Source organism: Rhinoraja longicauda, chromosome 23, assembly GCF_053455715.1.
Source record: "Rhinoraja longicauda isolate Sanriku21f chromosome 23, sRhiLon1.1, whole genome shotgun sequence".
In the NCBI taxonomy this organism is placed as follows: domain Eukaryota; kingdom Metazoa; phylum Chordata; class Chondrichthyes; order Rajiformes; family Arhynchobatidae; genus Rhinoraja; species Rhinoraja longicauda.
This window is the reverse complement of record NC_135975.1, coordinates 5,244,352-5,311,032: the sequence shown is the minus strand read 5'-3', so window position 1 is coordinate 5,311,032 and position 66,681 is coordinate 5,244,352. Positions and strand designations below refer to the sequence as shown.

General features: G+C 48.0%; 1 protein-coding gene across 2 annotated transcripts; it reads left to right on the top strand.

Annotated features, from left to right (window-relative positions):
* Positions 1 to 8,698: 8,698 nt before the first annotated feature.
* Positions 8,699 to 32,621, top strand: LOC144605064 (ankyrin repeat and SOCS box protein 13-like). 2 transcript variants are annotated; one of them, XM_078420111.1, is made up of 7 exons: positions 8,699 to 8,863; positions 12,952 to 13,344; positions 13,943 to 14,130; positions 21,682 to 21,832; positions 27,424 to 27,558; positions 29,018 to 29,209; positions 31,810 to 32,621. In XM_078420111.1, exons 3-7 carry the CDS (start codon positions 13,999 to 14,001, stop codon positions 31,935 to 31,937), a joined length of 738 nt encoding a protein of 245 aa, XP_078276237.1. In that variant the 5' UTR covers positions 8,699 to 8,863; positions 12,952 to 13,344; positions 13,943 to 13,998; the 3' UTR covers positions 31,938 to 32,621. The 2 variants fall into 2 exon arrangements, with proteins under 2 accessions (XP_078276237.1, XP_078276236.1); XM_078420110.1 differs by lacking the exon at positions 12,952 to 13,344.
* Positions 32,622 to 66,681: the final 34,060 nt, after the last annotated feature.

Below are 66,681 nucleotides of genomic sequence, written 5' to 3'. Positions count from 1 at the left end.
TGCTACACGGCACCATTACACACACTAACATTGTCACTACTGTGTGGCACCATTACTCACACACTAACACTGCTACATTACACACACTAACACTGCTACATTACACACACACACTGCTACATGGCACCATTACACACACACTAACAATATCACTACTGCATGGCACTATTACACACACACTAACACTTCTACATGGCACCATTACACACACACTAACATTTCTACATTGGACCATTACACACACACTAACACTGCTACACGGCACCATTACACACACTAACACTGTTACATTACACACACACACTAACACTGCTACACAGCACCATTACACACACACTAACACTGCTACATGGCACCATTACACACACTAACACTGTTACATGGCCCCATTACACACACACTAACACTGTTAAATGACACCATTACACACACACACTAACACTGCTACATGGCACCATTACACACACACACCAACACTGCTACATGGCACTATTACACACACACTAACACTGCTACATGGCATCATTACATACACTAACACTGTTACATTACACACACACTAACACTGCTACATGGCACCATTACACACACACTAACACTGCTACATTACACACACACTAACACTGCTACACAGCACCATTACACACACACTAACACTGCTAAATTACACCATTACACACACACTAACACTGCTAAATGTCACCATTACACACACACACACCAACACTGTTACATGGCACCATTACTTACACACACTAACACTGCTACACGGCACCATTACACACACTAACACTGCTACATTACACACACTAACACTGTTACATGGCGCCATTACACACACTAACACTGCTACATGGCACCATTACACACACACTAACTGCTACACAACACCATTACACACACACACTAACACTGCTAAATGTCACCATTACACACACACTAACACTGCTAAATGACACCATTACACACACACTAACACTGCTAAATGTCACCATTAGACACACACCAACACTGCTACATGGCACTATTACACACACACACACTAACACTGCTACATGGCACCATTACACACACACTAACACTGCTACACGGCACCATTACACACACTAACACTGCTACATTACACACACTAACACTGCTACAAGGCACCATTACACGCACACTAACACTGCTATATTACACACACTAACACTGCTACACGGCACCATTACACACACTAACATTGTTACTACTGTGTGCCACCATTACTCGCACACTAACACTGCTACATTACACACACACATTACTACATGGCACCATTACACACACACTAACACTGCTACACGGCACTGTTACACACACACACTGTCACTGCTACAAGGCATCATTACACACACACTAACACTGCTACATGGCACCATTACACACACTAACACTGTTACATGGCCCCATTACACACACACTGACACTGCTAAATGACACCATTACACACACTAACACTGCTACATGGCACCATTACACACACTAACACTGTTACATTACACGCACACTAACACTGCTACATGGCACCATCACACACACACTAACACTGCTAAAATACACCATTACACACACACTAACACTGCTAAATGTCACCATTAGACACACACACACACCAACACTGCTACATGGCACCATTACATACACACTAACACTGCTACACGGCACCATTACATGCACTAATACTGCTACATTACACACACACTAACACTGCTACACAGCACCATTACACACACACTAACGCTGTCACTGCTACATGGCACCATTAGACACACTAACACTGCTACATTACACACACTAACACTGCTACATTACACACACACTAACACTGCTACACGGCACCATTACACACACTAACATTGTCACTACTGCGTGGCACCATTACTCGCACACCAACACTGCTACATTACACACACACACTGCTACATGCCACCATTACACACACACTAACAATATCACTACTGCATGGCACTATTACACACACACTAACACTTCTACACAGCACCATTACACACACACTAACACTGCTAAATGACACCATTACACACACTAACACTGCTAAATGACACCATTACACACACTAACACTGCTACATGGCACCATTACACACACTAACACTGTTACATGGCCCCATTACACACACACTAACACTGCTAAATGACACCATTACACACACCAATACTGCTACATGGCACTATTACACACACACTAACTGCTACACAGCACCATTACACACACACTAACACTGCTAAATGACACCATTACACACACACGAACACTGCCAAATGTCACCATTACACACACACACACACTAACACTGCTACATGGCACCATTACACACACACCAACACTGCTACATGGCATTATTACACACACACTAACACTGCTACATTACACACAAACACTGCTACACGGCACCATTACACACACTAACACTGCTGCATTACACACACACTAACACTGCTACACGGCACCATTACACACACTAACACTGTTACATTACACACACACACTAACACTGCTACACAGCACCATTACACACACACTAACACTGCTAAATGACACCATTACACACACACACTAACACTGCTACATTGCACCATTACACACACACACCAACACTGCTACATGGCACTATTACACACACATTAACACTGCTACATGGCACCATTACACACACACTAACACTGCTACACAGCACCATTACACACACACTAACTGCTAAATGACACCATTACACACACACTAACACTGCTAAATGTCACCATTACACACACACACACCAACACTGCTACATGGCACTATTACACACACACACTAACACCGCTACATGGCACCATCACACACACTAACACTGCTACATTACACACACACCAAAACCGCTACATGGCACCAGTACACACACACTAACACTGCTACACGGCACCATTACACACACGAACACTGTTGCATTACACACACACACTAACACTGCTACACAGCACCATTACACACACTAACGCTGTTACTGCTACATGGCACCATTACACACACTAATACTGCTACATTACACACACCAATACTGCTACATTACCCACACACTAACACTGCTACACGGCACCATTACACACACTAACATTGTCACTACTGTGTGGCACCATTACTCACACACTAACACTGCTACATTACACACACTAACACTGCTACATTACACACACACACTGCTACATGGCACCATTACACACACACTAACAATATCACTACTGCATGGCACTATTACACACACTAACACTTCTACATGGCACCATTACACACACACTAACATTTCTACATTGGACCATTACACACACACTAACACTGCTACACGGCACCATTACACACACTAACACTGTTACATTACACACACACACTAACACTGCTACACAGCACCATTACACACACACTAACACTGCTACATGGCACCATTACACACACTAACACTGTTACATGGCCCCATTACACACACACTAACACTGTTAAATGACACCATTACACACACACACTAACACTGCTACATGGCACCATTACACACACACACCAACACTGCTACAAGGCACTATTACACACACACTAACACTGCTACATGGCATCATTACATACACTAACACTGTTACATTACACACACACTAACACTGCTACATGGCACCATTACACACACACTAACACTGCTACATTACACACACACTAACACTGCTACACAGCACCATTACACACACACTAACACTGCTAAATTACACCATTACACACACACTAACACTGCTAAATGTCACCATTACACACACACACACCAACACTGTTACATGGCACCATTACTTACACACACTAACACTGCTACACGGCACCATTACACACACTAACACTGCTACATTACACACACTAACACTGTTACATGGCGCCATTACACACACTAACACTGCTACATGGCACCATTACACACACACTAACTGCTACACAACACCATTACACACACACACTAACACTGCTAAATGTCACCATTACACACACACTAACACTGCTAAATGACACCATTACACACACACTAACACTGCTAAATGTCACCATTAGACACACACCAACACTGCTACATGGCACTATTACACACACACACACTAACACTGCTACATGGCACCATTACACACACACTAACACTGCTACACGGCACCATTACACACACTAACACTGCTACATTACACACACTAACACTGCTACAAGGCACCATTACACGCACACTAACACTGCTATATTACACACACTAACACTGCTACACGGCACCATTACACACACTAACATTGTTACTACTGTGTGCCACCATTACTCGCACACTAACACTGCTACATTACACACACACATTACTACATGGCACCATTACACACACACTAACACTGCTACACGGCACTGTTACACACACACACTGTCACTGCTACAAGGCATCATTACACACACACTAACACTGCTACATGGCACCATTACACACACTAACACTGTTACATGGCCCCATTACACACACACTGACACTGCTAAATGACACCATTACACACACTAACACTGCTACATGGCACCATTACACACACTAACACTGTTACATTACACGCACACTAACACTGCTACATGGCACCATCACACACACACTAACACTGCTAAAATACACCATTACACACACTAACACTGCTAAATGTCACCATTAGACACACACACACACCAACACTGCTACATGGCACCATTACATACACACTAACACTGCTACACGGCACCATTACACGCACTAATACTGCTACATTACACACACACTAACACTGCTACACAGCACCATTACACACACACTAACGCTGTCACTGCTACATGGCACCATTAGACACACTAACACTGCTACATTACACACACTAACACTGCTACATTACACACACACTAACACTGCTACACGGCACCATTACACACACTAACATTGTCACTACTGCGTGGCACCATTACTCGCACACCAACACTGCTACATTACACACACACACTGCTACATGCCACCATTACACACACACTAACAATATCACTACTGCATGGCACTATTACACACACACTAACACTTCTACATGGCACCATTACACACACACTAACACTGCTACATGGCACCATTACACACACTAACACTGTTACATGGCCCCATTACACACACTAACACTGTTACATTACACACACACTAACACTGCTACATGGCACCATTACACACACACTAACACTGCTACACAGCACCATTACACACACACTAACACTGCTAAATGACACCATTACACACACACTAACACCGCTAAATGTCACCATTACACACACCAACACTGCTACATGGCACTATTACACACACACACTAACACTGCTACATGGCACCATCACACACACTAACACTGCTACATTACACACACACACCAAAACTGCTACATGGCACCATTACACACACACTAACACTGCTACACGGCACCATTACACACACTAACGCTGCTACATTACACGCACTAATACTGCTACATTACACACACACTAACACTGCTACACAGCACCATTACACACACACTAACGCTGTCACTGCTACATGGCACCATTACACACACTAACACTGCTACATTACACACACTAACACTGTTACATGGCGCCATTACACACACTAACACTGCTACATGGCACCGTTACACACACACTAACTGCTACACAACACCATTATACACACACACTAACACTGCTAAATGTCACCATTACACACACACTAACACTGCTAAATGACACCATTACACACACACTAACACTGCTAAATGTCACCATTACACACACACACTAACACTGCTACATGGCACTATTACACACACACTAACACTGCTACATGGCACCATTACACACACACTAACACTGCTACACGGCACCATTACACACACTAACACTGCTACATTACACACACTAACACTGCTACATTACACACACTAACACTGCTACAAGGCACCATTACACACACACTAACACTGCTACATTACGCACACTAACACTGCTACACGGCACCATTACACACACTAAAAACATTGTCACTACTGCGAGGCACCATTACTCGCACACTAACACTGCTACATTACACACAGACTGCTACATGGCACCATTACACACACACTAACAATATCACTACTGCATGGCACTATTACACACACACTAACACTTCTACATGGCACCATTACACACACACTAACACTGCTACATGGCACCATTACACACACACTAACACTGCTACAGGGCACCGTTACACACACACACTGTGACTGCTACAAGGCATCATTACACACACACTAACACTGCTACATGGCACCATTACACACACTAACACTGCTACATGGCCCCATTACACACACTAACACTGCTACATGGCCCCATTACACACACACTAACACCACTACATGGCACCATTACACACACACACCAACACTGCTACATGGCACTATCTCACACACACTAACACTGCTACACGGCACCATTACACACACTAACACTGTTACATTACACACACTAACATTGCTACATGGCACCATTACACACACACTAACACTGCTACATTACACACACACTAACACTACTACACAGCACCATTACACACACACTAACACTGCTAAATGACACCATTACACACACACTAACACTGCTAAATGTCACCATTACACACACACACCAACACTGCTACATGGCACCATCACACACACACTAACACTACTACACGGCACCATTACAAACACTAACACTGCTACATGGCACCATTACACACACACTAACACTGCTACACGGCACCATTACACACACTAACACTGCTACATTACACACACTAACACTGCTACATTACACACACACTAACACTGCTACACAGCACCATTACACACACACTAACGCTGTCACTGCTACATGGCACCATTACACACACTAACACTGCTACATGGCACCATTACACACACACACTAACACTGCTACACAACACCATTACACACACACACCAACACTGCTACATGGCACCATTACACACACACTAACACTGCTACATGGCACTATTACACACACTAACACTGCTACATTACACACACTAACACTGCTACAAGGCACCATTACACACACTCTAACATTGTCACTACTGCGTGGCACCATTACTCGCACACTAACACTGCTACATTACACACACACACTGCTACATGGCACCATTACACACACACTAACAATATCACTACTGCATGGCACCATTACACACACACTAACACTTCTACGTGGCACCATTACACACACACACTAACACTGCTACACAACACCATTACACACACACACACGCCAACACTGCTACATGGCACCATTACACACACACTAACACTGCTACATTACACACACTGTCACTGCTACACGGCATCATTACACACACACTAACACTGCTACATGGCACCATTACACACACACTAACACTGTCGCTGTTACATGCCACATTACACACACTAACACTGCTACATGACACCATTACACACACACATTAACACTGTTACATGGCACCATTACACACACACTAACACTGCTACATGGCACCATTACACACACACTAACACTGTCGCTGTTACATGCCACATTACACACACTAACACTGCTACATGACACCATTACACACACACATTAACACTGTTACATGGCACCATTACACACACACTAACACTGTTACATGGCACCATTAAACACACACACTAACACTGCTACATGGCACCATTACACACACACTAACACTGCTACATGCCACATTACACACTAACCCTGCTACATGGCACACACACTAACACTGCTACACGGCACCATTACATACTAACACTGCTACACGGCACCATTACACACACACTAACACTATCACTGCTACATGGCCCCATTACACACACTAACACTGCTACATGGCACCATTACACACACACTAACACTGTCGTTGTTACATGGCACCATTACACACACTAACACTGTTACATGCCACATTACACACACTAACACTGCTACATGGCACCATTACACACACATTAACACTGTTACATGGCACCATTACACACACACACTAACACTGCTACATGGCACCATTACACACACACTAACACTGTTACATGCCACATTACACACACTAACACTGCTCCATGGCACAAACACTAACACTGCTACACAGCACCATTACACACACACTAACACTGCTACATGGCATACACACTAACACTGCTACATGGCACCATTACACACACACACTAGCACTGTTACATGCCACATTACACACACACTAACACTGCTCCATGGCACACACACTAACACTGCTACATGGCACCATTACACACACACTAACACTGTTACATGCCACATTACACACACACTAACACTGCTCCATGGCACACACACTAACACTGCTACATGGCACCATTACACACACACACTAACACTGCTACACGGCACCATTACACACACTAACACTGCTACATGGCACCATTACACACACACTAACACTGTCGCTGTTACATGCCACATTACACACACTAACACTGTTACATGGCAACATCACACACACTAACACCAGCACGCCTCCACGTGACAATGTTGCTCTCACTTCCGCGTGTGGGTTGCAGCGACGGCGCATGCGTGCGTGCGCGGGCGGGCGGCCGGCCGCCCAGTGTAGCGAGTTGCGGCGGGTCACGTGTCGGGCATCAGCTGATGGCAGAGACCATGGACATGAGCAGCGGCTCACCTGGAGCTGCAGCATCTACCTGCGGCGGCACCGGTGTGGAGGTGATGCAGGTGCAGCGGGGCATGGGAAACACCTGTGAGTAGTACCGGGAGCTTGTGGTGCGGGAGGGAGGGAGGGAGCAGCGCTGCGGCAAGATGTCTGTATTTTAAGCCTCCCACTGTTTGTTTACCTGCAACCGCTTGCGTTTACATTGTGCAGGAAGGAACTGCAGATGCTGGGGTTTTGCACCGAAGATAGACACGAAATGCTGGAGTAACTCTGCCGGACAGGCAGCATCTCTGGCAGCATTTGCGTAGCGCGACCTGCACGCTGTGCCGGAGGAGGATGACGAGACTCACATCCCCACTCCCCACCATTGACTCCATCTACACTCTCAGTCTGGAGAAGGGTCTCGACCCGAAACGTCACCCATTCCTTCTCTCCTGAGATGCTGCCTGACCTGCTGAGTTACTCCAGCATTTTGTGAGATAAATACCTTCGATTTGTACCCGCATCTGCAGTTATTTTCTTAGACCATCTACACGCCATGCTGCCTTTGGGAAAGCAGCCAACATTAACAAAGACCTTGGATAGACACAATGCTGGAGTAACTCAAGAGGGCCATAAGGTCATGTGATAGTGAAATTAGGCCGTTCAGCCCATCAAGTCTACTCCGCCATTCAATCATGGCTGATCCATCTCTCGCGCCTAACCCCAGTATCCTGCCTTCTCCCCATAACCCCCTGACACCCCCACTAATCAAGGGTCAGGCATTATCTCTGGAGGAAAAAGGAATAGGTGCCATTTTGGGTCAAAAGCACTTCCTTTCCTATCCTGATTATTGCTTTTTCTTCTCCTCACTCCTATCCAGCAGAAGATACAGAAGCTTGAAAGTGTACACCATCAGACTGGGGAACAGCTTCTTCCCCTCTGTTATCGGGCTTCTGAACGGTCTTTCCATAAGATGGGCTATAGTCTAGGCTGTATAGTTTACCTGTGCGAGATAGGCACTTATGAGGTGTTTGCGCAGTAATTAACCAGAAGCAGTCTGAATCTTGCAACCAACCTAATTGTGGACATTAAACTTTTTTCTCGGGTACTGTTGTGCTACAAAGTTGAAAATTATTTTCTACACTCTTTCTTTTGTATGTCAACTACAACAATTAAAAGTGGCAATTGGTGCCTCAGAGTGCCGTAGTTGACACTTTGCTGCAAGTTGACACTTTGCTGCAAGTGCAGGGTGGATGATGAGGACGTTAAGCAGCTCCCCCCCCCCCCCCCCCCCCCCATTCTACACTCTGTATCTTTCTCTTTGCTCTACCTATTGTACTTAATAGACAATAGGTGCAGGAGTAGGCCATTCAGCCTTCGAGCCAGCACCGCCATTCAATTCGATCATGGCTGATCAATCTCAATCAGTACCCCGTTCCTGCCTTCTCCCCATACCCCCTCACTCCGCTATCCTTAAGAGCTCTATCCAGCTCTCTCTTGAAAGCATCAAACGAACTGGCCTCCACTGCCTTCTGAGGCAGAGAATTCCACACCTTCACCACTCTCTGACTGAAAAAGTTCTTCCTCATCTCCGTTCTAAATGGCCTACCCCTTATTCTTAAACTGTGGCCCCTTGTTCTGGACTCCCCCAACATTGGGAACATGTTTCCTGCCACTAATGTGTCCAATCTCCTAATTATCTTATATGTTTCAATCAGATCCCCCCTCATCCTTCTAAATTCCAGTGTATACAAGCCTAATTGCTCCAGCCTTTCAACATACGACAGTCCCGCCATTCCGGGAAGTTTGATATAAGAAAATAACTGCAGATGCTGGTGCAAATCGATTTATTCACAAAATGCTGGAGTAACTCAGCAGGTCAGGCAGCATCTCGGGAGAGAAGGAATGGGTGACGTTTCGGGTCGAGACCCTTCTTCAAACTTAAGTTTGACTTCATTGTATTCAAATGTGTTATCTGATTTGATTGGATAGCTCACAAACAAAGCTTGTCACTGTGCCTCGGTACACACTCCGGTTTCCCCCGGCATCTCCGGTTTTCTCCGGGATCTCCGGTTTTCTCTGGTTTTCTCCGGCTTTCTCCCGCACTCCAAAGCCACACTGACATTGAAGTCATTTTTTTTAAATCAAAATAAACTCATTCAAATTATGCATGCTAACTTTCCATACCAAAGGTGATCTTATAGAGATGTATAAGATCATGAGAGGAATAGACCGGGTAGACACACAGAGTCTTACCCAGTGAAGGGTAATCAAGGTTTAGGGTGAGGGGGGGGGGAGATTTAACAGGAACCATAAAGGGTGGTAGGTACATGTAACAAGCTGCCAGAGGAGGTAGTTGAGGCAGGTACTATCACAACATTAAAAAAATATATTTTGATAGGTACATGGATAGTAGACGTTTAGAGGGATATGGGCCAAATACAGGCAGATGGGACTAGTGTAGATGGGGCATGTGAGTTGGTGTGGGCTAGTTGGGCTGAAGGGCCTGGTTCCACACTGTATCACTCTTTAAGTGATACATTAAGTAAGACATTGGAAGTCTGCAATCTTGGTTCCATCACAATCCTGGGCTCATTTTCACTTTCTCCTAGTAAGTTTCATTTTCTATTTCTTGAATTGTTTTTGGTTTCTCTTGTGCTCGGTGATTTTTGCCTTTTCGTTTGCGATTGGTCTTTTGTTCCTTCACTTTCGTTTCTTCCTTCCTTGTCTCCCTTGCCCTGTGCATCTGAGTAAGGGGTTCTGGCCACGGGGAAACAGCTTGTAACATGGCAGAAAGGCTACAGATAAAGGAAAGGAAGTTAAGTGCTGGAGGTCTTGATTGGTGCGGGTCTCGGGGGTTCTTGACTAGTACGGGTGTCAGGGGTTATGGGGATAAGGCAGGAGAATGGGGTTGGGAGGGAGAGGTAGATCAAGGAGAAATGGGTGCTCATTTAGGTGGGGTGCAGGGAAGAGAGAAGTGAGGGAAAGGGGGAACACCTTACTAAATTGTTGTATCTGCCCTTTTAAAAATTTTAATTCTATGTTCAGTTATGTTTGTATTCAGAGCTATATCTGAAAAGACTGATAAGCTTAGTGTGTTATGTGGAAGCAGTTAAATGGATTAGTATGTATTAAGAAGGTACGAACTTAGAGGTAAGAGTAGGTCACCTAGTGCCTTAAGGCTGCCCTGCCACTCAATATGACCGGGCCGATCCACTCCAGGCCTCTCCTGACAGAATCATAGTGCCATACAGTGCATGACAGGCCATTTGACCCAACTCATCCATGCTAACCAAGGTGCCCTAACAAGCTAGGGCTCATTTGCCTGCATCTGGGCCTAGCTTCCCTCCAAACCCTATTTAGACTGTTTTAGGCTTTAGAGATACAGCACAGAAACAGGTCCTCCGACCCACTGTGTCCGAGCCAACCAGCGATCACCCCGTGTATTCGCACTATTCTACGCACTCGGGACAGTTTACAATTTTACCGAAACCGATTAACCTACAAAGCCGGTCTGAAGTTTGAAGAAGGGTCTCGACCCGAAACGTCACCCATTCCTTCTCTCCTAGATGATGCCTGACCTGCTGAGTTACTCCAGCATTTTGTGGTACCTTCGATTTGTACAGGCATCTGCAGTTATTTTCCCACACAACCTACAAAGCTGCACGTCTTTCGAGTGTGGGAGGAAACCGGAGCATCCGGAGAAAACCCACGCAGGTCAGAGGAAGAACGAATGATTTTCGTGCAGACAGCACCTTTTGTCAGGATCACACCTGGGTCTCTGGCGCTGTACGGCAGCAGTTCTACCACTGTGTTGCTTCCCGAACTCAAAGTAAAGTCAAACAAGAGTTGGAGAGAAGTGCTCTCTTCTGTGCTTGTTCCTCATATCCCTCAAAGCTCTGGTTCTTCAAAAACTATCTACAGTACTTTCTCTTTTTATACCACCAATGATCCAGCCTACACAATTTACCACCCCACCCCTGCAAGAACTTCGAGATGAGGCAACAACTGACATAAGGAGGTATTTCTGCCACAATCAGACTGCTGGGTGTATTTAAAATCGATCAATTAAATGTGGAATAAAATGCCGGTTTCAGCAATGGTAATCGTGAAATTATCTGAATGTTGTTTTTAAAAAAAAAGTGTCTGTTGTAATAATGTCCTTCAAAGCAAGTTTCATTCTTATTGACCAGGACCTGGACATGCTGATGGTGTGACATGTGCAGCTGGATTAGTCACTCAACATGGAGGTCAAACAGGACAATCACACCCAGCCTTGAAGACCTATCACTTGCCTGCCCCCACCTGGCAACCAGCTTTTTTCCCTTGCTACAGTCAACCTGTAGAAGGGTCCAGAACCAAAACGTTGCCTATCCAGCTTCTCCTGAGATGCTGCCTGACCTGCTGAGTTACTCCAGCGCTTTGTTTCTATCTTCAGTGTAAACCGGCATCTGCAGTTCCTTCTTGCACATTGTAGCGAATCTGTTCTGTGGACAAGTCCAACGTCCTCATTGGGGTGGAGGTGAATCATGCAGTAATCTAGCTTGTGGAAGGACCGTTCAGAAGCCTGATAACAGGGGAAGGAGGTATTCCTGAATGTGGTGGTGCTCGGATTCACGTTTCTGTACCTCCTGCCAGACAGGAGCAGGGAGAAGAGGGAATGACTGGGGTGGGACAAGACTTTGATAGTCAAGCCAAGCTGGAAAAGGGAGAGCAAAGGGGAAGATACAGAGTGCAGCATATATGTTTCTCGGCGAGGTGGTGCACCCGTTCCATAGACAAAGTCCAATGTCCGCAATGGGGTCGAGCGAGGTGAATTGGACAGTGCCATACCTTATGGAAGGACCATTCACAAACCTGACAACAGGGGAAAGGGTGTTCCTAAGTCTGGTGATGCATGCTTTAAAGATTCTGTACCTTCTGCCGGACAGGAACAGGGAGACGAGAGGAAGGAATGACTGGGATGGGACAGGACTTGATAATCAAGCCAAGTTCAAATGGGTAGAGCAAAGGGGAAGATACAGAGTGGAGAATATAGTTCTCAGCATTATGGCACACCAGCTCCAGAGACAAAGTCCAATGTCCACAACGGGGTGGAGGTGAATCGGGCAGTATCCTAGCTTACGGAAGGGCCTCTTTAGTAAAGGTGATTGTGTGTGTGTGTATTTTATTTTTCTTCTCTAGGTTTTTGGGCGGATCGTACACCCGTACATGAAGCAGTCAAAGGCGGCCAGGTGCTCATGCTGCAGCAACTAATTGAACAGGGAGCCTGTGTGAACGTGGTGACTGTGGACTCCATTACCCCGTTGCATGAAGCAAGCCTCCGGGGACAGGTGCAATGTGCACAGTTGCTGCTTGCTGCTGGAGCAGAGGTACAAGCGCCACTTGGACTGGCTGCTGCTGGCCAAGGCTCAGCACACCTGTCTGTTTTGTGGGTTCCCAATAGTCTGGGCGATGGAAAGAGTAGGTGGATTGTAGAGCCACTGCACCAGCGACCCCCGGGCTCGATCCTGACCTCGGCCGTTGTCTGAGTGTGGAGTTTGCATGTTCTCCCTGTGACCGAGTGGGTTTCCCCTGGGTGCTCGGGTCTTCTTGAACATCCCAAAGACGTGCGGGTTTGTAGGTTAATTGCCCTCTGTGGTGTGTGGTACAGATCACCACGTTAGAGTCACGCAGCACGGAAACAGGCCCTTCATCCCAACTCCAGCCGTGCCCATTCCCCCCATGCCCCAAGCAAAGTGCCCCAACCATTCCTGGAAATAAACCCTCTGTGCATTCACAAAAAATCTATTCCCTTCATGAATGCTCCTCTCCCAAGATCTCCCCGTAAAGTCCCAGCCTGCCCCAACTCCCCCGAGTTCCAAACTCCCCTGAGCCCAAGCTCAGGCCTTTGTGTCCACGCGGGACACCATTCTGCTTTAGTTAAACATTTTGTTCAAGATGGCCGCGCCGTTGTGTTTGGCTGCCTGCCACTGTATGTTTCTTTTTTTTCCTAATCAGATGTGCAGCACTTTGGTCAACGTGGGTTGTTTTTAAATGTGCTATACAAATAAAATTGACTTGACTTGACTTGACACTAGTGGGCGTGCAGCGTAGGTTTACTAGGTTAATTCCCGGAATGGCAGGACTGTCATATGTTGAAAGACTGGAGCGACTAGGCTTGTATACACTGGGATTTAGAAGGATGAGAGGTGACCTTATCGAAACGTATAAGATTATTAAGGGGTTGGACATGTTAGAGGCAGGAAACATGTTCCCAAAGTTGGGGGAGTCCAGAACAAGGGGCCACAGTTTAAGAATAAGGGGTAGGCCATTTAGAACTGAGATGAGGAAAAACTTTTTCAGTCAGAGAGTTGTGAATCTGTGGAATTCTCTGCCTCAGAAGGCAGTGGAGGCCAATTCTCTGAATGCATTCAAGAGAGAGCTAGATAGAGCTCTTAAGGATAGCAGAGTCAGGGGGTATGGGGAGAAGGCAGGAACGGAGTACTGATTGAGAATGATCAGCCATGATCACATTGAATGGCGGTGCTGGCTCGAAGGGCCAAATGGCCTCCTCCTGCATCTATTGTCTAGTAATACGGTACATAAAAAGGCCCTGCAGCCCACCAAGTCCGCGCAGACCGGCAATCACCCCGCACACGGACACTATCCTACACACACTAGGGACAATTTACACTTTTAGCGAAGCCAATTAACCTACAAGCCTGTACCTCTTTGAGTCTGGGAGGAAACCGGAGCACCCGGAGAAAACCCACGCGGTCACGGGAGAATGTACGAACTTCGTACAGACAGCACCCGTAGTCAGGATCGAACCCAGGTCTCTGGCGCTGCTGTAACTCTACAGCTGCGCCACCGTGCCGTCCCATGTGTAAAGGATTACTATGGATGGAACGCTTCACCCAGACGAGGCGTGCCGTTATATCATATCACGGTGGCGCATCGGTAGAGTTCCTGCCTTACAGCGCCGGAGACCCGGGTTCGATCCCAACTACGGGTGCTGTCTGCATGGAGTTTGTACGTTCTTCCCGTGCCCCTTAAGTTTTCTCCGGGTGCTCCGGTTTCCTCCCGCACGCCAAAGACGTACGGGTTGATAGGTTAATTGGCTTCGGTAAATTGTCCCTTGTGCGTAGGATGGATCTTGGGTCGGGTAATTGTTGGTCAGCCCGGACGGACTGTGGGCCAAAAGGCTTGTTTCCACGCTCTCTCCCTACACTAAACTCAATTATTTTTTTCATATTTCAGATACAGCGCGGAAACAGGCCTTTTCGGCCCACCAAGTCTGTGCCGCCCAGCGATCCCCGCACACTAACATTATCCTACACACACTAGGGACAATTTTTACATTTACCCAGTCAATTAACCTACATACCTGTACGTCTTTGGAGTGCGGGAGGAAACCGAAGATCTCGGAGAAAACCCACGCAGGTCACGGGGAGAACGTACAAACTCCTTACAGTACAGCACCGAACCTGAGTCTCCGGCGCTGCATTCGCTGTAAAGCAGCAACTCTACCGCTGCGCTACCGTGTCGCCCTAATCTTGGACATTTTCATCTTGCTATTTGTGGGAGTTTACCATATTCAAATTATTCCAGGTTCAATGTTAGATCAGTTGCTGCCTTGAAATATTTCACTGGCTGTGTACTGATTGCTTTGCCAAGACAGGGACATGATAGTTGCTATAGAAATGTTTACTAGAATTTCTAAAGAGTCAGTCTGGTTTACATCTTCCACTTTTGACTGGCACCTACTCAGCGAGTGGTGGAAGTGAGTCAACAGTGACATCTAGAGGTGACTGGAAGGCTTTGTGAAAGGCTAATTATTGAACAGCAGAGATAGACGCTCCAGGATATAGAACAGAATAGCACAGGCCCTTCTGCCCATAATTTCTGTGCTGAACATAATACTAACATAATTTAATCTCGTCCTCCTACACATAATCCATTTTACTCCATTTCGCGTGTACCCACGTGCCTATTTTGGGCGGCGCGGTGGCGCAGCGGTAGAGTTGCTGCCTGACAGTGCCAGAGACCCAGGTTCGATCCCGACTACGGGTGCCGTCTGTACCGAGTTTGTACGTTCTCCCGTGACCTACGTGGGTTTTCTCCGAGATCTTCGGTTTCCTCCCGCACTCCAAAGACGCAGAGGTTTGTAGGTTAATTGGCTTGGTATGAATGTATAGATTTTCCCTAGTGTGTGTAGGATAGTGTTGGTGTGCGGGGATCGCCGGTCAGTATGGACATGGAGGGCTGAATGGCCTGTTTCTGTGCTGTATCTCTAAACTAAACTAAACAAAATGTAAAAGTTTCTTGTATCTGCCTCCACCACCACTACTAGCAACTCGCTCCAGACCAACCACTCTCTGTAGAAAAAATGTGCTCCTTTAAACCTTCCCCCTTTCTCCTTTAAAGCTATGCCCTCTAGATTTTGACATTTCCATCCTCGGGGGGAAAAGGTTCTGGCTGTCTACCTCTCATAATTTTATCTACCTCTATCATGTCTCCCCTCAACCCCTAGTGTTCTAGAGAAAACTATCCAAGCCTGGGCAACTTCTCCCTGTAGCTGGCATCACCTATTCACTTTCTCCAGAGATGCTGCCTAGCCTGCTGAGTTACTCCAATGTTTTGTGTCTATCTTTGGTTAAAACCAGCACCTGCAGTTCCTTTCTGCACAAGCATTCACATTTTCCTGGGCAATATCTGAAAAATAGTTATGCTTTCTGGAGATCTAAAGTCAAATATGTTGTCGAGGCCACATTTGGAGTATTATGTTCAGTTCTGGGCACCATGTTACAGGGTACGGAGAAGATTTACCAGGATGTTGCCAGGACTAGACGGTCTGAGTTATCGGGAGAGGTTAGGCAGGCTATTTCTTGGAGCGCAGGAGAATGAGGGGTGATCTTATACAGGTGTATAAAATCATGAGAGGAATAGATTGGGTAGATGCAGAGTCTCTTGCCCAGAGTAGGCTGAATCGAGAACCAGAGGACATAGGTTTAAGGTGAAGGGGGAAAGATTTTATAGGAATCTGAGGTATAATATTTTCACACAAAGGGTGGCTGGGATATGGAACAAACTGCCGGAGGAGGTGGCTGAGGCAGGGACTATCCCAACCTTTAAGAAACAGTTAGACAGATACATGGATAGGACAGGTTTGGAGGGATATGGGCCAAACGCGGGCAGGTGGGAGTAGTGTAGCTAGGACATGTTGGTCGGTATGGGCAAGTTGGGCCGAAGGGCCGGTATCACTCTTTGACTCTAAATGGGGATTTGAACTGACAGATGTTTAACTCTGAAAGCTAAGATTGGCGATAAGCCCACATTCCGCACAATCTTCTGTTTCTATCCAGGTGCAGGCAAAGATCTGAGCTGGAAAATATGATATTTGTATTGTCCTTGAAAGCTTGGGGCAGTAATATGCCTAATAATTCATAATTTATCATTGCTTCAAAAGAAGTAGAGAGGGTCTAGCATCTTGCGTCTAGCATGCTCACTCATGAAGAACTATCATAGGGGCTTTGCCAATTAATAATATAAGAAAATAACTGCAGATGTTGGTACAAATCGAAGGTATTTATTCACAAAATGCTGGAGTAACTCAGCAGGTCAGGCAGCATCTCAGGAGAGAAGGAATGGGTGACGTTTCGGGTCGAGACCCTTCTTTAGACTGATGTCAGGGGGGCGGGACAAAGGAAGGATATAGGTTGAGACAGGAAGATAGAGGGAGATCTGGGAAGGAGGAGGGGAAGGGAGGGACAGAGGAACTATCTAAAGTTGGAGAAGTCGATGTTCATACCACTGGGCTGCAAGTTGCCCAGGCGAAATATGAGGTGCTGTTCCTCCAATTTCTGGTGGGCCTCACTATGGCACTGAAGGAGGCCCATGACAGAAAGGTCAGACTGGGAATGGGAGGGGGAGTTGAAGTGCTCGGCCACCGGGAGATCAGATTGGCCAACGCGGACCGAGCGCAGGTGTTGAGCAAAGCGATCGCTGAGCCTGCGTTTGGTTTCGCCGATGTAAATAAGTTGACATCTGGAGCAGCGGATGCAATAGATGAGTTTGGAGGAGGTGCAGGTGAACCTCTGTCTCACCTGGAAAGACTGTTTGGGTCGGATGGAGTTGAGGGGAGAGGTAAAGGGACAGGTGTTGCATCTCATGCGGTTGCAGGGGAAAGTGCCCGGGGATGGGGTGGTTTGGGTAGGAAGGGACGAGTGGACCAGGGAGTTACGGAGGGAACGGTCTCTACGGAACGCAGAAAGGGGAGGGGATGGGAAGATATGGCCAGTGGTGGGGTCCCATTGTAGGTGATGGAAATGTTGGCGGATAATTTGTTGGATCCGCTGGCTGGTGGGGTGGAAGGTGAGAACGAGGGGGATTCTGTCCTTGTTACGAGTGGGGGGAGGGGGAGCAAGAGCGGAGCTGCGGGATGTAGAAGAGACCCTAGTGAGAGCCTCATCTATAATGGAAGAGGGGCAGCCCCGTTTCCTGAAGAATGAGGACATCTCTGACGCCCTAGTGTAAAACACCTCATCCCGGGCGCAGATGCGGCGTAGACGGAGGAATTGGGAGTAGGGGATAGACTTTTTGCAGGAGACTGGGTGGGAAGAGGTGTAGTCCAGATAGCTGTGCGAGTCAGTGGGTTTATAGTAGATGTCAGTCACTAGTAGTCTGTCTCCTGTGATGGAGATGGTGAGGTCCAGAAACTGGAGGGAGATGTCGGAGATAGTCCAGGTATATTTAAGGGCAGGATGGAAATTGGAGTTGAAGTGTATGAAGTCAGTGAGTTCTGCATGGGTACAAGAGGTAGCACCAATGCAGTCGTCGATGTAGCGGAGGTAGAGTTCGGGGATGGGGCCAGTGTACGTCCGGAACAGGGATTGTTTGACGTACCCGACAAAGAGGCAGGCGTAGCTAGGGCCCATGCGAGTGCCCATAGCTACGCCTCTGGTTTGGAGGAAGTGGGAGGAGTCAAAGGAGAAGTTGTTGAGGGTAAGATCCAGCTCTGCTAGGCGGAGGAGAGTGTTGGTCGATGGGGATTGGCTGGTTCTACGGTCGAGGACGAAATGGAGGTCTTCGAGGCCATCCTCGTGGGGGATGGAAGTGTAGAGTGACTGGACATCCATGGTGAAGATGAGGGAGTGGGGGCCTGGGAACCGGAAGTTATCGAGGAGATGGAGAGCGTGTGAGGTGTCTTGGACGTAGGTGGGGAGGGATTTAACCAGGGGGGATAGGATGGAGTCGAGGTAGGTGGAAATAAATTCTGTGGGACATGAGCAGGCAGAGACAACGGGTCTGCTGGGACAGTTCTGTTTGTGGATTTTAGGTAGGAGATAGAATCGGGCCGTGCGGGGCTGGGGAACGATAAGTTTGGAGGCATTGGACGGTAAATCACCGGAGATGGTGAGGTCCGTGATGGTGCTGATGATAAAGGTCTGGTGTTTGTCGGTGGGGTCATGGTCCAGGGATATTGCCAATTAATAAGATCATTGCTGATCAAACTGCAAACTCAACATTCCTGCGTTCTTCCTGTCGTAGAGTCATCCAGCACGGAAACAGGCCCTTCGGCCCGACTTGCCCATGCTGACCAAGATGTCCCATCTACATTAGTCCCAACTGCCCGTGTTTGGTCCATGTCCCTCTAAACCTTTTATATCCATGTACCTTGTCAAGTGTCTTTAAATTAGTGTGGCGCAGCGGTAGAGTTGCTGCATTACCGAGCCAGAGACCCAGGTTCAATCCTGACCAGGGTCGCTGTCTTTACGGAATTTGCATATTCTCCATGGGCTTTCTCCAGGTGCTCCGGTCTCCTCCCACATTCCCAAGGCGTGCAGGTTTGTCGGTTAATTGCCTTCTGTAAAATTATTTCTCGTGTGCGCGTGTGCGCGTGTAGGATAGAATTAGCGTAACGGGGATCGCTAGTCGGCGCGGACTCGGTGGGCCAAAGGATCTGTTTTCACGCTGTACATCCAAACTAAAAAGCTAAATGAAATATTGTTATAGTGCCTGCCTCAACTAAACCTCTGACAGCTCATTCCATACACCCACTGTGTGAATTATTTTTCAACCTTTGCATATCAAGCATCTGTATGCCTCTGCTTTAAAAAAAAAAAACCTTCACTGCATAGTTCAGTGTAGTTTAGAGATACAGCGTGGAAACATGCCCTTCGACCCACCGAGACCGCACCGACCAGCGATCCCCGCGCACTAAAGGGCCTGTCCCACTTGGGCAATTTTTTTAGGCGACTATCAAAGTCGTAGCAGATCGCCGACATTTTCTTTTACCCTCCTCCGACAATGACCACGACAATGCCGAGTCAGGTCGATACAAGTTACTACTTTTGTGAAACCAGCACCCGGCTAAGAGATTACACTGTCTTCGGAAACATCGCAAAATTCCCACTTTTTCCACACAAAGGGTGGCGGGCGTATGGAACGAGCTGCCGGAGGAGGTGGTTGAGGCTGGGACTATCCCAACGTTTAAGTCAACAGTTAGACAGGTACCGATGCTCCCGGCATACGATGCTTCGACGTGCGATATTTCGACTTTGCGATGGTGCAAACGCCAGCGCCCCGCAGCTCGCTTCCGGCCACGTGATCACGTGTAGTCAATGCATTTCGCCGCACAACATTTTCAGTTTGGGATAGGTTTCTCGGAACCCCAACGGAGCCCCGTCATTAGCTGAGGTGCGCCCGTATATGGATAGGACTGGTTTGGAGGGATATGGGCCAAGAGCAGACAGGTGGGACTAGTGTAGCTGGGACATTGTTGGCCGGCATGGGCAAGTTGGGCCGAAGGGCCTGCTTCCACACTGTATCACTCGATGACTCTATGTAGTCTGACTTGCTGTTTTGTGATTGGGACATCATCCTGTTTTAAAACAAGAAGTGATAACTCATTCATTTCCCTTTGCAAATCTGTCTCTCAGATCGAAGCCAGGAACATAGATGGAAGTACTCCACTTTGTGATGCCTGTGCTGTTGGAAGCATAGAATGTGTTAAGTTGCTGTTGACCCATGGAGCCAATGTGAATCCACTCAACTTTGCAGCCTCGCCATTACATGAAGCCTGCATGATCGGTAAGCTGGAGCCCCGCGCGCTCTCTCATCAATCAGTAATTAAAGTGTGTAGTTTGTATCTGGATACATAGGGGCCTCCAGTGAACCATCTACACCACGCTTCCTCGGCAAGGCCACCATCATAATCAAGGTCCAGTCTCGCACTCCAATGGTCTCCAATAAGGTAGATGGGAGATAGACACAGTAACTCAGCGGGACAGGCAGCATCTCTGGAGAGAAGGAATGGGTGGCGTTCCGGGCCGAGACCCACCCGAGACCTCCTCCTCTCTGACGAGCGTTCACTTCGAAGAGGTAGGTGGGAGGTCAGGACTGCACTCGTGCTAATGACACGATGGTTCCGTTGCCTGACAACAGCTGGGTAGAAACTGTCCCGGTATCTGGAGGTGTGCTTTTTCAAACCTTTGTGCCTCTTGCCTGATGGCAGAGGGGAGAAGAGGGAGTGGCCGTGGTAAGACTGGTCAGAGTAGAGTCATAAGAATGATGCAGTGTGGAAACAGGCCCTTCGGCCCAACTTGCCCACACCGGCCAACATGTCCCAGCTACACTAGTCCCACCTGCTTGCGTTTGGTCCATATCCCTCCAAACATGTCCTATCCATGTACCTGTCTAACTGTTTCTTAAACGTTGGGATAGTCCCAGCCTCAACTACCTCCTCTGACAGCTTGTTCCATACACCCACCAGCCTTTGTGTGAAAAGGTCCCCAGCTCAGATCCCTATTAAATCTTTTCCCCTTCACCTTGAACCTATGTCCTCTGGTCCTCGATTTCTCTACTCTGGGAAAGAGACTCTGTGCATCTACTTTGTCTTTGGCTGCGAGCCTTCGGTGAGGAGGCTGAGGTGAGGAGGATACGATTGTTTTAAGCCAGAGCTGGTTATAGGCACAAGGTGATGGCGGAAAAGTTGGTGCGGTGTGTTTCCTGCAGGATGTGGGAAGACGGGGACGTCGCGGGAGCTTCTGGGAGCTACACCTGCAAGAACTGTGTCCAGGTGCAGCTCCTGAAGGGACGTGTGGTGGAGTTGGAGAGGCAGTTGGATGACCTCAGGGCCATCCGGGAATGCGAGAGTTTCCTCGACAGGACCTATTGTGAGGCTGTCACGCCAAGGGTCCAGGTCGAGCGAAGGTGGGAGACTGTTTCCGGGGGGAGTGGACGTGGACTACAGGAGACCCCAGTGGCTGTGCCTATTGCAAATAGGTATACCCTCTTGGGAACTGTTGGGGCAGAAGACGTTTCCAGTCCGAGTGGCGGACCTGTTGGCAAGGATACTCGACAGGGGAGACCGAAGTCTGGAAGAGCCGTAGTGGTCGGTGACTCCATAGTCCGAGGGACGGACAGAAGATTCTGTGGCAGCAGGAGGGACTTGAGGATGGTCTGTTGCCTCCCTGGTGCCAGGGTTCAACACATCACAGACCGGCTTCAGAAAATCCTAGCGAGGGAAGGCGATCAACCTGAAGTCGTTGTGCACGTGGGCACGAATGACGTCGGGCGGAAGAGGAAGGAGGTGCTACAGCGGGAGTTTAGAGAGTTGGGAAAAACGCTGAGAAGTAGGACGTCGAAGGTAGTTATCTCTGGACTGCTACCGGTACCTCGTGCTGGTGAGGCCAGGAACAGAGAGATAGAGGGTATGAATTTATGGCTGAGGGACTGGTGCAGAGAGCAGGGATTTAGATTTCTGGACCACTGGGATCTCTTCTGGGCTAGGGGTGACTTGTACAAAAGGGACGGGTTGCATCTTAACAGCAGGGGGACAAACATTCTGGCAGGCAGGTTTGCTAGTGTGACACCTGTGGCTTTAAACTAAGTAGTGGGGGGGAGGGGTTAACAAATTGTGAATATGAAGATGAGGTAAAAGGGAATACAGGAGATATTGCAAAAGACTCTCGGAAGAATGGGAACAGAAGTTCTAGAGCGGAAAAGAAATTAAGGGCAGGGCCAATTGTGAACGATGTGAGAGGGGAGGTAAATACAGAAGTTAAAGTGTTGTACTTAAATGCGCGTAGTATAAAAAATAAAGTGGATGAGCTTGAGGCTCAGTTAGTCATGGGCAAGTATGATGTTGTAGGGATCACTGAGACATGGCTACAAGAGGACCAGGGCTGGGAACTGAATATTCAGGGGTACACAACGTATAGAAAAGACAGACAGGTGGGCAGAGGGGGTGGGGTTGCTCTGATGGTAAGGAATGATATTCATTCCCTTGCAAGGGGTGACATAGAATCAGGAGATGTTGAATCAGTATGGATAGAAATGAGAAATTGTAAGGGTAAAAAGACCCTAATGGGAGTTATCTATAGGCCCCCAAACAGTAGCCTCGACTTAGGGTGCAAGTTAAATCAGGAGATAAAATTGGCGTGTCAAAAATGTAATGCTACGGTGGTTATGGGAGATTTCAACATGCAGGTAGACTGGGAAAATCAGGTTGCAAATGGACCCCAGGAAAGAGAGTTTGTAGAATGCCTTCGAGATGGATTCTTAGAACAGCTTGTACTGGAGCCTACCAGGGAGAAGGCAATTCTGGATTTAGTGTTGTGTAATGATCCTGATCTGATAAGGGGACTAGAGGTAAAAGAGCCATTAGGAGGCAGTGATCACAACATGATAAGTTTTACTCTGCAAATGGAAAGGCAGAAGGGAAAATCGGAAGTGTCGTTATTACAGTATAGCAAAGGGGATTACAGAGGCATGAGGCGGGAGCTGGCCAAAATTGATTGGAAGGAGGCCCTAGCAGGGAAGACGGTAGAACAGCAATGGCAGGTATTCCTGGGAATAATGCAGAGGTTGCAGGATCAATTTATTCCAAAGAGGTGGAAAGACTCTAAGGGGAGTAAGAGACACCTGTGGCTGACAAGGGAAGTCAGGGACAGCATAAAAATTAAGGAGAGGAAGTATAACATAGCAAAGAAGAGTGGGAAGACAGAGGATTGGGACTCTTTTAAAGAGCAACAAAAGTTAACTAAAAAGGCAATACGAGGAGAAAAGATGAGGTACGAGGGTAAACTAGCCAATAATATAAAGGAGGATAGCAAAAGTTTTTTTAGGTACGTGAAGAGGAAAAAAATAGTCAAGGCAAATGTGGGTCCCTTGAAGACAGAAGCAGGGGAATTTATTATGGGGAACAAAGAAATGGCAGACGAGTTAAACCGTTACTTTGGATCTGTCTTCACTGAGGAAGATACACACAATCTCCCAAATGTTCTAGGGGCTGGAGAACCTAGGGTGATGGAGGAACTGAAGGAAATCCACATTAGGCAGGAAATGGTTTTGGGTAGACTGATGGGACTGAAGGCTGATAAATCCCCAGGGCCTGATGGTCTGCATCCCAGAGTACTTAAGGAGGTGGCTCTAGAAATAGTGGAAGCATTGGAGATCATTTTTCAATGTTCTATAGATTCAGGATCAGTTCCTGTGGATTGGAGAATAGCAAATGTTATCCCACTTTTTAAGAAAGGAGGGAGAGAGAAAACGGGTAATTATAGACCAGTTAGTCTGACATCAGTGGTGGGGAAAATGCTGGAGTCAATTATAAAAGACGAAATTGCTGAGCATTTGGATAGCAGTAACGGGATCATTCCGAGTCAGCATGGATTTACGAAGGGGAAATCATGCTTGACAAATCTACTGGAATTTTTTGAGGATGTAACTAGGAAAATTGACAAGGGAGAGTCAGTGGATGTGGTGTACCTCGACTTTCAGAAAGCCTTCGACAAGGTCCCACATAGGAGATTAGTGGGCAAAATTAGGGCACATGGTATTGGGGGTAGGGTACTGACATGGATAGAAAATTGGTTAACAGACAGAAAGCAAAGAGTGGGGATAAATGGGTCCCTTTCGGAATGGCAGGCAGTGACCAGTGGGGTACCGCAAGGTTCGGTGCTGGGACCCCAGCTATTTACGATATACATTAATGACTTAGACGAAGGGATTAAAAGTACCATTAGCAAATTTGCAGATGATACTAAGTTGGGGGGTAGTGTGAATTGTGAGGAAGATGCAATAAGGCTGCAGGGTGACTTGGACAGGTTGTGTGAGTGGGCGGATACATGGCAGATGCAGTTTAATGTAGATAAGTGTGAGGTTATTCACTTTGGAAGTAAGAATAGAAAGGCAGATTATTATGTGAATGGTGTCAAGTTAGGAGGAGGGGGAGTTCAACGAGATCTGGGTGTCCTAGTGCATCAGTCAATGAAAGGAAGCATGCAGGTTCAGCAGGCAGTGAAGAAAGCCAATGGAATGTTGGCCTTCGTAACAAGAGGAGTTGAGTATAGGAGCAAAGAGGTCCTTCTACAGTTGTACCGGGCCCTGGTGAGACCGCACCTGGAGTACTGTGTGCAGTTTTGGTCTCCAAATTTGAGGAAGGATATTCTTGCTATGGAGGGCGTGCAGCGTAGGTTCACTAGATTAATTCCCGGAATGGCGGGACTGTCGTATGTTGAAAGGCTGGAGCGATTGGGCTTGTATACACTGGAATTTAGAAGGATGAGGGGGGATCTTATTGAAACATATAAGATAATTAGGGGATTGGACACATTAGAGGCAGATAACATGTTCCCAATGTTGGGGGAGTCCAGAACAAGGGGCCACAGTTTGAGAATAAGGGGTAGGCCATTTAGAACGGAGATGAGGAAGAACTTTTTCAGTCAGAGGGTGGTGAAGGTGTGGAATTCTCTGCCTCAGAAGGCAGTGGAGGCCAGTTCGTTGGATGCTTTCAAGAGAGAGCTGGATAGAGCTCTTAAGGATAGCGGAGTGAGGGGGTATGGGGAGAAGGCAGGAACGGGGTACTGATTGATAGTGATCAGCCATGATCGCATTGAATGGCGGTGCTGGCTCGAAGGGCTGAATGGCCTACTCCTGCACCTATTGTCTATTGTCTATTGTCTACCCAATTTATTCCTCTCATCATTTTCTACACCTCTAGAAGATTACCTCTCATCCTCCCGCGCTCCAAGGAGTAGAGGCCCAGCCTGCTCACCCTCTCCCTATTGCTCGCACCCTCTAGTCCTGGCAACATCCTGACATGGTCCTTGGTTATGGACATGTGTAGTCAGAATTGAACCTGGGTCACTGGCGCTGTAAGGTGACGTGTTACGCTAAGGTACCATTGACCCACGGTCGAGCCACTGTCTGGGCTGCTTTAACCAGTGTTTGCGCTGTGATCTACGGACTGTTCCTAGGGACGCATTCAGAGACTGACATCGAGTGCTGCTGGAAGGTCATCAACTCGGTGAAAGACGCTCTTTGGTCTGCCCGGGCTTTGTTGACCTCCCAGCGGAGCGAGCTGTCCGCCGGGGAATGTTGCCGACTGGCCCGCTGCAGACTGCAGGAGTACGTGCTGAGGGACGCACTGAAGCTCGGTGGGGGACGACCGCAGTCTGGGGTCCTTCCGCTGCTGGACATGGGGGGGGGCAGGGTGTGGTGGACATGCCCCTCCAAATAAGGGATTCTGGGTAGAATTGGAAATGAATATCTGCATTGAACGTGTAACCTCCGGGAATGTCGGATGGAGTTGTTGAAAAGAAGATGTTTTGTAAATATTTATTACTTGAATAAAGTATTTTTTGATATATTAAAAAAACAGTTTTGCTGTGTTTCAGGCAGTGCAGAGTGCATGAGGCTGCTCATTGACAAGGGTGCCAACCTGGAGGCGTATGACTGCCACTTTGGGACCCCACTGCACATTGCGTGTGCCAGGCCACACGCTGACTGTGCAAAGGTCTTGCTGAACGCAGGTGAGTCTCCCACGAAGCTGGAATGCCAAGGCTTCTTGTTCACCCACTTGAAACTTCCTTTTGTTGTTGCCGGTCGCTCTGGACAGACCAGGTCCATCTTCTCTCACACTCTACGGCTCGATGACATGGCATTGAGCGGTCTTTACTTTAGACTGTAGAGGTACAGCGCAGAAACAGGCCCTTCGGCCCACCGAGTCCGCGCCGCCCAGCGATCATTGTGCACTAGCACTTATTTATTCACAAAATGCTGGTGTAACTCAGCAGGTCAGGCAGCATCTCAGGAGAGAAGGAATGGACGACGTTTCGGGTCGAGACCCTTCTTCAGACTGATGTCGGGGGGGCGGGACAAAGGAAGGATATTAGGTGGAGACAGGAAGACAGTGGGAGATCTGGGAAGGGGGAGGGGATAGAGAGGGACAGAGGAACGATCTAAAGTTGGAGAAGTCAATGTTCATACCACTAGCACTATCCAATACCCACACTGAGGACAATTTATAATTTCACCGAGGTCAATTAGCCTACAAATCTACACGTCTTTGGAGTGTGGGAGGAAACGGGAGCACCCGGAGAAAACCCATGCAGGTCACGGGGAGAACGTACAAACAAACAAACTCCTGACAGACAGCACCCGTGGTCAGGTTGGAACCCGGGTCTCTGGCGCTGTGAGGCAGCAACTCTACCGCTGCACCACCGTGCCGTCCTCTGTCAGTGGACCCTGGGGCAGACCTTGTTCAAGATGGAACTTGACCGATTCTGAAACCGCAGCTGCACATTGGCGCAGCAGTAGAGTTGCTCCACACAGTGACAGAGACCTGGGTTTGATGCTGGCCTTGGGTGCTGTCTGCGTGGAGTTTGCATGTTCTCCCTGTGACTGTGTGGGTTTCTTCAGGGTGCTCCGGTTTACTCCCACACCTGCAAGTGTAAAAGTGTTCATTGGCCCCCAGAGAAGGAATAGGTGACCTCTCGGGACTGAAGAAGGGCCTCGACCCAAAACGTCAGCTATTCCTTTTTTCCAGAGATGCTGCCTGACCCGCTGAGTTATTCCAGCGTTTTGTGTCTATCTGCGGGGTCCAGTGTCTGTTTGGCACCTGTTGTGCTGCTGCCGGTAAGAAATTCCATTGTTCCATTTCATGGCAATATGTGATAGGAGCAGAATTAGGCCCTTCGGCCCATCAGGTCTACTCCGCCATTCAATCATGGCTGATCTACCTCTCCCTCCCAACCCCATTCTCCCCCTTCTCCACCTAATCCCCGGACACCCGCACTAATGAATGAATGAATGAATACGTTTATTGGCCAAGTATGCGCATGTACAAGGAATGTGCCTTGGTGCTCCGCTCACAATATATCCATTGATTTGGCAGTGAATTCTACAGATTCACCCCTTCTCTGACTGAAGGGAGGTTCGATGCATGTGACAATTGAACGCTGTTGACTTGACCCTCTCCTTGTCATCCAGGGGCAAACGTGAACGGAGCGAAACTGCACGAAACAGCCCTTCACCTTGCAGCCAAGGCGATGGATGCCGACTTGATTAAACTGCTCATCGACTACGGAGCCAACGTTTACGCAACAGACAACCAAGGCCGGTCGTCTTTGGACCACACGCATCCCGGATCCCCTTCTGCAGAGTGCCTGAAATACTACCAGAGTAAGGAGGCTTCTTCACAGCTTCGGTTTAGTTAATTGCCACCTGTACCGAGGTACAGTGAAAAGCCTTTGCTGTGTGCTAACCAGTCAACGGAAAGACAATACATGATTACAATCCGGCCATTTACAGTGTGCAGATACATGATGAGGGAATAAGGTTTAGTGCAAGGTAAAGACGGCAAAGTCCGATCAAGGATAGTCCGAGGGTCTCCAATGATGTGGATGGTAGTTCAGCACTGCTCTCTGGTTGTGGTAGGATGGTTCAGTTGCCTGATAACAGCCTGGAAGAAACTGCCCCTGAATCTGGAGGTGTGTGTTTTCACACTTCTGTACCTCTTGCCTGATGGGAGAGGGGAGAAGAGGGAGTGGCCGGGGTGCGACTCGTCCTTGATGATGCTGCTGGCCTTGCCGAGGCAGCGTGAGGTGTAGATGGAGTCAATGGAAGGGGGGTTGGTTTGGGCTGCGTCCACAATCCTCTGCACTCGTGTGGCAGAGATTTAAAGTGACGCTGCTCAGTCCTGCCCCCACCGTTGAGTCATAAGTGATAGGAGTAGAATTAGGCCATTCGGCCCATCAAGTCTACTCTGCCGTTCATTCATGGCTGATCTATCTCTCCCTCCTAACCCCATTCTCCTGCCTTCTCCCCATAACCTCTGACACCCGTACTAATAAAGAATCTATCTCTGCCTTAAAAATATCCACTGACTTGGCCTCCACAGCCTAGTGTGGCCATGAATTCCACAGATTCACCGCCCTCTGACTTTCCTCATCACCTCCTTCCTAAAAGAACGTCCTTTAATTCTGAGGCTGTGACCTCTAGTCCTGGACTCTCCCACTGGTGGAAACATCCTCTCCACATCCGCCGGTTCGTAGGTGGAAGGTGGAGGTGGGGGAATCCTTCAACATGTATGCAGAAGGAACTGCGGATGCTTGTTTACCACCCAGCCCATTACTGAAGACTGTGTTACATCAACCCTGATTCTCATTACTAGTGTGCTTGAAAATTTGTTTCTTTCTGCTACCATCCATCCCTACAATTAATTGCAATTTGCAGTTTAATTGTAACTTTTCCATGCAGTTTCATCGAGTCACCCCAGTTCAACCGTGTGTGAAATAGTCGGGGGCATTGGGCGGCACGGTAGCGCAGCGGTAGAGTTGCTGCTTTACAGCGAATGCAGCGCCGGAGACTCAGGTTCGATCCTGACTACGGGTGCTGCACTGTAAGGAGTTTGTACGTTCTCCCCGTGACCTGCGTGGGTTTTCTCCGAGATCTTCGGTTTCCTCCCACACTCCAAAGACGTACAGGTATGTAGGTTAATTGGCTGGGTAAATGTAAAAATTGTCCCTAGTGGGTGTAGGATAGTGTTAATGTGCGGGGATCGCTGGGCGGCACGGACTTGGTGGGCCGAAAGGGCCTGTTTCCGGCTGTATATATATGATATGATATGATATTGTGACATTCGCTAAGTTATCGCTGTGTAACAGCAGTCATTATTTTATTAAAAGATATAGCGTGGAAACAGACCATTCGGCCCACCGAGTCCACGCCAACCATCCATCATCCGTTCCCAATGCATGTTACCCCACTTTCTCAGCCACTTCCTACACATAGACAATAGGTGCAGGAGGAGGCCATTCGGCCCTTCAAGCCAGCACAGCCGTTCAATGTGATCATGGCTGATCATTCTCAATCAGTACCCCGTTCCTGCCTTCTCCCCATACCCCCTGACTCTGCTATCCTTAAGAGCTCTATCTAGCTCTCTCTTGAATGCATTCAGAGAATTGGCCTCCACTGCCTTCTGAGGCAGAGAATTCCACCGATTCACAACTCTCTGACTGAAAAAGTTTTTCCTCATCTCCGTTCTAAATGGCCTACCCCTTATTCTTAAACTGTGGCCCCTCGTTCTGGACTCCCCCAACATTGGGAACATGTTTCCTGCCTCTAACGTGTCCAACCCCTTAATAATCTTATATGTTTCGATAAGATCCCCTCTCATCCTTCTAAATTCCAGTGTATACAAGCCTAGTCGCTCCAGTCTTTCAACATATGACAGTCCCGCCATTCCGGGAATTAACCTGGTGAACCTACGCTGCACGCCCTCAATAGCAAGAATATCCTTCCTCAAATTTGGAGACCAAAACTGCACACAGTACTCCAGGTGCAGTCTCATGTCACCAGAGGCCAATTAAACTACAAACCCGCACGTCTTTGGAATGTGGGAGGAGGCCGGAGCACCCGGAGGAAACCCAAGCATTCACAGAGAAAACGTGCAAACTCCACACAGACAGTTGACCCGAGGTCAGGATCGAACCTGGGTCTCTGGCGCTGTGAGGTGCCAGGGTGCTGCCCAATCTTGTTCTCCGGGGATGCTGCCTGACCCACTGAGTCACCGCTCCAACACTCTGTGCCCTTTTGTGTATTAACCAGCACCAGCAGTTCTTTGTGTCTACGTAACTCTATAATGCGTGGATGAATGAATCAGAAGGATTGTGTGGTGGGATACTGAGGGGGTGTTGGGGAGTGTTAACATGTCTTGGAATTCTGCCAGAGTGACGTCCATCTTTGAATCACAGATTTTAACGGTTCTGCTTTGACTTTAGGTACCACGATGAGCTTGGCGCACTACTGCAGACTGACCCTGAGGAAAGCCCTTGGTCCACAAAGATTACAATCCATCCACCAGTTAAACATCCCTCCAACACTCATGGGCTATCTCTGCTACGACTGAACCAAATATATCAGGAGAGACTTCAGCGCCTGGATGAACATCTTTGAGAATTAAATGCCACATCGATTTTGTTTCTTCGTTTGCAACTCAAGACAATTGGATGCTTGTGGAGGCGTAGAGGGTCTCGGCACAGAATGAGGCCATTCGGCCCGCCCTGTTCATGCCAGCTGCTTGAAGGATCTGTTTGCTGGCAAAGCAGGAACCTCTTGCCTCCTTCCGACGGAACTTCGAGGTTATCGCCTCAAAACCAGCAGCTCGAAAGTTAAAAAGCTATTTTTGTTTTGCATTGCTGACATCTTTCTGGTTGGCAAGCAGAAAGTGCCCTGACCCTACTGCCCAGTTGATATATTTTAATCTGGCAGGTCTAATTTAATACGTTTGTGAACTTGTTGCAGTTTAATTCTGTCCCTTTTACTTTACCCTCTTGACAGAACAGCCCGTGTCAAATAAACCGGAGCCTGGGAATTTTCATTGCAGACAATGTATAAACAGAGTTTTCTGTCTCGCGAAATGGCAAAGCAAACAAAGTCTATTTAGGGAGTTTATTTAAAGAGAACTGTTAAACTCTGAGCCTGTGACTGTCGGGGTAGTAACTTACCCTGATCGAAAGCAGAATGATTTTTGTCTGATTAGATACAGTCAGTAAATGGATGGGCCAAGACTGTAAATTATTTCAATAAAGTCTGTGTGGAGTTTGCACATTCTCCCTGTGACTGCGTGGGTTTTGGTCATAAGCGATAGGAGCAGAATTAGGCCATTCGGCCCATCAAGCCTACTGCGCCATTCAATCACGGCTGATCTATCTCTCCCTCCTAACCCCATTCTCCTGCCTTCTCCCCATAACCCCTGACACCCGCACCAATCATTAATCTACAGTATCCATCTCTGCCTTAAAGATATCCATTGACTTCGCCTCCACAGGCTTCTGTGGCAAAGAATTCCACAGATTCACCACCCTCTGACTAAAGGTTTCTTCCGCCTGCTCCGATCTCCTCCCACATCTCAAATACGTGTGGGTTTGTGGATAATTGCCCTCTGCAAATTGCCTCCTAGAGTATAGGGAGTGGACGAGGAAGTGAGATAATATGGAACTAGTGTGATCGATGGTTGGCATGGAAAACGTACAAACAGCCAGTCATGCTGACAGCACCCGTAGTCAGGATTGAACCCGGGTCTCTGGCGCTGTAAGGCAGCAACTCTACCGCGCTGCGCCACCGTGCCGCCCTTGTGTCTCCATAAATGCATAGACAGGAACTGTAGATGCTGTTTTGTACCAAAGATGGTGGAGTAACTCAGCGGGTTACTGCCTGATGATGATCGGTGATGCTGCCCGACCCACTGAGTTACTCCAGCACTTAGTGTCCATCTCCATGAATGTAGTTCTGTTTATCTCTTGTCAGTTCTTTGGTCTTCTTTCTGGATGCTAACTCTTGCACCAGTCAACACGCATTCAGTGCCGATGAGAGACCACTGTCCTTCACTGGTGCGGGCAAGGGGGAGCTTTTTAACAACTGGTGAACCTGGGTTGAGAGAGGTGAATTCAGCAAGCCCGATCCAAAGCACAACCAACAGCAGCCACTGGGTGGCAGTCTGGAGCAAATCTGACCTCCATTGGCAAGCGACTGAAAGCATTTAATTGTCTAGGATAGACACAAAATGCTGGAGTAACTCAGCGGGACAGGTAGCATCTCTGGAGAGAAGGAGTGGGTGGTGTTTCGGGTCGAGACCCATCTTCAGACTGAGAGTCAGGGGAGAGGGAGACATAGAGATATGGATGGGGACGCAGAGCATGCAAGGTGTGGAAAGGACAGATCAAAGCAGACGGTGAACTCGTGTCGGAGAGGGGAAGTTTGAAACGGTACAGAGAAGATTTACAAGGATGTTGGCAGGACTAGAAGGTCTGAGCTATAGGGAGAGGTTGAGTAGGCTGGGTCTCCATTCATTGGCGTGCAGGAGGATGAGGGGTGATCTTATCGAGGTGTACAAAATCATGAGAGGAATAGATTTGGTGGAAGCATAGAGTCTCTTGTCCAGAGTTGGGGAATCAAGGACCAGAGGATATAGGTTTAAGATGAAGGGGAAAAGATTTAATAGGAACCTGAGGCTGGGACATGTTGGCCGGTGTGGGCAAGTTGGGCCTGTTTCCACGCTGTATCACTCTATGACTCGATGAGAACTTCTTCAAAGTAGACATACCATGAAGAGATTTAACAGTGGAGCAGACGGAATGTGTAGGGAGGAGCTACATATGCTGGTTTACACCTAAGATAGACACAAAATGCTGGAGTAACAATTGTCATATGTACTAACGACAGAACAATTACATTCTTCTCCCAAGGCTCCATTGGTAAATTTGGCCCCACTGTTGTAAGATCTGTCCAGTAGAAGTTGGATGTCGGGGCTTTGTAGCAACATCAACTGTAAGACTGATGAAGGACCTGGCGATCAGCGGACAAGCCCCACACCGGGCCATCAAGGAAACATCACGGGTGGCAGAGCGGAGTAGCCAGTGGCTCTGGCTGAAGAGGAAAGACCCCGTCTGGCCTCCCAAATAAGCCGGCTAGGCAGATGCAGAGGGGGGTGGTTCTGGGACGCCTGAACACACCGCCGAGCCGACGAGACGTCGTGGGCCCAGTCAGCGAAACGTCGATGATAGTAGGAGCCCACTTGATAACCCTAATGACGTGTCTGCCCAGCCTTTCTCAACATCAGAGTAGCCTAGGTGAGTGCTCAAGCCTCCCATCACCACCGGAAGCAAGTCGAGGAGGCACTTTGGATTTTAACATCACGTCCTGTGCATTTGAAAACATACGATCCTGAGTTAAGTTCTTTCAATACATGGTAAGATTTTAAGCTAGGATCTTAATGATGTGTACATCAATCCTTCATATGAAACTCGAGATACATTCTCAAACACAGTCTCGTAGATCTCCCACTGTGAAAGAACCCTCGTTGATCGGTTCAATGGCCTAAAAGAATTAACGATCCTTCAAATGTAAAATTAAAATAGAAAATGCTTAGCCAGTCAGGCAGCATCTGCAGTGACAGATAAAGAGGTACATTTTTCAGTTAATGTCAGGACCATTAACAGCGTTGATTCAGTTTAGTTTATTGTCACGTGTACCGAGGAACAGTGAGAAGCTGTTGTTGGGTACTAACCAGTCAGCAGATAGATAATACATGATTAGTTTTGATAACAATCGAGCGTTCTACAGTGTACAGATACATGACAAGGGAATAACATTCAGTGCAAGGTAAAGCCAGCCAAGTCCAAGTTGTGTAGGAAAATAACTGCAGATGCTGGTACAAATCGAAGGTATCACAAAATGCTGGAGTAACTCAGCGGGTCAGGCAGCATCTCTGGAGAGAAGGAATGGGTGACGTTTCGGGTCGAGACCCTTCTTCAGACTGATAGTCCAAGGGTCACCAAGGAGGTAGATAGTAGTTCAGCACTGCTCTCTGGTTGTGGTACAGAGGTACATGGGGTCCAAGTTCATTGCTCCATGAAAGTTGCAATGCACAAGTGGATGAATTGTTAAAGAAGGCGTATGGTATGTTTGACTTCATCGGCCAGGGCATTGCGTAAAAGAGTCAGCAAGACATGATGCAGCTTTATAGAATTTAGGCTAAGCCGCCTTTGGAGTATTGCATGCAGTTCCGGTCGGCCCATTACAGGAAGGATGTAAAGGCTTTGGTGAGGATGCAAAAGAGGTTTACCAGACTGCTGTCTGGATGAGGGAGGATTAGACAATAGACAATAGGTGCAGGAGTAGGCCATTCAGCCCTTTGAGCCAGCACCGCCATTCAATGCGATCATGGCTGATCACTCTCAATCAGTACCCCGTTCCTGCCTTCTCCCCATACCCCCTCACTCCACTATCCTTAAGAGCTCTATCCAGCTCTCTCTTGAAAGCATCCAACGAACTGGCCTCCACTGCCTTCTGTGGCAGAGAATTCCACACCTCCACCACTCTCTGACTGAAAAAGTTCTTCCTCATCTCCGTTCTAAATGGCCTACCCCTTATTCTTAAACTGTGGCCCCTTGTTCTGGACTCCCCCAACATTGGGAACATGTTTCCTGCCTCTAATGTGTCCAATCCCCTAATTATCTTATATGTTTCAATAAGATCCCCCCTCATCCTTCTAAATTCCAGTGTATACAAGCCTAATTGCTCCAGCCTTTCAACATACGACAGTCCCGCCATTCCGGGAATTAACCTAGTTACCAGGAGGAGTCAGAGTAGACAAACTTGGATTGTTTTCCCTGGAGCATTGGAGGCTGAGGAGATGCTAATCGAAGTCTATAAACTTCTGAGAGTTACGGACGGAATGGGCAGTCAGATGTTTCTCTAAGCTGGGACCGTCAATAGTTTAAAAGACATGCAAGGCAAGTTATTTTACACACACCACACTGCAAGGCCGGATGTGGAGGCGGCTATGACAGTGGTGTTGAACAGGCTTTTAATTACAGGTGGATGGAGAGACAGGAATGGAGGGAAATTAAGCACTTACGGGCAGAAGGGATTAGTCATATCCAGCACCGACATTGTGGGCCAAAGGGCCTGTTCCTGTGTTGTGCCACTCTGCATTCTGCATTCCATTTCAGTTCTGAGAGAAGTTAGGAATGAAGCAGAGACGAGAGAGAGAGAGAGTCGAGAGTGTTTTTTATTGTCTTATCTCCTGAAACGACACAATGAAATTCTTGCTTGCAGCAGCTCAACAGACCAGTAAACACAGGCTGTGATGTTACAGTTTACACTTTAATGTTTTAGATCAGTGACGTTTGCTCTGAATTAAGAGAGCTACACAATCGAACATGGTGGAAGAAAGTGGTTAGAGACGTAGAAACATAGAACATAGAAAATAGGTGCAGGCCATTCGGCCCTTCGAGCCAACACCGCCACCCAACACGATCATCCAAAATCAATATCCCATTCCTGCTTTCTCCCCATTTCCTTCGATTCCCATAACCCTAAGAGCTAAATCTAACTAACTCTCTCTCTGCGGGATACACCAAGAGAGAGTTCTGTGACAGAGTGGATTTCGGGAAAGAATAAATGCCAGTGCTGGTGATGTGGCAGGAACAGTAGCAGAGTCCATGCAGGAAATAATACAAGTCCAAGGTCGTCACAGACTGCCGCAGAACGTAGGCATCTTGGCAGCTACAAACACGCCACCCTTGCCCGAGCCGGCTGCCTGCCCCTTTTCCGGGGTTACGTCCGCGCCCGGGTGGCGTTAGAGAGGGGCTACGTGCTGTCCACGGGCATCCTGAGGGATTTCCGGGACCGCTGGGTACCGCCGCGGGGAGCTGAATGCACCCTGGACAAGGATTGTAACATAGTTGTATAGTAGTTCATATAGTATAGTATAGTAATTCACTGGATGAATTTAAAAGAGTTAGATAGAGCTCTAGGGGTTAGTGGAATCAAGGAATATGGGGAGAAGGCAGGCACGGGTTACTGATTGGGGGACGATCAGCCATGATCACAATGAATGGCGGCGCTGGCTCGAAGGGCCGAATGGCCTCCTCCTGCACCTATTTTCTATGTTTCTATGTATATTTGCTTGTCTTGTACTATGGTGGTGGGTTTTGTTTTATTGTATTGTAAATATCATTTTTAATAATTCAATAAACATTTTGAAAATAGTTTTAAAAAACACGCCACCTGTTGATCTTCATGAGTCACACGGTGACACAGGGCTCCCACAGAACAAGGGGGAAGCCTTCAGTCCGAACATGCCCATGCCCCCCCCCCCAAGTCTCCTTCTACTCAAACCCCTCTCCCTGGCTTTCCAGCACATTTCACTCCTCCTTTGATACCCTTTTGTCTCCCTTTCATCTCCAGGCTTTGTCACTTGCTCCATCCCACCTGCTAGTCAGACCCCCCCCCCCCCCCACCACCACCTGTATCCACCTATCACTCACCAGGCTTTGGCCTGCCCCCCACCTCTCTCTTCCAGCTCTCTCTCTCCCCACTACCCCATCAGTCTGACCAAGGGCCCCCGACCCCAACATTCCCTCCGCAGATGCTGCCTGACCCGCTGAGTTCTTCCAGCACCTCCAGCTTTGTTTGAACCGTCAAAGGTGTAGGTTGATGTGCATGGTCCAGTTTAGTTTATTGTCACGTGCACCGAGGTACAGTGAAAAGCTTTTGTTGCTAGCTGTCCAGTCAGCAGGATGACAATACGTGATTACAATCGAAACATGTACAGTGTATAGATACATGATAAGACAATAACTTTTAGTGCAAGGTAAAGTCCGATCAAGATAGACACAAAATGCTGGAGTAACTCAGCGGGACAGGCAGCATCGCTGGAGAGAAGGAATGGGTGACGTTTCAGGTCAATAGACAATAGGTGCAGGAGTAGGCCATTTGGCCCTTCGAGCCAGCACCGCCATTCAATGCGATCATGGCTGATCACTCTCAATCAGTACCCCGTTCCTGCCTTCTCCCCATACCCCCTCCCTCCGCTATCCTTAAGAGCTCTATCCAGCTCTCTCTTGAAAGCATCCAACGAACTGGCCTCCACTGCCTTCTGAGGCAGAGAATTCCACACCTTCACCACTCTCTGACTGAAAAAGTTCTTCCTCATCTCCGTTCTAAATGGCCTACCCCTAATTCTTAAACTGTGGCCCCTTGTTCTGGACTCCCCCAACATTGGGAACATGTTTCCTGCCTCTAATGTGTCCAATCCCCTAATTATCTTATATGTTTCAATAAGATCCCCCCTCATCCTTCTAAATTCCAGTGTATATAAGCCCAATCGCTCCAGCCTTTCAACATACGACAGTCCCGCCATTCCGGGAATTAACCTAGTGAACCTACGCTGCACGCCCTCCATAGCAAGAAAGGCTTCATCTTCAGACTGATGGAGTAGCGTAGGGCGGCACGGTGGCGCAGCGGTAGAGTTGCTGCCTTACAGCGAATGCAGCGCCGGAGACTCGGGTTCGATCCTGACTTCGGGTGCCGTCTGTACGGAGTTTGCACGTTCTCCCCGTGACCTGCGTGGGTTTTCTCCGAGATCTTCGGTTTCCTCCCACACTCCAAAGACGTGCAGGTATGTAGGTTAATTGACTGGGTAAATGTTTTTTAAAAATTGTCCCTAGTGTGTGTAGGATGGTGTTAATGTGCGGGGATCGCTGGGCGGCGCGGACCCGGTGGGCCGAAGGGCCTGTTTCCGCGCTGTATCTCTAAATCTAAATCTAGAGAAAGCTGGAAGAGAGAGGCGGGGGCAGGCCAAACCCTGGTGAAGAAGCGTCTGGACCCGAAACGTCAGCCATTCCTTCTCCCCAGAGATGCTGCCTGTCCCGCTGAGCCACTCCAGCATTTCGTGTCTAAATGGTGATTGATAGGTTGATCCGATCAAGGATAGTTTCTGCCAATCTACAAGAATTCACTGCTATGAGAGCAATTTTCATTTTTCAGTGTAGCTGCCCAAAGCTGTAACATAACCTGACTCAGAATAACAAAGGTCATCTTTTAGATTTTTTTTCCTTTAGCTTTAATTTTTTACAGTGAAAAGCCGGATTAGCGGGCTGGTAGTATTAACCCGGGTCTCATGGATATTAAATGTCAAAGCTTAAGAAACAATAAAGTTGTGTTAAATTAGATGAAAGGTAACTGGGAGAAATGGTGAGAGCAGAACTTAAGACATTCAAAGAGTCAAAATCCAAACCCTTCATCGTCATCTGCAGATCCATGATGTAACCATAACATAACCTCGTTATAACTAATCTCTCTGGATCTGATAGTCTTTAGTTTAGTTTAGAGATACAGTGCGGAAGCAGGCCCTTCGGCCCAACAAGTCCGTGCCGACCAGCGATCCCTGCACACTAACGCTATCCTACACACACTAGGGGCAATTTACAATTTTACCAAAGTCAATTAACCTACAAACCTGTACATCTTTGGAGTGTGGGAGGAATCTGGAGATCCCGGAGAAAACCCACGCAGGTCACGGGGAGAACGTACAAACTCCATACAGGCAGCGCCCGTAGTCAGGATCGAACCCGGGTCTCTGGCGCTGTAAGGCAGCAACTCTAGCTCTGCGCCACCATGCCGTGTCTAACCCCTCAGGATCTGACAGTCCAGCGTCTCTTACTGCTGCCATTGGCATGTTCACCTCTCGTCTCCCGTTCAGTTTATTTTACGTGGCGTAGCTTTAAGGTGAGAGGGCCAAAGTTTAAAGGAGAAATGTGGGGCAAGCTCTTTTACTCGGAGTGTGGTGGGTGCCTGGAACGCAGGGAGGGTGGTGGAAGCAGATACCATTGTGGCGTTCAGGAGGCTTTCAGATAGGCACATGGACAATGTAGGGAATGGAGGGGTGTGGATCACTTGCAGGCACAGGAGATTAGTTTATCTTGGCATCATGTTCGGCACAGACTTTGTGGGCCGAAGGGCCTGGTCTTGTGCAGTACCGTTCTATGTTAGACAATAGACAATAGGTGCAGGAGGAGGCCATTCGGCCCTTCGAGCCAGCACAGCCATTCAATGTGATCATGGCTGATCATTCTCAATCAGTACCCCGTTCCTGCCTTCTCCCCATACCCCCTGACTCTGCTATCCTTAAGAGCTCTATCTAGCTCTCTCTTGAATGCATTCAGAGAATTGGCCTCCACTGCCTTCTGAGGCAGAGAATTCCACAGATTCACAACTCTCTGACTGAAAAAGTTTTTCCTCATCTCAGTTCTAAATGGCCTACCCCTTATTCTTAAACTGAACATAAAATGTTCTATGTGCAAAGTGTTTTGTTGTCATGAAAAGGTGCAAACAAGCATCCCCTCAGTATGTTAAAGCCATGCTGCTCAAAAACCAGTCCTTTCAGCCCATCTTGTCAGTACTGACCCAATTACCCTGGTTGTGATCCATATCCCTCCATTTCCTACATGTCCATGTGCCTATCTGAAAGCCTCTTGAACGCCACTGTGGTGTCTAATTCCACCACCATCCCTAGCAGCACGTTCCAGCCACCCTAGCTGTGTTTTAACCCACCTCTCATTCCCATCAATGTCCCACACATGTTAACATTTTGTCGTACGGTAGCCAATTAAACTACCGAACCACTTAAGTTGTCTATGCCGAGAAGGATGCCCGATCTAAGCTCGTCCCATTTGCCTGCGTTCAGCCCATAACCCCCTGAGCCTTTCCTATCCATATACCTGTTCAAGTGCCTTTTAAATGCTGTTGTACTACCTCCTCTGGCAGCTATTTCCACACGCCCCTTGTGGGGAAAAAGTTGGCCAAATGTGTTGGAAGGATTGAGAGAAGGAATGGGTGATGCTTTGAAGGGTCTCGACCCTAAGCGTCACCCATTCCTTCTCTCCAGAGATGCTGCCTGTCCCGCTGAGTTACTCCAGCTTTTTGTGAAAAAGATTTGCCCTCGGGATCCTATTAAATCATTTCCCTCTCACCTTAAATCAATATCCTCTGGTTCTTTAGGTAGTGTAAGAAAATACCTCTCTTCCCCTCCCCTTCCCAGTTCTCCCTCTGTCTTCCTGTCTCCACCTATATCCTTCCTTTGTCCCGCCCCCCTGACATCAGTCTGAAGAAGGGTCTCGACCCGAAACGTCACCCATTCCTTCTCTCATGAGATGCTGCCTGACCTGCTGAGTTACTCCAGCATTTTGTGAAATAAATACCTTCTATAAGATCATCCCTCATCCTCCTGTGCTCCGCGGAATAAAGTCCTAGTCTGCCCAACCTCTCCCTGTACCTCAGGCCCTCGAGTCCCGGCAACATCCTCGTAAATCTTCTCTGTGCCCTTTCCAGCTGAATGACATTCAGTCTGAAGAAGGGTATCGACCCAAAACATCACCTATCCATGTTCTCCAGTGATGCTGCCTGACCCGCTGCGTTACTCCAGCACTGTGTATCTTCTTTTGAATGATAGCCTTATAATTGGAGGGTGACCGAAACTGAACACAATATTCCAAGTATTGCCTCACCAACGTCTTGTACAACTGCAAAATGGCGTCCCAACTTCTGGAAAGAAGGCCCATCGGAAATTGGAGGAACAGCACCTCATATTTCGCCTGGGCAGCTTGCAGCCCAGCGGTATGAACATCGACTTCTCCAACTTTAGATAGCTCCTCTGTCCCTCTCTTCCCCTCCTCCTTCCCAGATCTCCCTCTATCTTCTTGTCTCCACCTATATCCTTCCTTCGTCCTGCCCCCCTGACATCAGTCTGAAGAAGGGTCTCGACCCGAAACGTCGCCCATTCCTTCTCTCCTGAGATGCTGCCTGACCTGCTGAGTTACTCCAGCATTTTGTGAATAAATACCTTCGATTTGTACCAGCATCTGCAGTTATTTTCTTATATTATATCCCAACTTCTGTGCTCAATACCTTTTTGCCTTTGGACTATTGGTGGACACATTGGGGGAAAACGCTCAAACTCTGCACCGACAGCACCGGAAGATATGATTAAACTCTGGTAGCTCCAGTTAAACATAGAAACATAGAAAGCCAGCACCGCCATTCATTGTGATCATGGCTAGATGCGGGAAGATTGTTTCCGATGTTGGGGAAGTCCAGAACCAGGGGTCACAGCTTAAGGATAAGGGGGAAGTCTTTTAGGACCGAGATGAGAATGGTGAGACTGTGGAATTCTCTGCCACAGAAGGTAGTTGAGGCCAGTTCATTGGCTATATTTAAGAGGGAGTTAGATGTGGCCCTTGTGGCTAAAGGGATCAGGGGGTATGGAGAGAAGGCAGGTACAGGTTACTGAGCTGGATGATCAGCCATGATCATATTGAATGGCGGTGCAGGCTCGAAGGGCTGAATGGCCTACTCCTGCACCTATTTTCTATGTTTCTATGTTTCTATGGCTGATCATCCACAATCAGTACCCTGTGCCTGCCTTCTCCCCATACCCCTTGATTCCGCTAGCCCCTAGAACTCTATCACAGTTCTGCTAATTTTGCCACTGTGCTGAGCAAAGATAAAGCTCGCCAGTGAAAGAATGATATGTTAGCAGCACACACTGACATTTCTGTCTGCACCAACAAGACAAACCAATGAGAACTGTGAAATATGGAAATATTCAGTTCATCCATTATTTGTATTCACAACAGATTCAGTGAACATCAAAGCAATATTACTCGAATCTCCAAACTTTCTTTTGTGTGCAACCAAAACTTTTTAAACTGACAATAATTATTTGCGCCAGGAGGTCACTGTTTCTCCGAGTTTCCAGAATTAAATGCAGGACCGATGCAGCATTTGTGGGAGGAGGATAGCTGTCATTCAGGCCACAATCCCTAAGGCAGGTCTGTGAAAGGGATCGAGAGTCAGAGAGCACAGAAACAGGCCCTTCGGCCCAACTCGTCCATAATGAGAGGAATAGATCATGTAGATAGATGCACAGTTGTGTAGGAAAATAACTGCAGATGCTGGTACAAATCGAAGGTATCACAAAATGCTGGAGTAACTCAGCAGGTCAGGCACAATCTCAGGAGAGAAGGAATGGGTGACGTTTCGGGTCGAGACCCTCCTTCAGACTGAAACGTCACCCATTCCTTCTCTCCTGAGATGCTGCCTGACCTGCTGAGTTACTCCAGCGTTTTGTGATAGGTAGATGCACAGGGTCTCTTGCCCAGAGGTGGGGAATCGAGAACCATAGGTTTATGACAAAGGTTTAAGGTGAGGAGGGAAATATTTAATAGGAACCTGAGGGGTAACTTTTTCACACAAAGGGTGGTGGGTGCATGGAATGAGCTGCCAGTGGAGGTAGTTAAGGCTGGGACTATTGCAACGTTTAAGAAACACTTAGACAGGTAGATGGACAGGTTTAGAGGGATATGGGCCATACGCAGGCAGGTGGAACTAGTGTAGATGGGACATGTTGGCTGGTACGGACAAGTTGGGCAGAAGGCCCTGTTTCCATGCTGTCAGATTCTCTGACTCTATGCCCCAGCTCAGTTAGTCCCAAGTGCCCATGTTTGATCCATATCCTTCATTTATTTTGTTCATATTTTCTTACCACATTTTATGGTGGTGTAGTGTGAGCTGTGAGGAAGATGCTATGCGGTTGCAGGGTGACTTGGACAGGTTGTGTGAGTGGGTGGATGCATGGCAGATGCAGTTTAATGTGGATAAGTGTGAGGTTATCCTCTTTGGTGGTAAGAATAAGAAGGCAGATTATTATCTGAATGGTGTCAAGTTAGGAAAAGGGGACGTACAATAAGATTTTGGTGTCTTAGTGCATCAGTCACTGAAAGGAAGCATGCAGGTACAGCAGGCAGTGAAGAAAGCCAATGGAATGTTGGCCTTCATAACAAGAGGAGTTGAGTATAGGAGCAAAGAGGTCCTTCTGCAGTTGTACAGGGCCCTAGTGAGACCGCACCTGGAGTACTGTGTGCAGTTTTGGTCTCCAAATGAGAGGACGGATATTCTTGCTATTGAGGGCGTGCAGCGTAGGTTTACGAGGTTAATTCCCAGAATGGCGGGACTGTCATATGTTGAAAGACTGGAGCGACTAGGCTTGTATACACTGGAATTTAGAAGGATGAGAGGGGATCTTATCGAAACATATAAGATTATTAAGGGATTGGACACGTTAGAGGCAGGAAACATGTTCCCAACGTTGGGGGAGTCCATAACCAGGGGCCATAGTTTAAGAATAAGGGGTAGGCCATTTAGAACGGAGATGAGGAAAAACATTTTCAGTTAGAGAATTGTAAATCTGTGGAATTCTCTGCCTCAGAAGGCAGTGGAGGCCAATTCTCTGAATGCATTCAAGAGAGAGCTAGATAGAGCTGTTAAGGATAGCGGAGTCAGGGGGTATGGGGAGAAGGCAGGAACGGGGTACTGATTGAGAATGATCAGCCATGATCGCATTGAATGGCGGTGCTGGCTCGAAGGGCCAAATGGCCTACTCCTGCACCTATTGTCTATTGTCTATTGTCTATCATGTTACAGAAACTAGACTTAACACAGTGCCAGTAGCAAGCTGACTGTTAATAAGCACCAATGTAAACTAACCAGTTTTTCCCCTTTATCCGGCTTTGTGACATCTACCATCATAAAGCTGCTTACTCTAATAATGACTCACAATAGACGGATGGAACTGTAGGTGCTGGTTTATTTTAAAAAAGAAGCAAAGTGCTGGAGTGACTCTGCAGGTCAGGCGAAATCTCTGGAGAACATGAAGGGTGATGTTTTGGGTTGGGACGCTCCTTCAGCCTGACTGTGGTGGGGCGGGGGGGAAAGCCGGTGGAGAGGAGGGGCGGGGAAAGCCTGGCGAGCTGCCAGAGGAGGTAGTTGAGGCTGGTACTATAACTACATTTAAAAGACATTTAGATGGGCACATGGATAGGAAAGGTTGAGAAGTGCGGCACGGTGGCGCAGCGGTCGAGTTGCTGCCTTCCAGCGCCAGAGACCCCGGTTCGATCCTGTCCAAGGGTGCTGTCTGTACGGTGTTTGTACGTTCTCCCTGTGACCACATGGGTTTTCTCCAGTTTCCTACCACACGCCAAAGATCTGTAGGTTAATTGGCTTCTGTAAATTGTCAATTATCCCCAGCGTGTATTGCGGTGCTAGTGTACGGGGTGATCGATGGTCGGCACGGAATCAGTGGGCCGAAGGGCCTGTTTCCACTCTGTATCCCTAAAGTCTAAAGTATAAAGGGATGTGGGCTAGACACGGGCGGGTGGGACGTGTGCATATGGGGCATGTTGGTCAGCATGGGCAAGTTGGGCCGAAGGGCCTGTTTCCACGCTGTATCTCTAAAGTATAAAGGGATGTGGGCTAGACATGGGCGGGTGGGACATGTTGGTTGGCGTGGGCAAGTTGGGCCACAGGGCCTGTTTCCATGCTGTATGATACGTTGACTCTAAACGTGCCCAGTTCAACGTTGATGTCTTTCAACATTGTCCCCTCATTGGATGTGGTCATGTTGACATGTGAAATTAGACTTTAGACTTCAGAGATACAGTGCAGAAACAAGCCCTTCAGTCCGTTAGGCCCTTATATACAGGCCCTTATATGTCCGTGGTGACCAGTGATCACACCATCCTGGACACTAGGGACAATTTACAATTTTACTGAAGCCAATTAACCTACAAACCTGCACGTCTTTGGAGTGTGGGAGGAAACCGGATCACCCGGAGAAAACCCACGCAGGTCACGGGGAGAACGTGCAAACTCCGTGGTCAGGTTCGAACCCGGGTCTCTGGCGCTGTAAGGCAGCAACTCTACCGCTGCGCCACCGTGCCGCCCCTTAGACCTAGTATGACCTTCCGGGATTTTGACAAAGGAAGTTGATATGTGTCCTTTATCTGCTGTGCATCAATCAGGGGAAACGCTGCGCAGAGTTTACGCTTGGACAGGTCACTTTGACCCAAGCTTATGTCAAAGTGGGGATATAAGTCAGGTTCTGATTTAAAGTGCTGCTACACTGGTCAATAACATTGACGTCACTACAAAGCTCTCAAGTATTTTATGATTTATAGCAGTCATTTAATTGTTGAAATTTAGTACCGTCAGCCCTGATCATATCATATCATATCATATCATATATATACAGCCGGAAACAGGCCTTTTCGGCCCTCCAAGTCCGTGCCGCCCAGTGATCCCCGCACATTAACACTATCCTACACCCACTAGGGACAATTTTTACATTTACCCAGCCAATTAACCTACATACCTGTACGTCTTTGGAGTGTGGGAGGAAACCGAAGATCTCGGAGAAAACCCACGCAGGTCACGGGGAGAACGTACAAACTCCTTACAGTACAGCACCCGCAGTCAGGATCGAACCTGAGTCTCCGGCGTTGCATTCGCTGTAAAGCAGCAACTCTACCGCTGCGCTACCGTGCCGGTAGCGATGCCGGTGCCGATAACGATGTTCAGTTTCTCCTGGATGAGGTGGTCAGGTTTGTAGATATTATGAAGTGTATCTTTTGGCCTGAAATTTCCTATCTGGCTGTGTTATTAATAACAATGTTCAATAGTCTCTCAGGCAGACTCTGAGATTAGTACGGGCGTCAGGGGTTGCAAAGGGGAGAAGGCAGGAGAATGGGATTGAGAGGGAAAGATAGATCAGCCATGATTGAATCACAGAGTAGACTTGATGGGCCGAATGGTCTAATTCTACTCCTAGATCTTATGAACATACAGATGATGTCCCAGTGACTGAATCAAACCATTACCAAATGCAACAACTCATATAAAACTCCACAACATGCCGAATAATTCCAACGCTCAGGAACGCAAGAAGTTACAGAGAGTGGTGGACTCGGCCCCGGTCCATCACAGGCACAGAGAGGGTTGCCAACGATCTCACTCCCAAACCAGGGACAAGGTGACGTCACCGCCCCGTGCCCCACGTGACTGACCCAGCCAGTGGCCACGTGCTCCCGCTCCACCAATGGCAGCCGCCCGGGCCGGGAGGCGGGTTGCTACGCAACCTACACTAGGCGGTGCCCGGGCCTACGCTGTCCGGACCTACGCTGTCCGGACCTACGCTGTCCGGGCCTATGCTGTCCGGGCCTACGCTGTCCGGGCCTACGCGGTCCGGGCCTACGCTGTCCGGACCTACGCGGTCCGGGCCTACGCTGTCCGGACCTACGCTGCCCGGGCCTACGCTGTCCGGGCCTACGCTGTCCGGGCCTACGCTGTCCGGGCCTACGCTGTCCGGGCCTACGCTGTCCGGGCCTACACGAGCTACTCTCCTACAACTGTAAGGTTCTTGCACCGACCCGCAGAACCCTAATCCCTCCCTCGGCAACAGAACACTGCGGAACAACTCTTGCACTGAGAGGGACTTGTTTTCTAATTGAACATTATTGCACCAACATATCTCTCTTTTTTGCGGTCATTTTCTTTTCGTCGTCTTGTAGATTTTACATGGATACCTTTATGTTTTAGTGTGTGTTGCACTTCGTGGTCCGGTACCTGTTGTACCTTTGTTGTGACTCTGGAAGGACCACGAGTACACATGTTTAAGATGTTATCATGGTGGAGCTTAACTCCAGGCTGTTTATTCCAAGGTCGCCTGGATCCAGAGTGGCCGCCTAATCCCACCAATCACTTATATACACAGGCATACAAAGTAGTCCTTGTGACCAACAAAGTAGTCCTAGCAATATCACAACAGTGTGTTGCCTGAATTTATGTTTATTTTATGGATAAATGTATGTTTTAGTGTCATTGCAATGTGCTGGAGTAGTAACTCAGCGTGTCAGGCAGCATCTCTGGAGAAAAAGGAAGTTAGATAAAGGCCTGAGGAAGGGTTCCGACCCGAAACGCCACCTATCCTTTTTCTCCAGAGATACTGCCGACCAGCAGTTACTCCAGCACTTTGTGTCTATCTTTGGTTTAAACCAGCATCTGCAGTTCCTTGTTTCAACCTTATGTTTTTATTTGTTGTCTATGTGCCTGATTTTCGTTGTACCAGTACCTGTATCTCACCATATATGTGCATATGTCAATGAAACTCGACGGGGCTTGACTTGAAAGACCTAATGTTAAGCAGGTAGTCACGACAGAGGAAGACAGACAGAGAGTGTAGGAAGGAACGGCAGATGCTGGTTTAAGCCGAAGATAGACACAAAATGCTGGTGTAACTCAGCAGGACAGGCAGCATCTTGGGAGAGAAGGAAAGGGTGACGTTTCGGGTCGAGACCCTTCTCCAGACAGATTTAAGACGGATCGAGAGCAAGCTAAAAGGAGGGGGATGACATTTTATAAACAGTCTATGTAACTATGTAACAACACTATTTTTTATTATTGTCTTTGCAAGTGATGACAGGAACCGCAACTGGTAAATTACTACATTTCCAAGTATAGATTCAAAGGATATACCTCTTATCTGTCATCTCGTTCCAGTGAGGCAGACAAAACAATGCTCCCACTGTGATTTGTTCTGCAAATCCACAATGAAGTGCATAAACAATGATTAACTCAACAATTTCAAATAACCAGTCATTCCTGTTTGTATCAGTTCCAGCCAATTCGTTTAGTTTAGAGAAACAGCGCGGAAACAGGCCCTTCGGCCCACCGAGTCCGCGCCGACCAGCAATCCCCGCACACTAACATTATCCTGCACGCACTAGGGACAATTTACAATTACACCAAACCAATTGAGTGTGGGAGGAAACCGAAGATCTCGGAGAAAACCCACGCAGGTCACGGGGAGAACGTACAAACTCCGCACATAGAAACATATAAAATTCTTAAGGGGTTGGAGAGGATAGATGCGGGAAGATTGTTCCCGATGTTGGGGGAGTCCAGAACCAGGGGTCACAGCTTAAGGATAAGGGGGAAGTCTTTTAGGACAGAGATGAGAAAACATTTCTTCACACAGAGAGTGGTGAATCTGTGGAATTCTCTGCCACAGAAGGTAGTTGAGGCCAGTTCATTGGCTACTGATTGATAGTGATCAGCCATGATCGCATTGAATGGCGGTGCTGGCTCGAAGGGCTGAATGGCCTACTCCTGCACCTATTGTCTATTGTCTATTGTCTATTGTCTATATTTAAGAGGGAGTTAGATGTGGCCCTTTTTGCTAAAGGGATCAGGGGGTATGGAGAGAAGGCAGGTACAGGTTACTGAGTTGGATGATCAGCCATGATCATATTGAATGGCAGTGCAGGCTCGAAGGGCCGAATGGCCTACTCCTGCACCTATTTTCTATGTTTCTATGTACAGACGGCGCCCGTAGTCGGGATCGAACCGGGGTGTCCGGCGCTGCAAGCGCTGTAAGGCAGCGATTCTACCGCTGCGCCACCGTGCCGCCCTTCTGATTCGGAAGTGAGAACAGACATTTGCAACATTATATATTTTTTCTCTCCCTCTGCAGATGCTGCCTGACCTGCTGAATATTTCCCTATTGTTTCACATCCCCAGCAACTGCTGTGTCCTGACCCTCGCACTTGTCTGCACGTTTTCCTTCGTATACCGCCCTCATTTACTGCTCTACTTAAAACCACCTCCAGGGGGAACAACAATCACCGATCATCCGTTTCCCTCCCTTAAACAGTGCCAAAAGCAACCGTGTCACATGGACGACCCATCACAGGTGTTCCCTACCCCCCCCCCCCCCCCCACCATACACCCCAATAACAAAAGTCATCAACGTGAGAATTTAACCCCACTTTTCCCACCACAGATGCTGCCTGACCTGCACGGCACCCCCAGCATTTTCTGTTTTTTTAAAATTTCAGATTTCCAGCATTTGCAGTTGTTGGCTCGTGAGAGACGGTAATGCAAGCTGACGTAATGGCTTAAAGAGGTAACAATAGACAATAGACAATAGGTGCAGGAGTAGGCCATTCAGCCCTTCGAGCCAGCACCGCCATTCAATGCGATCATGGCTGATCACTCTCAATCAGTACCCCGTTCCTGCCTTCTCCCCATACCCCCTCACTCCGCTATCCTTAAGAGCTCTATCCAGCTCTCTCTTGAAAGCATCCAACGAACTGGCCTCCACTGCCTTCTGAGGCAGAGAATTCCACACCTTCACCACCCTCTGACTGAAAAAGTTCTTCCTCATCTCCGTTCTAAATGGCCTACCCCTTATTCTTAAACTGTGGCCCCTTGTTCTGGACTCCCCCAACATTGGGAACATGTTATCTGCCTCTAATGTGTCCAATTCCCTAATTATCTTATATGTTTCAATAAGATCCCCCCTCATCCTTCTAAATTCCAGTGTATACAAGCCCAATCGCTCCAGCCTTTCAACATACGACAGTCCCGCCATTCCGGGAATTAACCTAGTGAACCTACGCTGCACGCCCTCCATAGCAAGAATATCCTTCCTCAAATTTGGAGACCAAAACTGCACACAGTACTCCAGGTGCGGTCTCACCAGGGCCCGGTACAACTGCAGAAGGACCTCTTTGCTCCATGTAACGATCCCAAGGCACTTCACACGGGACCATTATAAAATCAAACTTGATATCGAGCCACAAGGAGATATTTAGCTAACGTTCGAAAGCTTCATAAATAAGGCTTTAGCCAAAGCCTAAGACCGGCAGAAAAAAAGCTGGAGTAACTCAGCGGGTCAGGCGGCATCTCTGGAGAAGAGGAATGGGTGACTTTTTAGGATCGAGATCCTTCTTCGGATGCTTGACTTCAGCCGAAGCCTACTGGAACTGCCGGTTGCTGACCATTTTAATTCCCCTCTTTGTTCTGGGCCTCCTCCATTGCCAGAGTAAGACCACACTCAAGGACCAACACTTCATATTCCACTTGGGTAGCTTACAACCCAATGGTATGAACATTAAACTCTAATTTGAAGGTATTTATTCACAAAATGCTGGAGTAACTCAGCAGGTCAGGCAGCATCTCGGGAGAGAAATTCGGAATGGGTGACGTTTCAGTCTGAAGAAGGGTCTCGACCCGAAACGTCACCCATTCCTTCTCTCCCGAGATGCTGCCTGACCCGCTGAGTTACTCCAGCATTTTGTGAATAAATACCTTCGATTTGTACCAGCATCTGCAGTTATTTTCTTCAACTCTAATTTGAAGTCATATCCCCCCACCCCCCTAAGCCCTCTCTCCATCCTCTGCTCCCTTCCCCACACTTCGACACACCCATTTCTCCTACTATCTCCCAATGCCCTAGTCACCCTGCTTCTATCCCCTCATTCCCACCCCTGTCAATCATTTCCCCCTCCTCCTCCCTCTCCTCCCTCCCCCTGTTTTCCCCTTCCAACTATATCTCTCCCTCTGACACCCTTTTGATTCCTTTTCACCTCTAGACATTGTCTCTTACTCAACCCACCTCCTAATCACCCTCCCCCCCACACACCTGTATCCCCCTATCACTTGCCAGGCTTTGCCCTGCCCCCCACCTCCCTCTTCCAGAGTTAACCCTCCTACTATAGTCAGTCTGAAGAAGGGTCCCGGCTCGCAAAGTCATCTGTCTATTCCCTCCACAGATGCTGCCTGACCCGCTGTGTTCCCCCAGCACTCTGTGCCTTGCTCAAGATTCCGGCAACTGTGGTTCCTTTGTGTCTCCATTCGAAAACCCCTTAGTGGTTGAAAGAGAGGTGGAGAGGTGAAGAGAGATGAAGTGTTCCGGTTTCCTCCCACTCTCCAAGGAGGTGCGTGTTTGTAGGTTAATTGTCTGTGGAATTCTCTGCCTCAGAAGGCAGTGGAGGCCAATTCTCTGAATGCATTCAAGAGAGAGCTGGATAGAGCTCTTAAGGATAGCGGAGTCAGGGGGTATGGGGAGAAGGCAGGAACGGGGTACTGATTGAGAATGATGAGCCATGATCACATTGAATGGCGGTGGTGGCTCGAAGGGCCGAATGGCCTCCTCCTGCACCTATTGTCTATTGTCTTTGGCCAATTAATTGTAACTTGTCCCAAGTGTGTGTAGGATAGCGCTGATGTGCGGGGTGATCGCAGCTCAGCACGGACCTGGTGGACTGAGGGGGGTCTGTTTCCGTGCTGTATCTCTAAAGTCTGACGTCTGACGTAAGGCCCTGACGTAAAAAAAATGGCAAGATTGGACCGCGATGAGCAAGTCACTCCAGTGCTAGGCGCCCTTCCACACGGAGCCAAGTACCTTCAGTTACTCCCAAATTACAAGTCAAGTCAAGTTTATTTGTCACATACACATACACGATGTGCAGTGAAATGAAAGTGGCAATGCCTGCGGATTGTGCAAAAACAGAATTACAGTTACAGCATATAAATTAAAGTTAATACAGAGAAGACACAAATTTAGTCCCTGGAGTTATAAAAGTTAACAGTCCTGATGGCCTGTGGGAAGAAACTCCGTCTCATCCTCTCTGTTTTTACAGCGTGACAGCGGAGGTGTTTGCCTGACCGTAGCAGCTGGAACAGTCCGTTACTGGGGTGGCAGGGGTCCCTCATAATGTTGCAGGGGGGCGAGTGTAGTTCCCATGGTGCGTTCTGCCGAACGTACTACTCTCTGCAGGGCCTTCCTGTCCTGGGCAGAGCTGTTCCCAAACCAGACTGTAATGTTGCCGGACAGGATGCTCTCTACAGCCCCAGAGTAGAAGCAATGAAGGATCCTCAGAAACACTCTGAATTTCCTCAGCTGTCTAAGGTGGTAAAGGCGCTGCTTTGCCTTACCCACCAGTGTGGCAATGTGGCGCACTGGTGGGTAATGTGGCAACAACCTGGCGCATTTAAAATCTTATCTGGATAACTATGAAGCACAACACCATTAACAAGTATGTTTCAGGCACATTTGAGACCGCGATGAAGACGATAACATTAACGATAAATAAAATGAGAGAGGGCAACAGTAAATGAACAGCACAATGTTTGGAGGTGCTGGAAATCTGAAATAAAACAGAAGATGCTGAAAATACTCAGCTGGTCAGACAGCATCTGTGGAAAGAGAATCAGAGTTAACAGTTTATAAAGTCGTAGAGTCATACAGCACGGAAACAGGCCCTAAGATCCAACTCATCCATGCCACCCTCGATGCCCCACCTTAGCTTGTCTCATTTGCCCGTACTGGCCCACATCTCTCTAAACCTTTCCTATCCACATACCTGTCCAAGTGTCTTTTAATATAAGAAAATAACTGCAGATGCTGGTACAAATCGAAGGTATTTATTCACAAAATGCTGGAGTAACTCAGCAGGTCAGGCAGCATCTCGGGAGAGAAGGAATGGGTGACGTTTCGGGTCGAGACCCTTCTTCAGTCTGAAGAAGGGTCTCGACCCGAAACGTCACCCGTTCCCTCTCTCCTAGATGCTGCCTGACCCTCTGAGTTACTCCACCATTTTGTGATACCTTCGATTTGTACCAGCATCTGCAGTTATTTTCCTACACAACTTATCTCTTCCTTCTATTTCTTCTCAAGTTTTTTTTAGAGAAATGGGATTAGTGAAAATGAAACAGGCATCTTTTTTAATTGATTCTTGGTAAATGTAATGGTTTTGTTTCCACTGGAGTGTACCGGGATATTGTCCCTCGGTGCCCAACATGGGAACAGGAAACCCTTTGAAGAAGAGGTGGTTCCAGAGACAAAAGAGTTGAGTCGAGCAGGGACTCCAGGAACACGTTCCTGTTGGTTCCCCCTTGGCAGGAGGATGATCGTCCTTTCCTGCAGTCTAATAGTTGGGAAAACCCAGCGCTGTGATGCCAATTCCGAAGATTACTGGACTGGGTCCTTGACTACACGACGGGGAATCCCACATTGCTGCCAGTCCAGCCGTGGGAACTTAAAGATTGAGGATAGACACAAAAAAACTGGAGTAACTCAGCTGGACAGGCAGCATCTCTGGAGAGAAGGAATGGGTGACGTTTCTAGATTTTTCTTTTAGAGATACAGCGCGGAAACAGGCCCTTCGGCCCACCGAGTCCGCGCCGCCCAGCGATCCCCGCACACTTGGGACAATTTTTAAAAAACATTTACCCAGTCAATTAACCTACAAACCTGTACGTCTTTGGAGTGTGGGAGGAAACCGAAGATCTCGGAGAAAACCCACGCAGGTCACGGGGAGAACGTACAAACTCCGTACAGACAGCGCCCGTAGTCAGGATCGAACCTGAGTCTCCGGCGCTGCATTCGCTGTAAGGCAGCAACTCTACCGCTGCGCCACCGTTTCGGGTCAAGACCTTTCTTCAGACCCGACCCGAAACGTCAACCGTTCCTTTTTTCCAGGGATTCTGCCTGTTTTTCACTGCACATGAAGCATCTCCCTGGTCAGGTCATGATATGTCAGTGCAGATTATGACTCAAAACCTCATAATGTATCAACCTATTACAAAAACCTTTTTCAACCTATTACCTCTGGCCTTTGTTCAACATTTTACAAGAAGTTTTACAAGAATGATTCCAGGAATGAGTGGGTTAACCTATGATGAGCGTTTGTCGGCAATGGGCCTGTACTCACTGGAGTTTACAAGAATGAGGAGGGACCTCCTGGAAACATACAGAATAGTGAAAGGCCCGGATAGAGTGGATGTGGAGAGGATGTTTCCACCAGTGGGAGAGTCTAGGACCAGAGGGCACAGCCGCAGAATTAAAGGACGTACCTTTAGAAAGGAGATGAGGAGGAATTTCTTTAGTCCGAGGGTGGTGAATCTGTGGAATTCTTTGCAGCAGAAGGCTTTTGAGGCCAAGTCTATCCAAGTGGATATTTTTAAGGCAGATTTAGATTTAAGTCAGAGGTTATGGGGAGAAGACAGGAACACAGGGTTGCAAGGGAAAGATAGATCAGCCATGATTGAATGGCGGAATAGACTTGATGGGACGAATGGCCTAATTCTACTTATGACCTAAGCTATCCACATATCACCTGTATTAACCTTCTACCCACCAGCCTTTGTACTGCCCCTCGTACCTTCCAGCTTTCTCTCCCCCATCTCCCTACAATCAGTCTGAAGAAGGAACCGAAACATCACACATCCATGTTCTCCGGAGATGCTGCCTGACACGATGAGTTACTCCAGCACTTTGTGTTGAGACCGAACGAGTATCCTTTTTCAAAGGTAATCTTCGATACTGGCCCTGTGACCAGCAGGGAAACGGGCCCTTCGACCCACCGAGTCCGCACCGACCAGCGATCCCCGCACACTAACACCATCACACACTGGGGAATATTTACATTTATACCAAGCCAATTAATCTACAAACCTGTACGTCTTTGGAGTGTGGGAGGAAACCAGAGCACCCTGGGGAAACCCACGCAGGTCACGGGGGGAACGTACAAACTCCGTACAGACAGCACCCGTCGTCAGGATCGAACCTGGGTCTCTGGCACTATAAGGCAGCAACTCTACCACTGTGCCACCATGTAAATATGCATGAACAGCTACATAAGGGCGGCACGGTGGCGCAGCGGTAGAGTTGCTGCCTTACAGCGAATGCAGCGCCGGAGACTCGGGTTCGATCCTGACTACGGGCGCCGTCTGTACGGAGTTTGTACGTTCTCCCCGTGACCTGCGTGGGTTTTCTCCGAGATCTTCGGTTTCCTCCCACACTCCAAAGACGTGCAGGTATGTAGGTTAATTGACTGGGTAACATGTAAAAATTGTCCCTAGTGTGTGTAGGATAGTGTTAATGTGCGGGGATCGCTGGGCGGCACGGACTCGGTGGGCCGAAGGGCCTGTTTCCGCGCTGTATCTCTAAAAAAAAATTAAATCTAAAATTGCATTAAAGGACTCAGAGTTTTGGGGTAACTCTGCAAGTCAGGCAGCTTCTCTGGAGAACACGGAGAGGGGAAATTTCAGTGTCGGGACCCTTCCTCAGACTCATTCCCTCCAGAGATGCTGCCTGACCTGTTGAGTTACTCCAGTCTTCTCTTCGAAAAGCGAGTCCAATGGGCTCCGAGACTCGTATTACAACTGTAAGGGAGAGGTTAATTACACTGTTGCCACTGATGATTGCTTTTAATAACGGAGTAAAGTTAACCTTCAGCCTGAGCTTATTAGCCATGCGTGCCTTCATGCAGACTGAATCTTTTGAGTACAACGCGGCTTGTTTAGCGAAGCAAAGTTTTTCAGCACACATCACCCGGTGAATGTTGGGAGGAATGCTAGATAAATATTATTGGATATAATTAAAGGCTTCACCAGAGTAGAACAGCAATTAAGAATAGAATGTGGAACAGTACAGCATAGGAACAGGCCCTTTGACCACGACATCTGCGCCGAACATAATGTCAAGGTAAACTAATCTCCTCTGACCCATATCCCTTAATTCCCTGCATATCCCATGTGCCTGTCTAAAAGCCCCACAAATTATACTATATGTATCTGCTTCCACCACCACCCATGGCAGCATGTTCCAGTCACCCACCACTCTTTGTGTGAAAACATAAGGTCATAAGTGATAGGAACAGAATTAGGTCGAGTCTACTCCGCCATTCAATCATGGCTGATCTATCTCTCCCTCTCAACCCCATTCTCCTGCCTTCTCCCCATAACCTCTGACGCCCGTACTAATCAAGAGTCTATCTATCTCTGCCTCGAAAATATCCACTGACGGCCTCCACAGCCTTCGGTGGCAATGGATTCCACAGATTCACCACCCTCTGACTAAAGAAATTCCGCTTTAATTTAAGGGGGGTTAAGGGGGAGGGAGGGGAGGGTGAGGGATGGGGGAGGGGAGGGGGGAGGAGGGAGGGAGGGGGGAGGGGGGAGGGGGAGGGGGGAGGAGAGGGTGCTGCACCAATGCAGGAGGGGTTTAGGCCCAATGGGTCTACTTGGGCTAGTTATCATTAAAGATCAACAGATAACCAATGGATGTTGGACATTGTTGTTACGATGTTGTCTAGCTGGAAAGGGTGCAGAGAAGATTTACGAGGATGTTGCCAGGACACCTGGGCCTGAGCTACAGGGAGCGCAGGAGGGATGATCTTATAGAGGTGTATACGATCATGAGTGGCAGATGCAGGGTAATCCATGGTATTTTACCCTGAGTCGAGGAATCAACAACCAGAGGACATCAAGTTTAAGGTGAGGGGGGGGGGGGGGGGGGGGGAGATTTGCTGAGGTGCAAGTTTTTGACACAAAGGGTGGTGGGTGCATGGACCGAGCTGCCGGAGGAGGTAGTTGAGGCAGGGACTATCACATTTAAAAAAACATTTGGTCAGGTACATGGACAGGACAGGTTCAGAGGGATATGGCTTCTTTGTGGATTGTCACCGTGTGGTGGTGGAGAAGCTTGTGTGGTCCTGAGATCCTGAGAGCGATGCCGTCTGGAGCTACGCTCCTGGTAGGGTCACCCATGGCGGTGAGGTCGAGGGGGAAGTCCCTGACAAAGAGCAATCCAACCAAGACCTCAATAGTGGAACAGGCGGAGGGCGGATGGCGGCTGACTTTAGTGGAGCGTCACAGCGGCTGGGAAGGCGGATGGATGAAAGCCGCAGCAGAAAAGGGTCCCCGGTCGTCTTGGACTCCACGCCACTGGATCCTGACCCAGATCTGTCAAGGACCGTGTGGTGGCTGTCTGTGCACCAGTCTCCCCACGTTACACAAAGTCACGCACAGGCGTCCGACCCTATGGAGAGGACAGTCACACTCGCTTCCAGTGACCGCCGATGATGGTGAGAGTGATAGGGGCCAAACACTGGCAAGTGGGACTAGTGTAGATGGGACATGTTGGTCGGCGTAGGCAGGTTGGGCTGAAGGACCTGTTTTTCTCGCTGTAAGACTCTATGACTATGATTTATGACTATATGACAACTATAATTTAACCAGACCTATCCCTTCAAAGCCAAACAAAGTGATAATTGCAAAACACATTCTGACCTGGTTTTCTGTGGGTAACCAAGATTTGGAAGGTACTCAAAACTTTCTAGCTGCAGGTAATTGAAAAATATCCAAAATTATTGCTCTGTTTTTTTTTTAAATCATGCATTCAGGTTTTTAGATTTAGATTTTAGAGATACAGCGCGGAAACAGGCCCTTCGGCCCACTGAGTCCGCGCCGCCCAGCGATCCCCGCACATTAACACTATCCTACACACACTAGGGACAATTTTTACATTTACCGAGTCAATTAACCTACATACCTGTACGTCTTTGGAGTGTGGGAGGAAACCGAAGATCTCGGAGAAAACCCACGCAGGTCACGGGGAGAACGTACAAACTCCGTACAGACGGCGCCCGTAGTCAGGATGGAACCTGCGTCTCCGGCGCTGCATTCGCTGTAAGGCAGCAACTCTGCCACCGTGCCGCCCTTTGACGAACACATACATGAATGGAGCGGCACGGTGGCGCAGCGGTAGAGTTGCTGCCTAACAGCGCCAGAGACCCGGGTTCCATCCTGACTACGGGTGCTGCAAACAATATAAAGAAAGGTCCCAACCCTAAACGTCACCTGTCCATGTTCTCCAGAGATGCTGCCTGACCCGCTGAGTTACTCCAGCACTCTGTGAAACGTCACCTATCCACGTTCTCCAGAGATGCTGCCTGACCCGCTGAGTTACTTCAGCACTTTGGTCTCTTTCTTTGCTCTGTAACATATTTGGACCAGAACACAACCTTATCATGTAATCTGTTTGTGCACTGTTTGCCTGTGGTGACCAGGCACGGTAATTCCACGATATTTCATAAGACGGCCGATTCTACTTTTCATGACACCCATTCCCATTCACAGCTGTTCTCCAAGTCTTCAAGCAAATGCTCCTCAAATCAATGGGAAGAGAATGGTAAAAATTCAATGAAGGCTCGTTTGGGTATTCCTGAAAGTGAAACACTTATCTTCCTGTCTAGTTAGGGTTGCCAACTTCTTCACTCCCAAATACGGGACAAGGTGACATCACCGCCCCGCGCCCCACGTGACCTCACCCAACCAGCGGCCACGTGCTCCCGCTCCATCAATGGCGGCCGCCATTGGTGGAGCGGGAGCACGTGGCCGCTGGCTGGGTGAGGTCACGTGGGGCGCGGGGCGGTGACGTCACCTTGTCCCTTATTTGGGAGTGAGGAAGTTGGCAACCCTACTAATACGGGACAAGGGCGGGTCCCGTACGGGACAAACTAATTTAGCCCAAAATACGGGATGTCCCGGCTAATACAGGACAGTTGGCAACCCTATGTCTAGTACCTCCCTGACCAAACCTCACACTCCCTGTAAAAAGAATCCAGCTGTTATCAGACAACTGCACCATACTACAACAACTAGAGAGCAGTCCTGAACTACTATCCACCTCATTTGGAGACCCTCGGACTATCTTTGATCGGACTTTCCTGGCTGTATCTTACTCTAAACGTTATCATGTATCTGTACATGTGAATGGCTCAATTGTAATCATGGATTGCTTTTCCGCTGACTGGTTAGCATGCAACAGTACACGTGACAATATACGAAACTAAATTAAATTAAACTAAATTAAATTAAACCAAACTAAACCAAACTAAACTAAACTAAACTAAACTAAACCAAACTAAACCAAACCAAACCAAACCAAACTAAACCAAACCAAACCAAACCAAACCAAACCAAACTAAACCAAACCAAACTAAACTAAACTAAACTAAACCAAACTAAACCAAACCAAACCAAACTAAACCAAACCAAACCAAACCAAACCAAACCAAACCAAACCAAACCAAACCAAACCAAACTAAACTAAACTAAACTAAACCAAACTAAACCAAACCAAACTAAACCAAACCAAACCAAACCAAACCAAACCAAACCAAACCAAACCAAACCAAACCAAACCAAACCAAACCAAACCAAACCAAACCGAACCAAACCAAAGGAAGGAGGGAGATGTGGGTAGTTTGCGGGGTGAGCAGGGTCAGGAGAGGCCTGTGTTGATTAGCCTTTCCTCAATGGACACAAACAGAGATATGGTGCAACATTTCCTCTGTAATTACACCGCACAGAAGTAGCCCATTGACATTCTTTGACACATTTACATCTCAGCGATGGGATAAAATGCAGAAACCTTTTCCATATATGTTTTTCTTAAAGGCAGTGATCTTTTATTAAATCTCAAGAAAATATTAGGTTTATGTCTGTGTGTGATTATGTCTGTCTACTTGGGTGGTCGTAGCTGTGTGCGTGTGTGTGCTTGTGCGTGTGTTTGTGTGTACATGTGTGTGTGCATGCGTGTGCATGAGTATGCGTGTGTACGTGTGTGTGAGCATGTGTGTGTATGTGCGTGCATGTGCATGTGTGCGTGTGTCTACGTGTGTGTGTCCGTGCGCATGCGTGCGCGTGTGTGTATGAGTGTGAGTTTTTGTATGTGTGCGTGTGTGTGTGTATGTGTGGTGTGCGTGAGTGTGTGTATGGGTGGTATGTGTGCATGTGTGCGTTTGTGTGTGTATGTGTGCGCGCGTGTGTGAGTGTGAGTTTGTGTGAGTGTGTGTGTGTGAGTGTGTGTGTGTGCGTGTGTGTGAGCGTGAGCGTGAGTGTGTGTGTGTGTGCACGTGCACATTACTGTGCGTGCATTGTACAGCTGTCAAATGCAGCCTGAGTAAACCTCTAGATAAGCTACACAAGACGGGGATCGAGTGCTGAGATCTTTACATTAGTGCCGTCACCACCCTTCCCCCAAGCATATTTATAACATGACTAATGAAGTGGTTTGCCTTTCCATGCACAGGCTGACATAAGGGCCATTTATCAGCACAACAAAGTCTTGGCTCGAGCTCATTTATTGCAAGACGATCGGCCTTTGAACCGCCAGTTGTTCAAGTCATCCACTCGATGAATGACTGAGCAATGCTCCTCTGGTCATTAAACTTCCTCAGCATGAAGCAGAACCCATTCTGACCACCAAGAAATGCTGCTTCCTGATTTCAGCAACTTTGCCTTAAACCATTCCATCCGTTTCCGACGGAAGTATAAACGGGAAGCAATAAGTATCTCAACTCCATCTCAATTTGGTACAGATCGGGTGGACGCACAGAGCCTCTTGCCCAGAGATCACTGATTTCTGATTTTGGATGATCAGCCATGATCACATTGAATGGCGGTGCTGGCTCGGAGGGCCGAATGGCCTACTCATGCACCTATTTTTTTCTCGTAGGGGAATCGAGAACCAGAGGGCACAGGTTTATGGTGAAGGGTGAAGATTTAATAGGAATCTGAGGGGTTTTCATACAAAGGGGGGTGGGCGTATGGAACGAGCTGCCAGAGGAGGTCATTGAGGCAAGTACCATGGCAACGTTTCTGAAACAGTTAAGACAGGTACATGGATTGGACAGGTTTGGAGGGATATAGGCCGAACGCAGGCAGGTGGAACTGGTGTAGATGGGACATGTTGTTCGGTGTGGGCAAGTTGGGCCGAAGGGTCTGTTTCCACACGGTATCAATCTACGGCTCTATAACTGAATCAATCACAACGCTCTCAGTGTCTCCCACAGTGCTTGACGTATTATATTATTAGAACATTGTTACTGTTGTCAGGCGATTGGGACCCAGCAACCTCCCAACACAATGAAATAATGGCCACATAATCCCTTTGTAATGGTGTTACTCCATCAATTAATATTGTACTGGAGCTGAATCCTCTGCCCTTATTTTGAACTAGGCCCATGGTGGCTTTTTCATTCACCATCCCATGGGGTTGGACGATAATTGATGGCCTACAGTTTGAGTTTGAGTGTAGTTTATTGTCACATGTACCGAGGTACAGTGAAAAGCTTTTGTTGCGTGCTAACCAGGCAGCTGGAAAGACAAGACATGATTACAATCCAGTATAATGTTCAGATACATGATAAAGGTAATAACATGAATAACATTTAGTGCAAGTCCAGTAAAGTCTGATCAGATATAGTCTGAATCACCAATGAGGTAGATAGTAGCCCAGAACAGCTCTCTGGTTGTGGTAGGATGATTCAATTGCCTGATAACAGCTGGGAAAAAACTGTCCCCGAATCTGGAGGTGTGCGTTTTCACACTTCTACGCCTCTTGCCTGGTGGGAGAGGTGAGAAGAGGGAGTGGCCGGGGGTGAGGCAGGTCCTTGATTATGCTTCTGGCCTTTAGCGTGAGGTATAGATGGAGTCAATGGAAGGGAGGTTGGCTTGTGTGAAGGTTTGCTTGCATTGTCCAGATGCTCATCTGATAGATGGCACCTTCAATGGTATGCAACTCTCTTAAAAAACAAATATAAATTGTTATAAAGGAGGATTTGAGCCTACAACTTTGAGTGTCTGGGATAAATGTATTACCAGAGGAACAGCAGAGGTGGCACGGTGGCGCAGCGGTAGAGTTGCTGCCTTACGGCGCCAGAGGCCCGAGTTTGATCCTGACTACGGGTACTGTCTGTATGGAGTTTGTACATTGTCCCCGTGACCGCGTGGGCTTTCTCCGGGTGCTCCAGTTTCCTCCCACACTCCAAAGACGCACAGGTTTGCAAGTTAATTGGCTTTGGTAAGTTGTAAAATTGTCCGTAATGTGTGTAGGATAGTGTTGGTGTACGGGGTGATCGCTGGTCGGCACGGACTCGGTGAGCTACAGGGACTGTTACCGCGCTGTATCTCTGGTCAAAGTCTAAACCGACCCTTCGGCCCACAATATCCATGCTGCCCTGTTCGTTGCCAGGACAATGGGTCTTTATGGCCATCTGCAGCTTGGACTTTGAAAATGGCGCCCAAACCTAGCGACTCTTGTAAATGGTCTTAGTGGACTATTTCTATACACCTTGCACTGAATTTGGGATTGTGTTTATGTATAGTAATCATTTACTGAACATTACACAATAAAACATTCACTGTCCCGCGGTACATATGATAATTAAGGACCTAATCTCGGAAGAAACAAGGAACTGCAGATGCTGGTTTACAAAAAAAAAAGTGCAGGAGCGAGTCAGGGTGCATCCTTGGAGAATATGGATCGATGATATTTTGGGTCGGGACCCTTCACGATCCGAGACGTCATTTAAACTTATCTCCCCTGCCTGCGCGTGATATGTTCACTGCAGATCCATGTGCCTGTCCAAAAGCCTCCTAAACACCACTATCGTATCTGCAACCTGATCTCCCGGTGGCTGAGCACTTCAACTCCCCCTCCCACTCCCAGTCTGACCTTTCTGTCATGGGCCTCCTCCAGTGCCATAGTGAGGCCCACTGGAAATTGGAGGAACAGCACCTCATATTTCGCCTGGGCAGCTTGCAGCCCAGCGGTATGAACATTGACTTCTCCAACTTTAGATAGTTCCTCTGTCCCTCTCTTCCCCTCCCCCTTCGCAGATCTCACAGTCTTCCTGTCTCCACCTATATCCTTCCTTTGTCCCGCCCCCCTGACATCAGTCTGAAGAAGGGTCTCGACCCGAAACGTCACCCATTCCTTCTCTCCTGAGATGCTGCCTGACCCGCTGAGTTACTCCAGCATTCTGTGAAATAAATACCTTCGATTTGTACCAGCATCTGCAGTTATTTTCTTACACCACCCTAGGCAGTATGTTCCAGCCGCCCACCACCCTCTGTGTAAAAAAACCTGTTCCGCATATATCTCCATTAAACGTAGCCCCTCTCACCTTAAAGCTGTGTCCTCTAGTATTTGATATCTCCAACCTAGGGAAAAAAATGTTCTGACTGTCTCACACCTGCCGGGCGAATCTGAACAAAACATCAGTCATTACGTTAATTGATTGAAATTTGTACCCTGCTATCTCAAAGCAACTTTTAAGATATGTGAGAAATGCTCTCTGCACTGAACGTTTTTTTTATTGCCCTTGACATACTTCTTTATAGGCATCATATTTATTATCAGTCACAAACCTCTCGCCCACCAGCACCTGGTTTTAAACCTCCTTTCAGAGTCAATAAAGGCAGAAATGCTCAGAGTGGTAAAATGACAAATGCTGGAAGCATGCAGGAGGTCGGGCAGCATGTGTGGAGAAAGAAACAAAGTTATCGATTTATTGCCCGCGACACTTTATCGGTGGCGGGAATAGCTAGAGATAAGGAGGCACGAGGAAATGCAGATGCAAAAAAAAGCCACAAAGTGCTGGAGTAACTCAATGGGTGAGGCAGCATCACTGGAGAATATGGATAGGCAGCGTTTTGGGTGGGGAACTTTTCTTCAGACTTTAGTTTAGTTTAGTTGAGTTTAGAGATACAACGCGGAAACAAGCCCTTTGGCCCACCGAGTCTGTGCCGACCAGCGACCCCTCATTCTACCCTACACACTAGGGACAATTTAGAGAGGTCAATTAACCGACGACCTGCATGTATTTGGAATGCGGGAGGAAACCGGAGCACCCGTAGGAAACCCACGCGGTCACGGGGAGAACGTGCAAACTCCGCACAGGCAGCACCCGAAGTCAGGATGGAACCCGGGTCTCTGGCGCTGTGAGGCAGCAACTCCACCGCTGCGGCTTTTGAAGGAGGGTCCCTGAAACGTCACCGATCCATGGTCTCCAGAGATGCTGCCTGACACGCTGAATTATTCCAGGCTGTCGAGTCTTTGTGATCGCTGGAGGTTTAAATTGCAGAGGGGAGGGAGGTGCAGAGAACAAAAGGCCAGGTTAGTGATAGGCTGGGAACCTGCAGCCAATAAACGGAAAACAGATGATAATAGACAATAGGTGCAGGAGGAGGCCATTCAGCCCTTCGAGCCAGCACCGCCATTCAATGCGATCATGGCTGATCACTCTCAATCAGTACCCCGTTCCTGCCTTCTCCCCATACCCCCTCACTCCGCTATCCTTAAGAGCTCTATCTAACTCTCTCTTGAAAGCATCCAACGAACTGGCCTCCACTGCCTTCTGAGGCAGAGAATTCCACACCTTCACCACTCTCTGCCTGAAAAAGTTCTTCCTCATCTCCGTTCTAAATGGCCTACCCCTTATTCTTAAACTGTGGCCCCTTGTTCTGGACTCCCCCAACATTGGGAACATGTTTCCTGCCTCTAATGTGTCCAATCCCCTAATTATCTTATATGTTTCAATAAGATCCCCCTTCATCCTTCTAAATTCCAGTGTATACAAGCCTAATTGCTCCAGCCTTTCAACATACGACAGTCCGGAAAAGGCGGAAAAGATTTGTAATGCGGTTTGTATAAATGGATGCAGAGGATGTGTGAATGAGTACAGCAGAATCATACTCTCAGATTATGGTGGACACAAGGAACGGCAGATGCTGGTTTACAAAAAAAAGTGACACAAGTGTTGGAGTAACTCAGCGGGTCAGGCAGCATCTCTGGAGAACATGGATAGGTGACGTTTCACAGAGTGCTGGAGTAACTCAGCGGGTCAGGAAGCATCTCTGGAGAACATGGATAGGTGACGTTTCACAGAGTGCTGGAGTAACTCAGCGGGTCAGGAATCATCTCTGGAGAACATGGATAGGCGACGTTTCGAGTCGGGACACTTCTTCAGTCCACAGTCTAAAAGTAGGGTTAGGCTTATTATTGCCACGCGTGCCAAGGTACAGTGAAAAACCTTGCTTTGCATGTTATTCAACCAGAGTAGCACTCTACATTAATGCAATCGGGCCAAACTCAAGTACAATAGGTAGAGCAAAGAGGAATATGGTTCTCCACATTGCAGTGCACAAGCCCCAGCGAGAGAGTCCAATGTCCACAATGGGGTCGAGGTGAATCGGACAGTACCCTCATTTATGGAACGACTGTTCAGTTGGAAGACATTAAGGCACAGAGCACGGAAACAGGCCCTTCGGCCCAACCGGCCCACGCCGACCAAGATGCTGCATCTAGTCCCACCTGCCTGCGTTTGTCCCATCTCCCTCTGAACCTTTCCTATCCAGGTACCTGTCCAAATGTCTTTTAAATGTTGCTCTATAAAGTACATGCCTCAACTACCTTCTCTGGCAGCTCATTTCATATACCCACCACCCTCTCTGTGTAAAAGTTGCCCCTCAAGTTCCTGTTAAATCTTTCCCCTCTTATCTTAAACCTATGTCCTCTGATTTTTTTTATTCCCCTGCTCTGGATACAACAATAGACAATAGACAATAGGTGCAGGAGGAGGCCATTCGGCCCTTCGAGCCAGCACCGCCATTCAATGTGATCATGGCTGACCATTCTCAATCAGTACACCGTTCCTGCCCTCTCCCCATACCCCCTGACGTGCATTCACGCTATCTATTTCACTCTGTCAGCAACGTGACAGGTCAGAGCGTGCTGTCCCGTAAGCGTGTGATGGAATGGTGATGGTGACTGGGGAAGGATGAGTTGGGATGGGAGAGGATCTTGGAATTAATGTCACACGTGACCAATGCGGCACGGTGGCGCAGCGGTAGAGTTGCTGCCTTGCAGCGCCAGAGACCCGGTTTCGATCCTGACTACGGTTGCTTGTCTTTACGGAGTTTGCACGTTCTCCCCGTGACCTGCGTGGGTTTTCTCCAAGAGCTTCGGTTTCCTCCCGCACTCCAAAGACGTGCAG

Bases quoted from the DNA above. Each gene is read 5' to 3' on its own strand.
- LOC144605064 (XM_078420110.1), top strand. From the start codon at position 8,755: ATGGCAGAGACCATGGACATGAGCAGCGGCTCACCTGGAGCTGCAGCA. The intron at 8,864-13,942 runs GTGAGTAGTACC...TTTCTTCTCTAG, and splicing joins GCGGGGCATGGGAAACACCT to GTTTTTGGGCGGATCGTACA. The intron at 27,559-29,017 runs GTGAGTCTCCCA...CTTGTCATCCAG, and splicing joins AAAGGTCTTGCTGAACGCAG to GGGCAAACGTGAACGGAGCG.